Below are 72,089 nucleotides of genomic sequence, written 5' to 3'. Positions count from 1 at the left end.
ACTACTTTAGCTTCGGATCAGGATCCAGCTATGGATGCTCCAGCAACACCAGTTCAGGCACCAGCTATGCCCATCGTGATTCCGGGTCTTCAGGAGGCCTTGGTATAGATCTTATCAGTTTGCACTGGCCTGGCTCAGGCAGTTTCAGCCACTACAACAGTAGCTACTTCATAGGCCGGGGGAGGCAATCAGACCCCCACTACTCGCACACCTGAGCAGGTAGTGCAGGGACTACAGACATCGGGGGCACCTCCAGCTCAGCCGGTTGCACCAGCTCAAGAATTTGTTGTGCCAGTTATGCCGGATGATGAGCAGCGTCGTCTTGAGAGGTTTGGTAGAATCCAGCCTCCGTCATTCAGTGGTACTGAGGGCGAGGAAGCCTAGGGTTTTCTTGATAAGTGTCAGCGGATACTCCGTACAGCAGGGATTCTTGAGACTAGTGGTGCGGCATTTACCACCTTCCAGTTTACTGGGACTGCCTTCACTTGGTGGGAGGCGTATGAGAGGCGTAGGCCAGTTGGTGTAGCGCCCCTTACTTGGCATGAGTTCTCCACTCTCTTCTTGGAGAAGTATGTACCGCAGTCCCATAGAGAGGAGCTGCGTAGACAGTTTGAGTGGTTGCGACAGGGGGATATGACTGTGTCACAGTATGAGTCGAGGTTTTTTGAGTTGGCTCGTCATGCCATTTGGATGGTTCCGACAGATCGTGAGAGGATCAGGAGATTTATTGATGGCCTTAACTATCATCTCTGTATTCTTATGACCCGAGAGATGGTTGGGTTCTACGTTTGAGGAGGTGGCCGATATCGCTCGCAAAATTGAGACGGTTCGCTGTTAGGATTGAGAGGAGAGGGAGACCAAGAGGCCTCGAGGATATGGCAGTTACAGTGGTGCTCCTTCGAGGGGCCAGTTTCAGCATAGTAGAGGCTGTTCTTTTAGGCCTGCTCAGTCAGCTCGCCCAGGTTATCATGGGGCATTTTCGAGTCATGGTTATCACGGTACTCAGCAGGGCCAGTCATCACTTAGTTCCCTTCCACCCCAGAGTTCATCTCGTGCCCCGTCAGCTCAAGGTTCTTCTATGCCGAGTGCATCAGCCGGTCACTCTGGTGCAAGGGGTTCCCTTCAGTCCCCTTCTCCAGCACCTGGGAGTTGTTTTGAGTGTGGAGAGTTTGGACATATGTGGAGGCAGTGTCCTCGTCGTATTGCTAGTTCATCTCAGCAGAGGAGTCAGCCCTCGACTTCTACTTTAGTTACCTCACCACCCACCCAACCAGCTAGGGGTGGAGGTTAGGCAGCCAAGGGTTGCCCCAGAGGAGGAGGTCGATCAGAAGGAGGTCAGGCCCATTTCTATGCACTTCTAGGTATGCCAAATGTTATTGCTTTAGATGTTGTCGTTACAGGTATTGTTTCAGTCTGCCACAGAGATGCCTCTGTATTATTTGATCCTAATTTCACCTTTTCTTATGTGTCATCATACTTTGCTCATTATTTGGGTACGCCCTGTGAGTTTTTTGCTTTACCTATTTAGGTATCTACCCCGGTAGGCGATACTATTGTTGTAGACCGTGTGTACCGGTCATGTGTGGTGACTATTGGGGGTCTGGAGACCTGAGTAGATCTATTTCTATTGAGCATGGTGGATTTTGATGTCATTTTGGGCATGTATTAGCTATCTCCGTATCGTGCTATTCTAGACTGTCATGCTAAGATAGTCACTTTGGCTATGCCGGGTGTACCACAGATCGAGTGGCGTGGTGTGACTGATTATGTTCCTAGTAAAGTGATATCTTTCTTGAAGGCCCAACGTATGGTTGGGAAGGGTTGTCTTTCATATCTAGCATTTGTGAGGGATGTTGGAGCTGAGACTCCTAGTATCGATTTTGTCCCAATTGTGAGGGATTTTCCCAATGTGTTTCCTACAGACCTGCCGGGCATGCCACAGGACAGGATATTGATTTTGGTATTGACCTAATGCCCGGCACTCAGCCCATTTCTATACCGCCATATCGTATGGCACCAGCAAAGTTGAAGGAATTGAAAGAACAGCTTCATGAACTCCTAGATAAGAGGTTCATTCGGCCTAGTGTGTCACCTTGGGGTGCACCAATTTTGTTTGTGAAGAAGAAGGATGTCACGATGAGAATGTGCATTGATTATAGGCAATTGAACAAAGTAACAATTAAGAACAAGTATCCTTTGCCTCACATTGATGATTTATTTGATCAGCTTTAGGGAGCGAGGATGTTCTCCAAGATTGATCTCCGTTCCGGTTATCACCAGTTGAAGATCGGGGATTCAGATATTCTTAAGACTGCCTTTAGGACCATATATGGTGATTATGAGTTCCTTGTGATGTCTTTCGGTCTAACCAATTCCCCAGCAGCGTTCATGCATTTGATGAATAGTGTATTTCGACCTTATCTGGATTCGTTCGTTATTGTATTCATTGACAATATTCTGGTGTACTCGCATAGTCAGGAGGAGCACGCGGAGCATTTGAGAGTTGTTTTGCAGAGATTGAGGGAGGAGAAGCTTAATGCAAAATTCTCCAAGTGTGAGTTTTGGCTTAGTTCAGTGGCTTTCTTAGGGCACGTGGTGTCCAGCGAGGGTATTCAGGTTGATCTGAAGAAGAGAGGCGGTTTAGAGTGGGCCCAGACCATCCTTAGCCATAGAGATTCATAGTTTTCTTGGGTTGGCAGGCTATTATTGCCGGTTTGTTCAGGGATTCTCATCTATCGCATCGCCCTTGACCAAGTTGAGTCAGAAGGGTGTTCCATTTGTATGGTCGGACGAGTATGAGAAGAGCTTTTAGAAACTCAAGACAGCCTTGACCACATCTCCAGTGTTGGTTTTTTCATCAGCTTCAGGTTCATGTACCGTGTATTGTGATGCTTCGAGAGTTGGGATTGGTTGTGTATTGATGTAGGAGGGTAGAGTTATTTCTTATGTTTCTCGTCAGTTGAAGCCCCATGAGAAGAACTACCATGTTCATGATTTGGAGTTGGCTGCCATAGTTCATGCATTGAATATTTGGAGGCATTATTTGTATGGTGTATCTTGTGAGGTATTCACTGATCATCGCAGTCTTCAGCATTTGTTCAAGCAAAAGGATCTTAATTTGAGGCAGTAGAGATGGTTGGAATTGATTAAGGATTATGATATCACTATATTGTACCATCTGGGAAAGGCCAATGTGGTGGCCGATGCGTTGAGCCGAAAGGTAGTGAGCATGGGGAGTTTGGCATATATTCCAGTTGGGGAGAGACCCCTTGCAGTTTATGTTCATGCCTTGGCCAATCAGTTCGTGCGATTGGATATTTCGGAGCCTAGTCGGGTGTTGGCATGTGTGGCTTCTCGGTCTTCCTTATATGATCGCATCAGAGAGCGCCAGTATGACGATCTGCATTTGCTTGTCCTTAAGGACAGAGTTCAGCATGATGATGGCAGAGATGTGACCACCGGTAATGATGGTGTGTTGAGGATGCAGGGCCGGATTTGTGTGCCCAATGTGGATGGGCTTAGAGAGTTGATTCTGGAGGAGACCCACAGCTCGCGGTATTCTATCCATCCGGGTGCCGCGAAGATGCACCAGGATTTGAGGCAACACTATTGGTGGAGAAGAATGAAGAAAGATATTGTGGGATTTGTAGCTCGATTTCTCAACTGCCAGCAGGTAAAATATGAGCATCAAAGACCGGGTGGCTTGCTTCAGCAGATGGTTATTCTCAAGTAGAAGTGGGAGAGGATCACTATGGACTTTGTGGTTGGACTTCCTCGGAATTTGAAGAAGTTTGATGCTATTTGGGTGATTCTGGATCAGTTGACCAAGTCCGCACACTTCATTCCTGTGTGTACTACCTATTCGTTAGAGCAGTTTGCAGGGATTTATATTCGGGAGATTTTTCGGTTGCATGGTGTTCCGGTTTCTATCATCTCAAATAGAGGTACTCAGTTTACTTCCCAGTTTTGGAAATCTATTCAGTGCGAGTTGGGTACTCAGTTGGAGTTGAGTATAGCTTTTCATCCTCAGACGGATGGACAGTCCGTGCGTACGATTCTGATATTGGAGGAAATGTTGTGTGCTTGTGTTATTGACTTTGGAGGTTTATGGGATGAGTTCCTACCACTTGCAGAGTTTACTTACAACAATAGCTACCAGTCGAGTATTTAGATGGCTCCGTATGAGGCTTTGTGCGGGAGGCGATGTAGATCTCCAGCTGGTTGGTTCGAGCCTGGCGAGGCTAGACAATTGGGGACAGATTCCATTCAGGATTCCTTAGAGAAGGTGAAGGTGATTCAGGAGAGGCTTTGTACAGCGCAGTCGCATCAGAAGAGTTATGTGGACTGGAAGGTTCGAGATGTGTCCTACATGGTCGGTGTAAAGGTCTTGCTGAAGGTTTCACCCATGAAGGGTGTTATGAGGTTTGGGAATAAAGGGAAGTTGAGTTCGTGGTTCATTGGGCCTTTTGAGGTGCTTCGGAGGATTGGGGAGGTGGCTTATGAGCTTGCTTTGCCACCCAACCTATCGAGTGTGCATCTGATATTTCATGTTTCTATGCTCCGAAAGTATATTGGGGATCCGTCTTATGTTTTGGACTTTAGCACGGTTCAGTTAGATGATGATTTGACCTATGATATGGAGCCAGTAGCTATTTTGGGTCATCAGGTTCGGAAGTTGAGGTCAAAGAATTTAGCTTCAGTGAAAGTTCAGTGGAGAGGTCAGCCCATGGAGGAGGCTACCTGGGAGGCCGGGCGGGAGATGTGGAGTAGATACCCTCACTCATTTGAGGCTTCAGGTATGTTTCTTGACTCGTTCGAGGACGAACGTTTGTTTAAGTTGGGGAGGATGTGATGACCCGGTCAGTCGTCTCATGAGTTACCGCTCCATTTCCCCCATTTCTGCTTCTTTATGCTTCATTATCCGTGTTTTATGTGGTCGAGTTGATTGGTTTGCGTTTGGTGTGGTTTTGGTAAGAAATGAGACGCTTAGTCTCTTTTAAGAAGGCTAAAGTTGAAAAATTCAACCGGATGTTGACTTATGAGTTAGAGGGCTCAGATGTGAGTTCTTATGGTTCGGTTAGCTTCGGGAGGTGATTTGTGACTTCGGAGCGCGATCGGTATGGGTTTTGGAGTTGTAGAGGAGATTTAGGCTTGAATGGCGAAATTGATATTTTGGCAATTTCGGGTGGATAGGAGAGATTTTGATATAACGGTCGGAATGGAATTCTGAGAGTTGCAGTAGCTTTGTTGTATCATTTGGGATGTGTGTGCAAAATTTCAGGTCATTCGGACGAGATTTGATAGACTTTTTGAGCGAAAGCATAATTTAAGAGTTCTTGGAGTTCTTAGGCTTAAATCCTATGTTAAATTGGTGATTTGATGTTGTTTTAAGCATTCTGAAGTGTTGAACAAATTTGAACGATGTCATGGGATGTGTTGGTACAAATAGTTTGAAGTTTCGGGGGTCCCGGGTAGGTTCCGGGATGTTTTAGGCCGAAAATCATAGTTGTAGCAGGTCCAAGAGGGTTGCAGGCCTCGGAAACCACCCGCGCGGTCCGCACAAAAAGAAGTGCGGCCACGGTATGTGCTATGCGGACCGCACAAAAAGAAGTGTGGCCGCGGTAGGTGTCATGCGGACCGAACAAAATGGTGTGCGGCTGCGGTGGGGAACGATTCGCTGGTCCTATTTCGGAAGCACATATCTTTTTATCTATAAGGCATTTCGAGATGATTCAAAAATAAAAGTTATAGTCCTTCGTGTCTAGTTTCCAGAAAGGTAAGTATATCGCAATTTGAACATTTGTAGAAAACGTTATGGCCAAAATACTAAATTATGTCACTGTAGAGGAAGGCTCATGCGGCCGCGGTTGTTTTTGCGCGGACTGCACTGGCTTGTGCGGACCGCGGTCGATTTGATGCAGCCCGCGGAGGCTAAAATCTGAGGGGTACTCTATAAATACGAGGTTTTGGGTTTTATTTAATATTTTGACCTAGAAAGCTCGGATTTTGGCGATTTTTCAAAGGTTTTTCAAGAAATTCATCGGGGTAAGTGATTTTAACTCATATTTGGCTAGAACACATGAATCTATCATTGAATTCATCATTTAATTCGTGATTTGGGATGGAATTAGGGAAGAAGATTATAAAACCTTTCAAAAATGTAAAATGATGATTTTAAGGACCAAATTGTATCAGAATTGGATAATTTTGGTATGGTTAGACTCGTGAGGGTATGAGGATTCCAAAAATGTAAATTTTACCCGATTTTGAGACATGGGCCCGAGGCTTGGGTTTTGCTAATTTCAGGATTTTTGATATTTTTTGAATTTTTTCACTTGGGCTTTGTTCCCTTAGCATATTGTGACGTGTTCGTTCTGATTTTGGATATATTCGACGTGCGTAGAGGACAATTTGAGGGGCAAAGGCATCGCGAGCTAGAAATTTAGCCGGTTCGAGGTGAATAATGATTGTGAATGATGTCCTGAGGGTTTGAAACCCCAGATTGCACATCGTAGTGCTATATTGAGGCAAGATATGCGCTAGATAATGAGCATAGGGTCTTTTACTACTGGGGATTGTGACTTGGTCCGTCCTGGTTGATTATTTTACCGCTTATTTGACTGAAATTCATTTGTTATTAACATGATTTGGACTAATTGCCTTATTTGGGCTTCGTGCCAACTATTTGAACCCTTCCGGAATTTTTATCACAGTTTCCTCACTGCTTGACTTATTATTTGAACTCAGTCTTGTTGATATCTACTGTTTTACAAACTCAGCCACTTTTACTCAGATTTGAAACTTAAATAATATTTCTACATCATGTTTTGGGCTGAGAACTACTGTTTTACTATTGCCCAAGGGGCTTGTGATGATTTTTGGACTGAGTGAGGCCAAGGGCCATATGTGAGGATATGCTGAGTGATATGAGGCCGAGGGCCTGAGATACTTTATATGCCATGAAGTGGCTTAAGTGATGTGAGGCCGAGTGCCAAGTGATGACTCCACGAGGTGGCTTGATATAGCGCTTGGGTCGTACTGGGCCCCTCTGGAGTCTGCACACCCACAGTGAGCGCGGGAACCCATTATGATCTGAGAGTGAGCCTGAGGGGCTGATACTGTTCTGAGTTATTGATACTGAGCCTGAGGGGCTGATACTATACTGAGAGTGAGCCCGAGGGGCTGATACTATTCTGAGTGATTGATATTGTACCCGAGGGGCGGAGTTCTACTTGTTATTTACCTGTTAAATTACCGGTTTTACATGTTCTAAAAAGGAATATCATTTGATTTCTTCACTGATTTACTGCGTTAAGTGATTTACTGCTTGATATGGAATTGCTTTGTGCCTTTTACGTGTTTTCATACTTTCAGCCATTATTTGTAATTATTACTCACTGAGTCGGAGTACTCACATTACTTCCTGCACCATGTGTGCAGATTCAGGCATCGCAGAGTCCGCTCCTGAGTGTTGATTCCCCCAGTTCAGGCAGTGATTCGGAGACTACGAGGTAGATGTTGGCGTTCGCAGCCCCGTGCCTCCCTTATCTTATCATTTTCATGTTTTTAGAACTATTGTATCGGAATTAGTGTTCAGTAGACTTGTATCCAGATTTCTTAGTTGCTCATGACTTGTGACACCCCAGTTTGGGCTGTGTCAGGATGGTTTCCACTGTTGTTATCATTAAATTTTTGCAATCTATAGATATTATATTATGTTTATTACTGTTTATGATAATTAACTGCTTAAAGAGGTGTTTTGGTTTGGTTTGGCTGGCCTTGTCTTCACGAGAGGTGCCATCATGACCGGGTTCGGGAATTGGGTCGTGACATAAGCATATCATCTCGGCATATTCTGTAAATCATGTTCAAACACTGTAATATTTGTGCATAGAAATCCTACCTAGGATTCTGCATCTCTGTACATTAGATACCATGTCTTTAGGATTTCATTCGTTTAAACACGGTTAGGCTAACTATGAATGCATAAAAGTAATAAAACAATTCTACTCAATTTTTTACAAGCAATTGGCCATAGTTTTGTATACCGAACACCTAGAATAGCATGTTTTAGGTAATATAATAATCTCCAAACTATCTTAGCAATCCTGAATAACTACTGAATACTGCTTACGCCTAGGCAAGCCTTAGGTAATTACCTAAATAAAACTAGAGCTGTTTTTTTATCAACTGCTAAAACCAGCAGGCAGGCCTGATTCGGACTTCTTTTCTAAGTTATATAATGAATTTGGTTCTGACATAAACACCCTACTTTAGGATTTTAAAATTCAGACCTTAACTGTGTATGAGTCGTGCTGTCTATGTGCACTGTTTGCGGAGGTATAATGAGCCTTCTATTTGCTTATATGTTTTCCCTAATTGCAGTTTTATATGTTTTGTATGTTGCCTTAGCATTTTACCTTTAAACCGAAGGTTCAGCCTAGAACCTCTTTCTTATAGGAATAGGAGTCCTAAATTCCTCCGGGACTGATAGGAATGGGACGGGTAACAGCATGCAATAGAGGTCGAGACCAACCCTCGCTTTAATTACCTTAACGGGGCGAGAAAGGGTAGATATGGATATGATGATCGGTGCACTAATAACACGTGTATCCCCTCTTCTGAGGAGTTTCATATTGGGTATTGCATTAATATGATCCATATTATAAACAAACCTAGGACACCCCCTTTATTTTTATAAGTATGCTTAGACTATAACTCTTTTCAAAACCATGCTTTTATTAATCGTTTTTCAAACACTTGTGTATTTAAAATTAAAATCCCCTATTACTTGAGCCTTATTTGTTTACTTGCTAATTGCACAAATTCACAAAAACTATCTGGCCAGGAACCACACTAGGGGATCCTAAGGGGTGCCTAACACCTTCCCCTTAGGATAATTTCAAGCCCTTACCCTATCTCTGGTTATCAAACATAGTTGTAGTTGGACCTTATAGGTGCCCTAACGCACCTTAAAATCGTTAGGTGGCGACTCTTCAAAAACCCAATTCCCAAAAAGAAAATGAGTTATTACACCCCATGAACGTCGAAACCCGGACTCCTCTCCGTGGAGAAAAAAAGGGGGCGCGACAGCATGGTGACTCTGCTGGGAATTTTTAGGCTTTTACCATTTCAGATTGTTCTTGTGAATTTGTACCTCCCTATGTGCAATTATTTGCTTAATTTCTTTAAGCATTTAATTTCTTCTTCAAAAGCGAAACTGACGTATCTTCCTTGTTTCTTTCCTTTATTGTTTCTTTAAATTATAAAACTGTTGTATTTATTGCTTTCTTGACGTGCAAATATGTGCCAACATGTTTTTAATTATTGCATAATGATGCTCAACATCATCTCCACTCATGCCAAATAAATACTATAGCAACGCTTTAATGAGTGGTTGTGCTCTTCCTATATCATTACCCCTAAATTTAGAAAGGCGTATTTGCAGTAAAACTAGTCGATCAGCGGTGCAATCGACAGTTCTGTGCCTTCCACCCTGAGTTGTCCATTCAAGGGTACCCGTATAAAACCCTATAGAAACCTTACTCTATTTAAATTATGCACACATCATGGTCAAACCTAACCGGGTCAGTTATGTTGTCCACATAATGATCCTTTAAGAGAGCCTTGTCCAAAGTCCACTGGGTTTATCTAAACCCAAATGGACATCATCACGTTCTGTGCATTTATTTGGAGAACTAAATGCTTTATGCTAATTATTGGTATTAAATAGTCGAGTCTGGTGGTAGTAAGGGCCTAACCATATTTGTCTTGCAGAAATATGAGGCACGAAGTCCCCAGATTCAGCATGGTCACCAACATCCACCCAAGATTGCTAAGTTAGTGGAGAGATTTACACTCTAGTGACCAAACTCTCGTTCGAAAATATCTGGGAAATCTACCATCCCTCCTAGAGATCCAACCTAACAACATGATCATAGAAGCTCCCACATTGTTTTGGGATTGTTAAAGGGATGTGTTCCGCTTTGGGGACATTGAAATGACACCTTTGCTAGAGGAGATAGGAGGACTGGCCGGTCTAGTGTGGGAAACTCCGGGTTTGCTAATGCTTGAGAACCGCAAAGGCAGGGGTTTCCTCAAGATTATGGGTTTTAAGAAGAATACAGAATTGACATGTTTGAAGGAATCATACATCCTTTTTGACTACCTGTATGAAGGTATGGTCACAGCAAATCCTACCGTAACTACCCTGACAAGTTTGCCATCATGTCCTTGCGACACATCCATTGTAGGGTTTTTGTCTTCATGTTTTGTTTTCTGGGTCTGATCGTGTTTCCAATGAAGAAAGGGAGAATCCATACCAGGTTGGCTATGGTAACTAAGACCCTAATGGAGAGGATTGGTGGGCAGACATTCAGCATTGTGCCCATGATCATTGCGGACATATACGGAGCCTTAGAGAAGTGTCAACGAGGAGCAAAACACTTCAAAGGCTGCAATTTACTACTTCAACTAGCTCATGGAACATCTCCAAAGAGGTGAATACCGACAAGAAATTCAGCTAAGGGACTGGGATGATCACATCGCTTTCCACCATCCAAAGCGAATGAATTATATCCCTGACATGTTCGCTCAGCTTGAGAATGCCAAAGGATGGGTTGAGCTATTCGATAATCTGACGGAAGAATAGGTCCAATGAATGTTCGAATGGTTTCCAATAGAAGAGTTCATCGCCCGATCCAGAGATGCATCTTTCCTAATACTGATTGGTCTAACAGTAACATACTCTTACGTCCCTCTTCAAGTTAAGAGGCAAGCTGGTAGGAAGCAAGTTATACCCTGGGTCAACAAGATGAGCCATTTTCGAGCTGACTTCCAAAATGATGATAGTCCCTACAAATGCCAAGCCCAGCATATGTGGCACTGCAAGAACGTAATGGGGAAAGATACCATCGAGCCAGATAGATATCATGTTAGTTGTGATCCTTTCTACTTATATTGGTTGGAAGACAATCATGATGGTCTAGGTCAGCCGGAGTTTGTTCGGGGTCACAGAATTATAGATGAAAAGGCTGAGGCACAAGTCAAGTACAACCAGCTGCGCAAAAGGAGCCGTGAGTGTGAAAGAGAACACCGCGAGATACAAGAGTACAACCAGAAGCTAGTTAAGGAATGGAAGTACATGGCTCTCAGTGCCAACAAGAGTTTAGGATACATGGAGCAAGGCATAGTAGCATTGGAGAGAAAATTTCTCAAAAGGGTTGAAGATTGTCAAAATACTGAAGGGACCGAAGGCGGACATCTGGACAGAGCATACCTATTGCTCGGACTTCGCGAGCTGGGGAAGCTGGCGGAGTCATGGATGTCAAATCTGGGGAAGGTCCTTCGGGGACCAAGTAGATATGATTTTATCTTTTTCACTTTATAAATATAATAAGGCCAATGACCATTAGTGACTTTTATTTCTTGCTTAGTGTCGATTTAGGATTTGTCTGTTTTTTTATCAATAAAATGAGGCATTTAGAATTCTAAGTTCTCCAAATTAATCTGCCGCTAGGCCTACCTCGGGTACAAAGAGGTTCCCAAATTAGGACACGTTTTACATTCCTGCGCTATGTGTTTAAATATTGCAGTACTTTTCATAATCCTCACTAACTTGATTATCTTTTGTTTTTATTATTCCCCTCCCTAAAGGTTATTTCGTGCATTCTGACATCGTCATCTTATTTCACAAGATCCAGGGGCCCTCCACCCACTCCTCCTCTTAGTCCTATTAAAAGAATGAACAAAGGCAAGATAGAAGATTTGAACAACATCAGGAAGGAGAACACGACTAAATGGGTAGAGGCCACTGACAGCCAGGGTATTCGGGTTCCAAACGAGAATGTGTCACAACTTGAGCAGAAACTGTTGAAATTCCAAGAAGAGCTTGATCAAGTTCGGAATCTAGCAAACCTGTCATTTTCCCTCAACACCCTAGATATCAACTTCCCCAACGCTCAAAACCTTACACATCCTCAACATATCCCAAAACAGCAGAACCATCGCACTCTTCACCATCACGCTGCTCCACCAAAGAACCAATGTAACACCTGCCATACCCCAAACAACACTCCACTACTCATCCCAGATCCTCAGAACTCCACAAATGACCATTTCCACACACCAGAACACTATAACACTTCTATCTACGTGGGATATGAATACACCTAGGAGGAATTCAATAGTTGGTCGCCACCACGACGCGGTCCTTACTATCCACTAGAGCAGCCAATACCGCATCTGGAGTAGACTTTCCAACAAGCCGACATTGTTTGTGGGTCAGATGAAAAAGAAGCACTTGCAGCGGTAAAGAACTTGTTCTTAGAAGACAATGATATAGACTGTTGTGTTGTTCTCGAGAAGGAGGGAGAGGAAGGCCCTTCCATACAGGCTGTGAGCAGAAGGGCATATCTCAAGAAATGGATCATCAGGACAACTAAAGTCTGACGGCCCTCGGGGTAGCAAGGCTAAAACAAGCATTATTCATTGTTTTTACTAAATGATTTTCTTTTCGCATTTTCAATTCCCACAATAAGATCTTCAATGTTCAAAACAGTTATTCAACTTATCAAAAGCATTTTGATTTTTAATATTTATTGTTATCGTTTTCTTTCCTTACTTTACCAATACATCATTACTATTACTTATCTTGGTGAACCAATGACTGTGACATGCGATGAGAAGACGCAACAAACAGACATTGATTCAGAGGAAGATGACATACCTGACGAGATTGTCAAAGAAGTTGAGAACTTTGAGAACAGGCCTAAGTCCAACCTCGACGAGACCGAAATTGTCAATATGGGATATGCAGAAAACGTTAAGGAAACACGAATTAGCGTTCACCTATCGCCATCAGAAAAGAAAGAATACATAGAATTTCTAAAAGAATATGAGGACATATTCGACTGGTTATATGATGACATAACTAGTCTGAGTACATCTATTGTGGCTCACAAACTGCCAACCGATCCAATGTGTCCACCGGTAAAGCAAAAGCTCAGAAATTTCAAGCCTGATATGAGTTTGAAAATCAAGTAAGAAGTCACCAAGCAGGTCAAAGCTAAGGATCTCAAGGTAGTAAAATACCCGACATGGTTAGAAAACATTGTGCCAGTACCAAAGAAGGACGGGAAGGTCAGAGTCTGAGTCGACTACTCGAATCTCAACCGGGCCAGTCCGAGAAGACGACTTCCCTTTTGCCAAATATACACATCTTGATTGACAATTGCGCCAAGCACGAATTACAGTCAGTTGTAGATTGCTTCGCTGGTTATCATCAGATCTGGATGGATGAAGAAGATGCTGAGAAAACGGCCTTCATTACACCATAGGGAATGTACTGCTATAGGATGATGCCATTCGGCCTAAAGAATGTAGGAGCCACCTACATGAGGGCCATGACTACCATTTTCCATGACATGATACATAAGGAGATAGAGGTATATGTGGACGATATTATTATCAAATTCAAGAAGGCCATTGACCACACGAGAGATCTGAGGAAGTTCTTCAACAGATTGTGGAGATACAACCTGAAACTAAACCCCGCAAAGTGCGTATTTGGGGTTCCTGCTGGGAAACTACTTGGGTTTATTATGAGCCGCCGAGGAATAAAATTGGATCCATCAAAAGTCAAAGCTATTCAGGAACTACCACCACTAAAGAACAAGAAGAATGTGATTAGTTTCTTGGGGAGGCTTAACTACATCAGCTGATTCATAGCACAGTCTACAGTTATCTGTGAGCCAATCTTTAAGATGTTGAAGAAGGACGCCGCTACCAAATGGACTGATGACTGCCAAAAGGCATTCGACAAAATCAAGGAGTACCTATCCACACCACCAGTATTAGTCCCACCAGAGCCAGGTAGACCCTTATTACTCTAACTTGTAGTATTATATGGAGCCTTCGGTTGCGTTATGGGGCAGCACGATGAAACAGGGAGGAAAAAGCAAGCAATTTATTATCTCAGTAAGAAGTTCACCCCGTACGAGGCCCAGTATTCTCTATTGGAATGCACCCGTTGTGCCTACACTTTCAGAAGCTGAGACAATACTTTTGTGCCTACACTACATATCTCATATCGAGAATGGATCCTTTAAAATACATCTTTCAGAAACCTATGCCCACCGGCAAGCTAGCCAAGTGGCAAATCCTATTGTGTAAATTTGACATTGTTTACGTAACTCAGAAAGCGGTCAAGGGACATGCACTAGCAGACCACCTTGCTAAAAACCCTGTGGATGGAGGATACGAACCCCTGAAAACGTATTTTCCTGATGAAGAGGTATCATTCATAGGAGAAGACATTGCAGAATCCTATGACGGTTGGAGAATGTATTTCTATGGAGCAGCAAATTTCAAATGAGTTGGCATAGGAGCAGTCCTAATACTAGAAACCCGTCAGCATTACCCGGTGTCTTCCAAACACAGGTTCTCGTGCACCAACAATATGGCCGAGTATGAAGCCTGCATATTAGGGTTCAAAATGGCCATTGACATGAACGCTCAAGAGCTGCCAGTAATTGGAGATTTAGACCTACTTATACATCAGGTACGAGAAGCATGGGCAACCAAAAACTCTAAGAATTGAGAAATAGGTTCACAAAGATAGAGTTCCAGCATGTTCCCAGAGTCCAGAATGAGTTTGCCGATGCATTGGCTACCCTATCATATATGATACAGCATCCAGACAAGAACTTCATTGATCCCAGTCTGGTGAAAATCTACAATCAACCAGCTTACTCTGCCCATGTTGAAGAGGAAGCAGACGGAAAGCCTTGGTTTCATAATATCAAGGAATATTTGGCAAAAGGAGAGCACCTAGAGCCTGCAAATCGTACTCAGAAACGCACACTTCGGAGATTGTCCAACAACTTCTTTCATAGCGGAGGAATCCCGTATATGAGGACTCCTGATTTGGGACTATTAAGATATGTCGACGCAAAGGAAGCATCCAAGCTACTAGAGGAAATTCATGCTGGGACCTGCGAGCCACATATGAATGATTTTGTCTTAGCAAAGAAGATACTCCAGGCTGGTTACTTTTGGATGACTATGGAAACAGATTGCATACAGTATGTCCGGAAATGCCATCGTTGTTAGATACATGCAGACATGATAAAGGTACCTCTAAGCGAGCTTCACACAACAAGCTCACTATGGCCGTTCGTCGCCTGGGGAATGGACGTTATTGGACCAATCGAGCATGCCGCTTCCAACGGACACAGGTTTATCTTAGTAGCCATCGACTATTTCAGCAAATAGATCGGAGCAACATCTTACAAAGCAGTAACCAAGAAAGTCATGGCAGACATTGTCCGCGACCGCATTGTTTGTCGATTCGGAATTCCAAAGTCAATCATTACTGATAATGGATCCAACCTCAACCGTGACTTGATGAAAGCTACGTGTAAAACCTTCAAGATCAGATACAAGAATTCCACAGCCTATAGACCTCAGATGATTGGAGCTGTAGAAGCCACCAACAAAAATATCAAGAAGATATTGAGCAAAATGATAAAGAAACATAAACAGTGGCACGAGAAGTTGTCATTTGCTCTTTTGGGGTATTACACCACAGTCCGCACATCAACCGGGGCAACCCCCCTATATTCTTGTTTATAGCACAGAGGTTGTCATTCCCGTTAGAGTATAAATTCCTTCCCTAAGGATCATACAAAAAGCTGAGCTCGACGACACAGAGTGGGCAAAAAGTCGTTATGAGCAACTAGCCCTTATAGACGGAAAGAGAATGAATGCAGTCTGCCATGGTCAGCTATATCAGAACAGAATGTCCAGAGCCTTCAACAAAAGAGTGAGGCCAAGACAATTCACACCGGGGCAACTGGTGTTAAAGAAAATATTTTCGCATCAAGATAGTACAAGTACTGAAATTGATAATAAATTGTTGTAGTATTTGATAAAAAATGCTTATAAGATTTTTTCCTGTTAAATTGACTTAAATAACCTTAGAACCGCTTAAACTTATAAGGGCGTAATTTTTTTAAAATTTTAGATTCCGATTCAAATACACAATATTCTATTTGTCATTCCATTTTAAATACAACTATGCTTAGATAAGATAATTTTTACGATAAATATAATCTATTTTATGATAAGTATATAATCATAAGTTATAATAAATAATAAATTGACAAAAGTTCCTCAGTAAAAAACAAACTTAAATAGGACAAAATATTTGAGGCATTGAGTATCGATGTAGGAGTTTTGTTCTAAAAAAATGTGTTAAGGATAAAATAGTAAAAATTTTGGTCAAACTTAAAGTGCTTGTAAGCTAAAAATTCATAAGCTGAGGGTGATCAACTTATGGCTTTTGGCTTATTTTTGACTTGTAAGTACTTTTAACTTTACCAAACTCGTAAATAAGCCGAAAAATACTTATAAGTTAGTTTGACCAGCTTATAAGCTTAGCCAAACACCCTCTTAGTTGTTTGTTTAACGAACTTGGTATATCTCTTCTAAGACAAGAGGGGTTGCTCATATGGTAAGCAACCTCCACTTCCAACCAAGAGGTTGTGAGTTCGAGTTTCCCCAAGAGCAAGGTGGGAAGTTCTTGGAGGGAAGGATGTCGGGTTTCTATTTGGAAACAGCCTCTCTATTCCAGGGTAGGGGTAAGGTTTGCGTACACATTACCCTCCCCAGACCCCACTAAGTAGGGGTGGGCGTTCGGTATTTCGGTTCGGTATGTAAGAATTTCGGTTTGGTGTTTCGGTATTCGGTTTATCAATTGTGTATACCAAATACCATAACAAAATATTTCGGTATGGTTCGGTATTTCTTATTTTGATTCGGTACGGTTTTGGTACGGTTTCGGTTTAACAATCAATGAATAATCAATGCTAACATCGCACATGCACAATTGAAATTTTCACTCTAAAAGAATCTGTTTTCCGATATATAACAGTGCACAACTACACAATGTGCACATGGCTGAAACAAGAATAACATATTATATTCTGGCAATTCTGACTGAAACCCCTGTGATAACCAATTCACATGGCTTAAGAATAAGTGAAAAGCAAAAGCTGAACAAGACAACAACTTCTTTACAATCTGGCAATCTGCAGTTGCACGCCAGTTTATTGTATGTCATATTATTATACAATATTACAATCTGCATTCTGCACGCCAGTATTAGTATACAAGTGAAAAGCAAAAGCTGGCCAATTGCACAATGCACATTACACAACTATATTAAACAACTTAAACACAGTTGACATTTCAATACTGCAATTAACTGGCCAACTGCACATTACACAACTTAATACTTAACACAGTACACAATTGAATCTGTACACAACTACACAACACATTACACAACTTAACACTTAAACACAGTGCAATAAAAACATAGTCCAACAAAAACAGTCTTAACACTTAAACACAGTGCAACTGGCCAACTGCAAGTCTACAACAGTCTTAACAGTCTTAACACTTAAACAGTTAAACATAGTGCAACAAAAACAGAGAGGGCATCCCTCAACAAACAGTCTTAATTCTTAAACATGAATTCCAGGAAGACGCGCAAGACAACGCTTAATATGCTTCCTTAAACCAATTGTTTCATTCCTCTTTGGATTAACATTATATACTTGACCATAATATTTGCACTCTACTTTGCTAACTTCTCCGTTATCTTCTTTCACCACAAAGTATTCCCCAATATCGGAGCGTTGAGCAGTAGCACGGGGCATGATTGCACTTGAACCTAAAAAAAATATAAATCATAAGTTAGAATATTATAGTTTGATGATAATAAAACAAAACTACAAAATATTAAGTATATCATTATCACCAAACAAATAGAGTATTAAACTTACCACTCAAGATGCAAGTTGCAACTATACATCAAACAATGCTAGTAGTGCTTCCATTATTTTCCATATCTAAAGATAATACGACCAAATATGTCATACAAATGAAAAAGCATGATATATTATTTTGAATTAAAATACACACAAAATATTAAAGCTTACCAAGCTCGAGTTCCTCAAGATACTTCAAGTCTTCTTCAACACTAATAGGATTCTTCTCTTCTCTAAGCCAATCTTGAACACAAATAAGAGCTTTCGCACATTTAGGAGTCAATGAACTCCTAAATGAATCAAGAATACGGCCACCAGTGCTAAACGCGCATTCTGACGCCACATTAGAAATTGGAATTGCCAACACATCACGAGCCAACTCTGAAAGAATAGGAAATCTAGGAGCATGTGTTTTCCACCAACTCAAGATATCAAATTCTTCACTAAAAGGCTCTTGTTCTTCACTAATGTATTTATCCAACTCCGATTTAGCACCCCCACTTCCATTGTCTTCCTTTTGTTTCTTCAAGCTAAGCTTAGTCCTTATTTTTGATGCACTTATAACACTCCCACTAGGTGTATTAGATGTGTTGTTAGATGAAGTAGAACTAGATGGAGATTGAGGACAAGATTCGGTTGAATACTTTTTTAGATACTCTCCAAACAAAGAATTCATATAAGCATACACCTCAGCATTTATTTTCTTCCCTTTTTTCTCCCCAAAAAGTTCTTCAAGTGCTCCCTCAACATATTCAAATTTGTTACGTGGATCCAAGACGGAAGCAATAAAAATCATTTTATTCATCTTTTCAGGCTCACCCCAATACTTCTTGAACTTTTCTTGCATTTGATGGGCCATTTTTCTCAAATGTTCATCCTTACTAGCTAAACACATTTTCAAAAGACAATAAAGTTCAGATACATCCTCAAAATGAGAATTACAAGTGACATAACGTGAACCTGAAACTTTTTTAGTTAGCTCGTGAAATCTTGCAAGAAACTCTATCACATTCCTCACATTCACCCAATCATCATATTCAAGAGGACCTGCATTACCACCATCTTCACAAAGATGAGAACATTGATAAGCAGAAAATCCATCATCAAAAAGATGCAACTTGTCAAAGGCTTTTTCAAAGTGTTGTGTTGTATCCAACATCAAATAGGTGGAATTCCACCTGGTAGGAACATCCAAACACAACGTTTTGGTACATTCTACCTTTACATGTGCACAACATTGTTTAAACTTTAAGGTCCTTGCAGGCGAAGATCTCACATACCTCACAATATTTCTAACACGTGTCACATAAGCATCAAGTTCTTTCAAACCATCTTGCACAATTAGATTTAGTATATGAGCCATGCATCTCACATGAAGATGTTTACCACTCATCATATTAGTTTTCCACATATCTAACTGTTTAGACAATTCTTTGACAGTGACATCATTTGAAGAAGCATTGTCCACAGTAATAGTGAAAACCTTGTCTAATTTCCATTCAAGCAAACAATCCCTAATAGCTTTAGCCATCTCTTCACCCTTATGACTAGTGATCGGGCAAAAATTAAGTATTCTTTTATGCAACTTCCAATCCCTATCAATGAATTGGGCTGTCAAACACATATAATTTATTCTTTGTAATGAAGTCCAAGTGTCTATTGTTAGGCAAATTTTTGGTTGTACTTCTCTAAAAGAACTTCTTAGATTTTGCCTCAATTCACCGTAAACTTCATAACAATTCCTTGTTATTGTTCTACGAGAAAGAAGACGAAATAGTGGTTGAGTTTTTCTCATAAACTTCATAAAGCCTTCATTTTCTACAAAGCTAAATGGTAGTTCATCAGTAACTATCATCTCAATTAAGGCCCTCCTAACCACTTTTTGATCGAATTTCCAAATTGATCCTTCATCATTTTGGCAAGATTGAAAATTTATCTTTATTTGACTATTATCTTCTGCAATTTTAAGTGGGTATTCTTTGCATCTAAGCAATTGGTTCTTCAATCCTGTTGTTTCATTCTTAGATGAATTAGCAGCATAAGCTTGTTTACAATATCGACACCGTGCTTTCCCAACCCCATTAACCTCAAATTTATCAAAATGGTTCCAAACGTCAGACCTAGGTTGCATTGCTTTCCTTTTCTTGGAATCTTGAGTATCAATGGTGTTGGTGTTACTATCTACCGTAATAGGTAAACTTTCACTAGAACCAACATCACTTACTTTACTTGTATCTTCCATCTATACAAAATTAAACAAATATAAACATAAATTAACAATCAACAAATTAACTACCTTGCTATCAGTAATGCTGAGAGAATGTAAATATGAGAGTGCACTTTTAGATTTTAGTTATTTCAAACTAGCTATAAGTAGCTTAAACTACCATATTTCTGCTATAAAGAATTAACAATATCTTTCCAACCGATGCAGCAGCAGTCTAATGTAACTGCAGCTAAGCAAAAGCTAAAAAAGCTAAAGAAGCCATTAACAATATCCTTTTCTAGCCATCTATAAATAAATAAAAAATCATGGTCATTACTACTCAAGTGACAAGTCCACAATTATTTAAATCTTTCCAAACCAGCAACCATAAGAATGTCACAACAAAGAAGACTAACAGTGAATTCACTCAACTGTCATCATCCTAAAGTATCTATCACAAGAAAAATGCAAGGAAAGTTCTAAAAATTATACCTAAACAAAGTAATCATATGGTAAGCCTAACACATAGTCGTGTACTCACAACTGTTATTATACAAGCAAATGAATTAAACAACATGAACGTGATACAGATGATATTTTCCTACTAAAGGGAAAAGCTCGGAACAGCAGTTCATTCAATCAGCAGTACAACCAAAAGAAAATGAAACATACCTTTGAAATTGAAATTAAATCGAGCTCGGAACACTGGAACAGGACAGCAGCGTCTTCGACACTTCGTTTGCCCGGAATTTGTGAAGAGTGAGGAATCGAATCGAGCTGGAAATCGCCGCCTATAACCCTAAATTAGTTTGATGCAGAAAATCAGAAATTAAAAAATTTATGCGTTTGAACTCTGAACTCAAAAAGTTCAAAACTTAAAAATATAAAAACTCAGAAAAAACCTCAGAGAGTAGTCGAGTACTGGGATGAGAATGAGATGAGATGAGACTTACAAAACTTACAAAAGTAGTGAAGTTAACCGGTGAAGATGAGATGAGACTCGAGCTCGACTGTCGACTGGTCGTAAGTCGTAACTCGTAGACTGATATCCTAAGCAGTCGATTCTCGTCTAGACTCGCAGACTAATATCCTAGACTCGCAGTCGATTCTCGTCTTCTTCTTCTCGATGATATCCTAAGCAGTAAGCCATAATGGCTAATGCCCTACTTTGATGAGAATGCCTAATTTGATTCTCGACTTGGGTCTTGGCCTCTTGGGTATTAGCTGACTTGGGTAATTGGTTGGGATTGGGCTTGGGAGTTGGGGGAGCTGGGCCTGGGTGGAACGCTGGGACGGTATGGGACTATGGGCTATTAAATAGGTAATTGGGCTTAGATATAGTCATATATATTATATAGGTTCACCAAATTTTCGGTATTTCGGTTTACCGAAATTGTAAAATTATAATACCGAAAACCGAACCAAAATACCGAAAATCCAGTACCGAATTAGACCGAAATACCGAAAAAATCGAAATCGAAATACCAAATTAATTTGGTTCGGTTCGGAATTCGGTTTTTCGAATTTTATGCCCACCCCTACCACTAAGTGGGATTACATTGGGTTGTTGTTATTGTTGTGGTATATCTCTTCTAGTTCTATTGTCCTTCGGCGCCGTGTAATATTAATAATCAAAGTTTCAATCTTCACACTGTACCTAAAATATTTTTAGGTAAATTAATTTACTCTACAGTGGGTGGGAGGATTAGGAAGGCATGTAATACATCATAATCAGATCGAATTAAAAGGAATATGAGATTAGTAATCCAATAATAAGATCTCGTGCTAGTAAGGATGGACTCTTAATCTTCGAATTAAAGATATATGGACTTGTAAGATTATTTTGATTATTAATAATTATTGACATTAATTATACATGTTTGTATTGCTACACAGTAACTATAAGTCTATAACATAGATAAATTACATTATATAACTTAGTCATGTAATGGGCAGTTTAATTATTTTCTTATTGAGATATTTATTTGGAAGTTGGAACTAACCTAGTACGTGACTTCAACCTTGTCCAAAATTTTTAGTATATATTAACAGCGTATCTTATTTAATTTGGAGATATCAGATGGTACCTTGCTCTTTAGGTGACCAAACAAATCTTGTTAATTAATATCGCCTAACCAAACCAGTCCATGGATTTTTTTAATTAGTGTACAAATTTTTTTTAAAAGCATAGGTCCAAAACCATTTTAAGGAAAAAGTATTAGAGTTCTAAACAACATTTTTAATTATTAAATCCTCTAATTTCGAAGGAACAATACTGACGAAGCGTAATCAATTGACCATCCGAAATTTGTACACTTGACTCGCTTAATAAAAACTAAGAATAATTTTGTACACCGACGACGTGTGTGAAAGAGAAAGAGGTGCCACACCACTTTTTTCTGAAAAATAATGTACTCCATTAAGTTTGGAATAACAAAAGGGATTAAAATATGTGCCATGATTTGGTAATACATATACTTCTTATTTATTTTAGTGTGGCTAGCTAACATTTATTCTAGATGTTTAGAATTTTCCATCAAAGGCATGCTTTAGTTTTATAAGAAAATAAAATGAACCATTTAATTAAAATGACTCCTATAAGTCTATCAACTTGAAATTTTAGATGAGGAAGTTCATTTATTTAATCCTAAATGAAGCTGTTAGATATCCTTTGGACCTCGAGTGGAATGCGATACCTATCTAATCTAACTTAATTTTTCTACATTTTGGTTAAATCATTTAGAGGGTGTTTGGCTAAGCTTATAAATCATAAGTTGGTCACCCTCAACTTATTGTTTTTAAGCTTATAAGCACCTTCAGTTTGACCAAGGGTTTTACTAGTTTATCCTTAATAGTATTTTTTAATTCACAAAATATTTTTCCCAAAATAAATTTTCTAACTTTTTTTTCATTCAATATTCGTTGTTCGTCATTTTCTTTACAGAGAAACTTTTTAATTTATTATCTTTTCTAAAGCTTTTAAGGATATTTTAGTCATTTTAACAAAAGAACAACTTTTCAGTACTTTTCTACCAAACACATCAACTGCTTATTATCAGTTTCAACACGTCTATCCAAACACGTAAATGCTTATTTAAAAAATCAGTTTCAGTACTTAAAAATATTTTTCAGCACTTTAACCTTATTAGTTATTTACCATCAGTTAATCCAAATAGGCTCTTAATATGAAAAAACATTACCTAAACATTTAACAGAATTTCAAGTGCTTAGGAATCACGAAAACTAACTTAGCTAGTTCCCATTTGCAACCCAATGAACCAAATGTTGTCATTTAATAATGGGACTATTAATGGGAGAACTAAAAATATATCAACCAAATATTGCATTATTGATGTAAGAAATTAATACAAATAGTATTTCAAATAATATTAAGACCACGACTCTTAACGTTATTACTTACTTTTTTGTTAGTTAACGACTTTTGTAAAATATATAGAAAGAGTCACGCAACTAGACTCTAGACCTAACAGCCCAATTAGCCATTTTAATAGCTATGTGACTTTCTTTTTAAACCGTTTAGGTTGTAGAAACTTGATGCCGGTAGTAACTAATAAGTTAAATTAAACTAATCGTCTAAGATCTTTACACTATGAATATGAATAACTTAAACTCATTTTTCTTTTGCATTTTGAACCTCAAATTTGGGTCTCCCCCTGGAGATTTTGGTGTCTTTACCGTGTACGAGATATCAAAGTAACTAATTCAGTTGGTGGACTTTGTTCCCATTGTTAGAGTTAGCAAAACTGAAATTTGTAGCATATAGTTTGTTATAAGTTATAACATTTGCGATAAAAGAACATATATTAGGTAGTTTCAGAACTAAAATTGCATTATACACGTATAATATTATACCAAATACAATTTTATTTTATTTTATTTTCTATAGTGAGTAACTCGAAAGTTGAAGTTTTTTTTTTTTTTTTGAAAAAAAATAATGCCATATGCGCACGTCGTAGAGGCAATACATGTGAGCTTCGTGAAGTGTAAGAGATAATTAACGTTTTCAAACTTTAACCTCATAAAGTTATCAAATATATTGTCACCAAAGCGATAATGATCGTCCTATCAGAATTTGATTGTTAATACTCAATATACCTATATTTGAATTTCATTACACTAAAATATATCATCATGAAATTAGTTACAATCACACATGAAATAATCATCAAATTCCAAGTGTATGCATGTAAATAGGCCAAACCTTTTTGCATGTCAATAATCAATTAATAAAATTCAATCCCAGCCACAACATGTTGAGTAACTCTCAAGAAGTGAAAATCAATAAATAATCATAAAAAGCGCACATGCAAAAAGATAAAGTGAAACGTCGAAAAATAATAATAATAATAAAGGAAAGAAGAATACTAGCATCATGAAAATGTGAAGGAATAAACAATTCAGATTCTGTATATTTAAGGTTTGATAAATAAAGTTATTTGGTACATATACTAGTAATTATATAGTGATAACAAAATTCACTAAACTAATTCACGTGAACCTCATATTCTTTAATTTGCTTAAGAGAAATAGTATAACGCGGGCTCATAAGACAATATTGTCTCGCATTCACATTATTTGTCATTTTGATAAAATTGAATTTGGTGTAAAAAATTTAACAGGCGAAGTGTTGACTACTCAAGAAATTATTCAGCAAAATAAAAGCAGCAAAAGTGAATATGTTGAAATGGATGTGTGGGCACTGAACATACCATGAGAGATAAGATTAAGAATGAAGATATCCGGGACAAGGTGATAGTGGGCAACATAGATGACAAGATGCGAAAAGTGAGGCTAAGATGGTTCGGGTATGTGAAAAGGAGAGACACAGATATTCAATAAGAAGGTATGAGAGATTGACCGTAGTGGGTCCGGTTAGAGGTAGATGTAAGCCAAAGAAGTATTGGGGAGATGTGACTAGGCAGGACATGACGCAACTCCAGCCTACCAAGGACATGACCTAATAAGAGGATATGAATGTCAAAAATTAGGGTAGAAAGATTAGTAGATAGTCACGTGTATTTCTTTTCAAACCAGTAGTATTAGTATTATTCTTGTATTTTCTAATTCTTAATTACTATATGTTGCCTCTTTCGCTCCCGCAATCTTATTATCTCAAATTTTTTGATTCTTATATTTCTATTACTTCATGTTTTTTTTTCTTCGCTTCGGTTATTTGTTGTTATCACTCCTTGTTGTTACTGTTTTTTTTCCTGTCTTCTCTTGAGCCGAAAGTCTGTCAGAAATAACCTCTCTATCTTCTCAAGCTAAGGGTGAAAGTCTTCATATATACTAACCACCCCAAACCCTGCCTATATTATTATACTGATATTTTTGTTATTGTTTGGTGTAGAAATTTAAAGTTTTAAATAAATAAATAAATAAATAATATGTATTACGTAGTACCTATTTTCTAACTCCAATTTGCGTAGTCTTAACTTTTTTGTAAAAAAAATTGAGGGCGCCCTATTTAATCGCAGTGTGCTAATATTTTTCTTTTTTCTGTTACTTCCTTTCTCTTTCACCTTTGCTTCTACCCAACGCTTGCTTTGCCCAATCACTCATTTTCTAATCCAATTAAATAAAATAAATATTCACTTTAGCTTAGTGGGAGTGAAGTGTAATGGCATTCATACCCATAACTTGGGTTTGAGTAGACCCAGTTGTGAATTCTTAGAGAGAGAAAGAAAGTATAGAGTAGTGAAATTCTTACATAGGGAAGGGAGGGAGGGAGAAAAGAGAAAGAGACAGATGCTCTGGACATGGGGAAATTGCAAGGACAGAGACTGCCTTTGCAGCAGAACATCGATGGTTCTAGAACCTTCTTCTGTCGGATGGGTCTTTCTAGAATCTTCAGTTTCAAGTGTATCGTCGTTTTGGTACTGAGTATTGCCCTTTTTCTCTCTGCCTTATTCTGGATCATTCCACATCGTTCTAAGCCATCTGGATTCGACGCCAAAGAGGCAATCAAACTTGCCTGTGAGTTTCCTTGTACTTTTAGGGTTTCATCATAATATTGCAGAATTCTTTTTAGTTTGCTGTGCAATTAGGGTTTATGGATGAATTAGGTTAACGCACTTGGGGTTTTTAGATGAATATTAAGCTGTAGTTGACTGATCGATTGGCTGATTGTAGTATCTCCTTGTACCGTTTGAGTAGCAGGATGTTTTTGGTTTTATTTGGCTTATTTATACATGTATGTAGGCTCTGTTGTTTTTGTTTATCAGGATTGTTGTATTTACGGTTTGCTGCTTCACAGAGTTTTAATTTTGTTAGATATGTACTTGTATGCATTAATCTCTTCGCCTCTTGCTCTTGAGCCGGACAGGCTCAAATGTATAAGTTGTTCACATCTCACCACATTCAGAATACTGTTCGCTTCCTCTCAATATTTGTTCAAAATATTTGAACTGTTCACACTCACCAAAAAATATGAGAAAAGCACATTATTTTGCTTGACGACATTCTTCTGCTAGTAAAAATCTAAGGAAGAACTTTCTCCTTAGCTGCTTAGGATTTTGGTGATGCTTTATGACGGGTTGCCTTCAATGAAAAAGGGTAAAGGAGAGAAAATACTGATCAAGATAGATGGATCCCTATCTTATCTTGCTTTTATAAATGGAAGTCCTAATTTCTTTCTTTTGGCAGCACAGAAGTAAAAGTTAATCTTTCTTTTTTGTTTTCTGGGGGCTACTCGTGATTGTTCTGATAATAGCCGGGGAGTGGTGCTGTAAGGTCTGCTTCACAATTTTATTCCTTTCTGCAAAAGTTTGGACCGCAAACAGTCAATAGACACTGGATTACCTTTGTGCTTCCGTTGGCTGGTGGAATTCTAGTTGAAAGTGGAAATGCTCTTGACCTTGCTGGTATCTGTGTTGATTATAGCCTCAGTATTTTCCTATTAGTTTACCAGATGAATGATAGTGTCCTATTTAAATTTTACGTGTTATGTGACTGATTGATGTGGATAATCTCTAAGAATTGGTGACCTTTCAGATCTTGGTAGCTGCGGAGACTGATTTCCCATTCATTTATTCATCGCCTTTGGTATTTTAACCCATCATCAGTTCTTAGTGTTGCTGTGTTCCTTTGTTTTCAGCCACTACTCAAGCATACTTCAGATTGGAGAAGCCAGTTTCAGATATTGTTCCCCACATTGCAAGACTGGAGTATGATATTTTGGAAGAGATTGCTATCCCTGGCATAAAGGTTTGCAACCTTCCTCAAAATTAAAACCATTGTTTATATATGCTGTCTTGTTTCGGTAGAGTGCAAGCCAGCTTGACAATGGGAATTTTCAGGTTGCAGTCCTATCCGTGCATGGAGCAGGTGTGGCTAACCAGACTGACATAATATTTGGCTTTCTTCCGGATCCAGTTGATTCTTCTATTTCTCCAGTGTCCTTAAGTCTATTGAAGTCTGCTTTATTAGATCTATATCTTCGAGATACCAATTTGACACTAACTTCCTCGATTTTTGGACGGCTGTGTTCATTTGAGGTCTTGAAATGTCCTGGTGGAATCACTATGATGCTCGAACGCTTATCCATTTTGAACCTACCCGATATCCTCTTCAATTTTACTCTCCATAATTCTACCGATGAAATAAGGGAAAATTTTATTGAGCTGAAGGAACAACTGAATTTTTACTTGCGTCTCAGGACGGATGAGGTATATCATAATTTATATGAAATCTCTTTTTCTTTTCGAGTTGATGTTTCTGGATGAGCTGTAAGGGCTTAGATGTTGGAGGCTTCTGAAAGCTAAGACTTGGGCATACTTTAGACAGGACTCTTTTTGGAACTAAGGCAAGAATGCAAAACATTTATGCCGAGCAGTTTGACCATGCTTTGTCTACCTAATACTTCCTCTCTTAGGTCTAGCTTAGTCCTTTTTCATGGCGTAGGAATCACCTTAACACTTGGTCGTTGCATTACTGTTATGTTAACTTGTTAACTCAACAGATTAGTTCTGTGATGCTTTTTTGTCTCATTCTCAAAATGTTCTATGGTTCATTTTTATGGGAAACAAACACATGAAAAGACATATGCAGTGTTATTTCATGATTTTTCATTTGGTCCATGGTGCACATGCTTGCTCTTGATTTTTTTATTTCCTTTCAAGGATTTTCATTTTAATAGTTTTTTCCTTATCTTTTAGAATGAGTTTTCTTTACTTTTTTGCTTACAAACTGTGTATTTTTCTTCTGCTGTGTGTTATCCACAGATGTTTTAATAGTAGAGAAGATATTCTATTTCGACGTATACTCCTTTATTTTGTTTCTTTTTGACGATTCTCCTCTTCACATTATAAATACGCTACACAAGCATAGATGAATCACTACAGAAGAAAGAAGTCATATTCCTTATTTCTTTTTCTTTTAGCTATTCATTGGGTGGTATCTGAATTGCAATTCCTACTTGATGCTAAAAGGAACATAATGATACACAACACGTGTGTCTGAAGCTTCTTTCTTAAATGGTGAATAAAGAGATCAATGTTTGTCAAAAAAATAAAACTATGCTGGATATATGTCAGAGATCTTGGTGTATCCGGTTTTAATAAGATTTCCCTGTCAGAAATTTGTGTCATGTGTACAATAGATCTGTTGTCAGGAGTTTCTAGAAATGTTTTTCCTTTGCTGAGGCTGTCATAAGTTGTTCAATATTACTGAAAATGATATAGAAAAGAGGTAAACGCGATGAAAATATACTTTCTTAATATTTTATAGACATTTGGTCGTAGATAAAACTGCATGAGATGTAGTTATATAATTTCTGCAACATTTGCGCGGATTATTTTGGGAGTCCCCTGATAACATTGAAACAAATTTAGTTAGTCATGCTGGTATCCCAGCCTCGGTCATTCCTTTCCAAATATTTGGAACAAGCTATATCAACTATCTGCCACCCTGTACCCTATGGGCAAGTTGATATGTTTTTGTGCTAGGAACGTCAATTTTGCTGCTTTTCCCCATCCTATTTTTCATTTTTCCTTGTCTCGAAAATATAAAAGTGGGTGCAGATGTTACTTGCTTCTTTTCGTTCATGCTGTTTACCATAGTACATTTCTGAATTTGATTGTCATATCTGACTTGTTTTTCTTTTATTTTCTGTCAGCATGTATTTTTACAGGTAACAAATAAAATTGGCTCCACTAAAGATCCCCCAGTTATTGTCGAAGCTTCACTATATTCAGACTCTGGGAGAATACCGGCTCAGAGGTTACAACAATTGGCTCAAATAATTATGGGATCTGTTCCTGCAACTAATCTTGGCCTTGATCACTCTATTTTTGGTAAAGTGAAGCAAGTACGTTTATCTTCCTTTCTAAACCGTACTGGTGACGCTGCCCCACCAACCCTTCCTCCTGCTCCAACTCCAGCTCCTTCTCCAAATGAACCTTTGTGGCCATCACCTTCCCCATCACCAGCTGTTTCTTCATCTCCAGCTCCCTTGCCCAACTGTCATAGGTTCCTACGATCACATGATAAGCTTCATTGTAGCTCAACTCGTGGAAAAGAGCCTAGCGGTTCTCCATCTCCCATGGCTGATCCACCTTCTCCTGTGACAAATACTAGTCCACGTTCAAGTAGTTCCAGAATTGTAGCAAGCCCATCACCATATGCTCCCAGTTATCCTCCTAAATTAAGTCCCGGGTTGAAGCTGTCTCCTGGTCCTTCTCCTTTATCTGCTGAATCATATGGCTCTGGTAACATGAGGAATGTAAGAGATGACATATCTCGTCCACTAATGTCTTCCTCAATCTCATCTTCATCATCATGTAAGTTTCTCCTCTTTACTTGATCTTTATATTCATGCAATCACAATGATTCATTGTTGTCATTTTGACTTGCTTTTACCTAGCAGTAGCATCTATCATTTGTTTGAATGTCTAAGAACCGTTAGGGAATTGGTGACTTTAAGATGTCTCGAATGAAATCTCTTTAGCTATAGCAGATTCTGCTTTAGAGATAGCAAGAAATAAAGTGAAAAAGGAGGAAGCTCTTTCATGGCAACTATGTTATGACCATGTCCGTGTGGACCTTGTGATATAGTATTGTAGGAATCTGTTGTATATTTGTGCCCCTCATTAGCTGTTTGTTTTGGTTTCAAGTATCCTATTGACGCCTTTTTTCTTGCACAGCTTTTGCACCTGACTTTTCTTATAAGGAGCTTTGCTTATTCTGGTTATTCGGATTAACAGTACTTCATATCCTTAATTGAACATGGTGACAATGTCATGTTCTCTTTCTACAAGAAATTCTCATCTTTAAAGGAAAAGAGAGAAGTATACTTAGCAACAAACAGCTTTATTTGACTAGGATTTTAGCATCTTTTGCCGATTAGTTTGTGGTTACCATGAGAAGCCATGTTATACCCTATATGAACAGAAGAAATCACAGGTCAAAGCCAAAAGGTGGCAGGCCTCTAATTGACACAATTACTTCACATGAAGACATTAAAAGATGTTTCTTCCCGAAGGGAATGACTACTCAGGAAAACAACAGTTTCAGATACATGCTCATCTGCAGGTTTTCAAGGAGAGACCAGTCGTAAGATGTGTTTGGTTCTTCTTGAACAAGCTGCAAAACATGCAACAACACATTATATAACCTCACTATACATGATGTATATTCTTACTTTAAACTGTAATTAGCTGCTTTTGATGTGCTGAACTTCAAATAGCAGCCTTTTGGCTCTCTCTGTCTATTGTTCCAAACTACTGATTGGTATCGTTCTTTTTCTGGGATTACCGATAAATCTACGGTGGCACTCTCTGTTGGCTTTGGCTTAGTTCAGAAACTGACACTCTGAACGTTATATGGTCAATTAAGCATTTAAAATGAGGGCTCCTTCCAAATAATCTAGTTCATAATGTGAACCAAATTTCATGGACTCAATTAAGGCATCCGAACTTGCAAAGTACCTCGGAAGGAAAATGGATCCTCTTCCACACGTTTAACTTACATTTGAAACAACAAGAATTACAAGAAAATACACGTGACTTCACACTATAACAAAAAATGACCCTTGTTTTTAAGTTTTATCCGACCTAGCCCATATTGTACATATTTTGAAGCACTAGTAAATTCAAAATCTGTGTTCTTACAACCATTGCTTCTAAAAGCTATGGAGTTAAATTTGTGTTCTCATAACCATTGCTTTCACTCGCTCTTTTCTCATATCTTCTATATATGTTTCAAGGGACCGCATATTTTTTGCTTCTCCTCTTGTCACCTGGTTGCAATGTAAAAAAAATGAAGAGTAGAAGTATACCATTGAAAACCATTCAAAGCTTTGCTTTCGAAAATAATACTCCCTCTGTTCCAGTTTATGTGAACCTATTTCCTTTTTGGTCCGTTCCAAAAAGAATGAACCATTTCTAAATTTGGTAACAATTTAGCTTAAAGTTACAACTTTACCCTTAATGAGAAGCTTTTATAACCACACAAATTCCAAAAGTCTTCATTTTTTACTTAAACTTCGTGCCTAGTCAAATAGGTTCACATAAATTGGAACGGAGGGAGTAAGATTTTTTAAGTTTGTTAGTTGTTTGGATTGGGTGTTGTTCCAATTGATTGAAAATATCAAAAGGAGTTCAAAATTTGAATTTGAAGTGATTTGGTATAGATTTGAGCAAGATTTGAGTTAAATTTCAGAAAAGACGCAAGGAAGAAGACGAAGTCAGTTTTTTGTATAATTATGTATAATCTTGTATAATAGTGTATATGAGTGTAGAAACACACATTATACACTATTATACACTTTTATACACCTTTATACAAGCGTCTGTAGACGAACTTCTTCCACGATTTTCAATTGCAATTCTTGTTCAAAACCAGTCCAAAACTCCATTAAATGACTTCAAATTTTATATACAACATGCTTGTACTATTTCTAACAAGTCTAAATAACACCAACTCTAAATTTTCACAAAATCAAATTCGGAATTTAAACCCACATATTTAAGCTTGTTAAAAATCTAATTTTCACCACTCAAATGAATTTGGTTTATTGAATTAATATTTGAGTCACATTTACTAATTCGAAAACTAACTTAAAAGTTTGAAGAATCTTTTTTAAAATTAAATAGTAATTTTGAGAACCTATTGGAGTTGGATGTTGAATCTTAGCCTATTATTTTTGGGCTAGTTAGTTGGAATTGAAATATGAGTTATAAAATTGAAAAGTAGGGAGCCCAATTGTTCTAATGTGAAATTTTCCCAATATTGAACATTTAGTAACTGGATTATTTTAGAGAAATTTTCATAAAACACTATCGTTTAGTAGTAATTAGTCATCAATAGATACCTTTTGCTATATTACGCATTATAAATACCTTTTCTGTGGTTATAAGATCTATTTGATGTATTTAAGCTATTGTATTCATAAATACAGTAGCAAAAATAGGCGTGAATCAGGTAAGTCCAGCTAATCAGTTGTTGTATTCGAGTGTATTCGACTGTATTCATGGAGTGAAACATGGGATTACAACTGGACAGATTATTGTATTCGACTGTATTCACGGCGTGAAATAGGGGATTACATTGTTTTTAAAACTGAAAGTGAACCAATTAACATAATAGACTCCTAATATAACTCAACAAACTCAATTATAACACACAAATTTTGTATTTTCAGTTATAAAAAAGATTTTCAACCGAAAAATACCCTCAAAACATAGCAATCTTCAGAGGAATTATATAATACATCTGAATACATAAATTATATTAATTAAAAAAAAATATATGAATACATTTATGGCATATAGCGAGACAGTGAATAAAATGAAATACATAGAATACAACGGGATACATTGAAATATAATGGAAAAAAAACAGTGAATACAATGAAATATATGGAATACAACGAGATACATTGAATTACAATGAAAAAAAAGACAATGAATACAATGAAATACATGAAAAAATAGCGTGATACATTGAAAATACATTGAAATATATTAACAGAAAATCAAGTTGCTCAGCTCCAAACTTCGTTGTCTTTGTTCAAGAACAAACCCTAATTTCTGGCGAATCCGCCGTTGAGCAATAAAATGCAGTTGATCGATAAGCTGGCGAGCAGTAGTGAGCATGCCTCTAACGACGTCGTTTTGGCCCGAACTGGAATGCAGTTGTGACGGTGGAGGTTGCGGTGGCAACGCCGTGGACTACGCCTCCATCATATCAGTGTCCGTATCCATGGCATTTCGGTTGCAATTTGCGATCTGCACTTTTGTCGTTGAAGAATACTTTATTTCTGACTCTTATTGTACTGAAGGGTTGGTGTTTGATTCAAGGTATTAGTAAAAAGAGATGAAGATAAGAGAAATGGCGAAGAGACAGGCCATGTTTCTAGCAATTTCTGGAATATTTGCCCCTTCCCTCGTCTGATTGTTCTCTTATTGAGTAAGGTGTTTTTAGGGAATGGGAGAAGAGAATGGCATGAGAGAGAAAGAAAATAGTGTAACTGAATAGCATATTTAGTAGCTTAGGGGTGGGAGGTAACCAAAATTAGATATTTTGCTATAAACATTAAAAGGTATATATAGAATATAATTTTTTAAAAATAAATAAGGTGTCTTTGCTATAGGAGGTAAAAATTCCATTATTTTACAAATGGATGTTCTTTAAAGTCTCATGACGAAAGTGTACATTAAATAACAGACCAACAGCAATCTAAATTAGGTTACCAAGAACGTCGACATTTGCCTAAAAACCTAAATAATGACCGGTAAAGAGACCAAATTTCATGAACTCGATTAAGACACCTGAACTTGCTAAGTACCTCGGAAGGAAAATGGATTCTCTTCCACACATTTAACTAAGAATAAGATATTGACATTTGAAACAAAAAAAATAACAAAATATTGAACATTTAGTAACTGGATTATCTTACAAATGGATGTACTTTAAAGTCTCATGGTGAAAGTGTACATTAAATAACAGACCAACAGCAATCTAAATTAGATTACCAAGAACCTCGACATTTGCCTAAAACCCTAAATAATGACAGGTAAACAGAGGTGCAATACAGCTTATCAGGCCTCCATCATAGTTAATGAAGCGACTCGAAGTATGACCTCTAATTTGCTCCTTTTTTTTTCTGGTCACATAGTCCCTGTTCAGAGGCAAACTATATACAGCACAGACCTGTGAACTGGATCATAACCACAAGTGTATGAATAAATGGATGCCACTTTTTCGTATGTACTGGAAAATCAGTAAAATTGCACGTAGTCAAGGCTTGAGTCACATTAGCTGGCGCACTAGCAGTTGAATAGTAGGGATTATGACTTGTCCCTTTTAGTTCGAACAATAGAGAAAATTGGTGCCGTGTCAGCAAAAACTCGTCGTCCTTCACTGGAGATGGATTGAATCTTCCACGCTGGGCCAAGAAGCCATGAAGCTGCTGCTCCTCCTATTAAGCCTCCAAGCTGAAATGTTCATGAGAGAACACTTAAGAAAGTCTCACAAACATTAAAACATATTCCAATGGTTTTTTTTGGAGAAGGTAACATACTTGTATATTAATAACAAACTACACAAAGGGTGTGTAGTCCCCCATATCTACAAGAATCAAAACAAACTCCTAGTCCGTAGTCTTCTCATGAGGATTCTAATACATCAAAAATAGATTCAAGTTTTTCTAAGACTTCTTGTTTACACCAAAAATAGAGACATTTCATTTTCAATTTTTGGATGCTACTGACCTTGTCCTCAAAATATTTTTGATTTATTTCTTCCCAAATTGTCCACCATGCTAGCGCCTCAAATATTCTTCTTGGCATGGTCCACCTGATGCCCCTCAAACTAATGAACATCCTCCATAACTGAGTTGTCCATTGACAATGTAAAAAGAGATGATTTATTGTCTCTGCCTCTTGTCCACATAGGCAACACTTGGAACAAAGTTGATAACCTCTCTTGATAAGGTTATCCTGAGTCAACACTGCTTCTTTTGCCAATAACCATGTAAAGCAGGCAACTTTGTATGGAATCTTAACTTTCCATATCATCTTCCATGGCCAGCACCCAATCTGATTTTTTGAAAAATTGAACTCCTTGTAGGCAGATTTAACTGAAAACTTTCCTTGCCTATGCCCTTGCCATATCATGCAGTTTTTTCTAGTTGAAGTCCCTTTAAACTACTCTAGAGTGTTATAGAACTGTGTTACTCTACCAATCTCCCAATTATTCAGAAGTCTTCTGAAGGTTAGGTTCCAACCTTGGTTTGCCCATACCTCTCCAACCGTTGCTGCTTGCTGTTGATTTAGGGAATGAATGTCTTGAAAAAGTTGTTTCAAAGCTCCTTGTCCTAGCCAATTGTCTTCCCAGAAGGATATCTTCATTCCATCCCCAACTCTGACTCTAGACTTGATCATCATTTAGGCCACAAATTTCTAATAGATCTCCAGAGACCGATCTCATATGGACTATTAACTGCTTTGGTTGTCCATTCTCCTTTCATCTCATATTTTTCTTTAATCACAAGTTTCCATAGTGGCTGATCTTCTGCTGCAAATCTCCATAGCCATTTCATCATCAAGCTTTGGTTCTGGACTTTAAAATTCTTAATCCCAATACCCCTTCCTTTTTGCTAGCTAAAAGAGAAACCCATTTAACCAAATAATTTTTTTTATTTTCGCTGTTACCTTACCATAAGAAGTTTCTTCGTAATGCATCTATCCTTTTTCAATACATTTGCTAGAATGGGAAAAAAGAGACATCATATAAGTAGGCATAGCAAGCACATAATTAATTAGAATCAATCTATGCCCCAAGGACACATACTGATTTTTCCAATTTGTCAGCTTCTTCTCACATTTCTCTAACATCCCATTTTATATCCCCTTTGACTTACTCTTGGCCCCTAAAGGCATTCCCAAATAAACCGTTGGCAACTCCCCAATCCTTCCTCCACGAATTCCAGGTAAGCTATGAATTTCTTCCACCTCATTAAAGGGATAAATACTTTTGTTCCAGTTAATGTGCAATCCAGATGTGGCTTCAAAAAGAATGAAGATCACCCTCAGCATCATCAGTTGGTTCTTATCAGCTTCACAAAAGACCAATGTATCATCCACATATTCAAGAAGAGATATCACCAAATTGCTACCAACCCTGGAACTCAATTTGAAACCCCTAATCCAGTTGTTGATTTGAGTTGTCTGTAACATATGATTTAGACCTTCCATGGCAATGATGGGACAAAGGATCCCCTTGTCTCAAACCTCTTTGCGAAGGAAAGAAACCAGCTGGAGAACCATTAACTAGTATTGAGAATCTGACCATGCTGATACAAAATTTGACCCAATTAATCCATCTCTCTCCAAAGCCCTTTTTCACGAGAGTTCCTAGTAGGAAATTCCAATTTAAATGATCATATGCCTTCTCAACATCCAATTTGCATAATATCCCCGGTTCTTTGCTTTTGGTTCTTGTATCTGCACATTCATTTGCTATTAAAATAGCATCCATAATTTGCCTGCCCCTTATGAAGGCCATCTGTTGTGTATCTACTAGCTTATTAACCACTTTCTTAAGTCTCTTTGTCAACAACTTTGAGATGATTTTGTAGACGCTACCAATAAGATTGATAGGCCTGAAATCTCTCAGCTCCTTAGCTTCAACCTTCTTAGGTATCAATTCTACAAAGGTAACATTAAAGCTTTTTTCGAATATTCCTTGAGCATGGAAATTTTGAACAGCAGCTACTAATTCATTGTGAATCACTTCCCAACAATGGCTAAAGAAAGCCATAGAATAACCATCCGGTCCAAGAGCTTTGTCCCCTGCACATGCCTTAACACTTTCCCATATCTCATGTTCAACAAAAGGACTTTGCAGCATTTGATTCTCCTCAGGGGTAATCATATGGCAATCCCTAAGATTATCTTGTGGTCTCCACACTTCTGATTCTGTATATAACTTCTGGTAGAATGTGACTATTTCTCTTTTGATGTCAACAGTGTTCTCCACAGCTACTCCTTCAACTATCAGCTGGTCAAAATTATTATATCTTCTATGAGCATTTGCAGTTATGTGAAAGAATTTTGTGTTCTTGTCACCTTGTTTCAACCAAAGAGCTCTGGATCTTTGTCTCCAAGCCACCTCACCTCCTCTTGTTTAGCAATCTCCTCAAATTACATTGACAAAGCAGTTTTTGTGTAGATTTCTTCTTCATTCAAGTTCCTTTGATCCTGTAACTCTTCCAATTCTGCAAGTTGATTGAGAATATTTTCCTTTTGTAATTCCAGATTTCCTTGAATGGTTTTGCTCCATTCTTTAAGCTTCTCCTTCAAAGCTTTCAATTTAAAAGCTAAAATAAAATCGGGCCTCCCTTCGCAAATAAAAGACTCTTACCATCCTTTAATTCTATCTTTGAAACCATCAGTTTGCAGCCATGATCCACCAATTTTCAAACTTAAAATAAGACCCAACAGGTTCCTAGTTTCCACATTGAAGCATCAGGGGTGTATGATCATATGTGATTCTATAAAGTGTAGTCTGTTTGATGTTTCTGAAAGCTTCATTCCAGTCCACTGAGATCAAAAACCTATCCAATATTGCTGCTATATCATGCCTATCACCTTTCCTCCGTGTGTATGCCCCTCCTGCCAGGTGAAGATCCACCAATTCCATGTCCTCAATGAACTCTGAGAACTCAGTCATAGCCCTATTAATTGTGTAGCAGTTCTTCTCTGATGGGAATTGAATAGTGTTAAAATCCCCACAAACCACCCAAGGCCCAAAAAAAGACCTCTGGCACCAGCCAACTCCCACCAAACTTTCTCTCTTTCTCTTCTATCGTTTGGAGCATATACACTAGATAAATGTCAAGTAAAATCTTGGGTTTACCAGAGAATTTACAAGTAATTGAATAAGAACCTAAACTACTGACCTCCCCTTCCCAAATTCTGCTATCCCAGAGTACTACAATTCCCCCTCTAGTCCCACTAGCTTCCAATTGTGCAAACTTTCCCATCTATTTGCCCAAAGTTCTTTAATAATTTCCCTAATGTCCCCTTCTAGGCTTCTACCTTGGATTCTTGGAAGCAATAAACATCTGCTTTCTAACTGTGAATCAAACTCTTGATCAACAATCTTTTCCTGTAGCGATTTAGCCCCCTCACATTCCATGAGACAATATTCACCTTCATTGATCATGAATAATAATACTTCCCCCTACTTCTGGTACCATTGCTCTTATTTAACTTGGATGTATGTATATACTTATTAAACACTTCTACATGCATTTAAAACAAAGTGGAAGGGCAGAAAAAACACAAGGAAAACAGAACAAGAGAGAGCGGAGGGGGAGGAGGAAGTATGAAGAAGAAGAGAAGGACGTGACCATAAGAGGAATGAAATATCTTCCCATATTACTTCCTCTTCTTTGAATACAGATTTAGTAGCAAGCATGGACCTTGCAGAATGTACTTCAATAAGCGGAAACCGCCTTTTACAAGATGAATTATCCTTTTTCAAATCATAAGAGCCCCAAAGATTTTGCATCCTCGAAATTTAAGCTCTTAAAATATGGCTTGCAGAATGGTTAAAGCGAATAGTTTATGGGCAGAGATCTTGATTTCATGTTGTTCTTTTCTCTTGTCGGGAACTAAAAAGAGCAATAGAATGGAAGAGAAGACAGGTTACTCCTCAAAAAGAAAGGGAAGATGATGTAGGAGATGCTGGAGTGCCACTGATTGTCACTATAAATCAAAAGCAGGCCCATCCAGTAATGTGGTAAAAGCACGAGCTTTGCTAAACAAAGGGCAGCCCGGTACACAAGGCATCCCGCATTCATGCAGGGTTCGGGGAAGGGCCGCACCCTAAGGGGTTATGTAGACAGCCTACCCTAATGCAAGCATTAGTGGCTGCTTCAACGGCTTGAAACCTGTGACCTATAGGTCACAACGAGACAACTTTACCATTGCTCCAAGACTCCTCTTCGTTTTGGTGAACAAAAAACATCAATATTGAGAAAATGATGATGAAGTTAAATATTGCTATACTTACATGTCCCCAGTTGTCGATCCCTTTGTTCAGTAGTCCAATAGCCTGTAAGAGAAATGATTGCCAGCAGTTGATGAACAAGGAAAAGGAAATATTAAGAAAAGAGATCAAACTTGACACTTGTGAATCAGTAAACATGCAAGTATTATGGTACCGAACACAGATATGAGCAGCCCTCATGAATACTCTGATATTACTTTAAAGTTAAAAACCTTAACATCTTCAACCTATGAAAGTTCACAAGAATATACACTTTTGGAGAATATGCTTAATAATAAGATATGCGCTCTATCACCCGCATGGTGAATGCCAACAAATGGGCCTGGAGCTGAATAGATGATATAGTACTTTACCATATTTAATACAATCACATTTGCTATATATCGAAGATCCCCCTCGGTGCCTTTTACCATGCCTCTATGCCTCAAAACAAATACTGCAAAAGATCCAACCTGGTAATGACACAAAAACATGGATATCAGTATTTCATAACCTGATAAATGAAAAAGCAAGAAGTCTAATTATTTAATTTCCTCGACTGCTCTTGTGACAAAGAGATCCTTGTAGCGGCCAGAAACATAACTTCAGTATTCCAAGTACTCTCATGATAACTGAAACGAATGAGGCATTATTTTTCCTAAACTACATACAACTAGAAGGCAAGTTAATTTTCCCGTAAAATGCCAACAGGATTTACACATCAAGTGTACGGAAAACAATTACATACAAATGAGTGCATATAAGCAGATAGATTTAGAGATCGAAGAGTTGGACAATGTAAGTGATAAGAAATCATGAAATAGCATGAAATGGTAACCCCAGCTGCATGCACTGCAATAGCAAGTACACTAAAACTGCAAAAGAAAAGCAGAACTTACTAATCCCGAGATTGCCCCTGAGGCACCAACTGCAGGTGCCTTGCTAAGCCAGTAACTCATTGCTGAACCTAATCTCTTTCAGAAGATGCAATCAGAATCACTGTATAATAGGAATTACTTCTTTGAAATACGAATATATCTTATATGGTGACGTGTTATTACTTGCAATTGCAGATGTCAAATACAATGCAACATATCTTCTAGGGCCACTGATCTTTTCAACACCAGGCCCAACAGAATTCAACGAATAACAATTAACCTGAAAAGAAGCCACATCTGCTTTAAAACCTTAAGCAAAGATGGATTTAGGAATCCAGAAAACGTGAGTCAAGTAAAACCATGAGATGGCCTATATTTGCATGCAAGAATGAAGAAGTAATCAGCCTCCATAGTTGCCCTTTGTTAATAAGACTATTAATCTGCAAAACATATCAATCAACCATGTGAAAGAAAATATTGTTGATATGGAAGAAGCTATGTCAGCAATTTTACACTTTTAATCCAGTCTAACCTTGGCTCCCCAAAATAAAAGCTTTCCATCAGTTGCAACTTGTGCAATATAGACCCTGTAGTGAGATAGAAATTGTTAGTTCTCTGTGTAACAATAAACTCTTTGTTCCTTATACCAATCAAAACCACTCAAAAGGCGCCTTTTTCTGGTTTTACTTTTTCCGGATATTTGCAAGAAGGCACTTCTCTTCATTCTGAGCAGTGAAAGGGAAAAGATCGAATTGACTTATATAAATATTAATCCAAGATAAAAACAATATCATCGTATTTGCTCCATTTTGGTTAAGAATACTAAACTTACAATATGTTAAGAGCAAGGAATATGTTGGTCCATTTTCTTTCACTAGAGAAGAATGATCTAGACGACTTTGAGGATGACTTCTGAAATTGTTTGAATTCCCTTCTACTTTCATCAGCATTGAAGAATAATAAGTTCGTGTGCGTGCCAGATAAGACATCCTGTGACCATTGAAGGATATTGAATCCAGTAACGTCAATGGTCCATTTATGCCATACATCCTTCAATTTAGGCCCATGACCATGACAATAAATATGCTGTATAGCAACCAAAATGGTGGTTAAGAACTTTGCATTTCCAGAATTTCATGAGACTGCTGGGATAAGGAGACATGTATAACATCAAAGCAAATCACACGATGTTTCAACCAAGGTAAGAACTTTTCAAGCAGAGCTAGTTTACAAGAATCCTATCCAAATATATTTTTGTAACAATAGTTTAGAGAAAATTCAGCTATATGCATAATGGAAAATATTTAAAATATATACTTTTATACTGTATTGGCACCCGTTGTCCCAAAGCATTAGTGTGTGCAGCACCAATTAGTTATTAATCCAATATCCCAAGTGATTAACTAATTATATCATGAATTTGAGCAGTATAATCACATTGAACTGAGTTTAATCAAATTAATGGAAACCACAGCTAAAAAAACATTTAACTTTACAAACACTGCAAGGATCAACAAGCCACGGCAAATTCATAAGAAACGAAAAGTTACCTTGATAGAAGTTTGAAGAAGATAAGTGAGGCGGATACGGCGGTGGAGGAAGTCGCCGAGGCGGAGAGCGGCGGCGCTGGTGATGAGGTGGCTGGTTGTGGGACCCCATGTGTGGGTAAACTTTGGATTATTGGATGGTAGAGCTGCCCAACCCGCCATTTCCATTTTGCTCCGTAAAATTCTTAAACCCGAACCACATACCCGCTATTTTAACGAGTGGTATTCGAGTTAATTGCTCTACCGTCCCTCCTACTTTGTGATAATTGCAGATGCCTCCGTGTAGTTCTATTGTATTATTGTAATGTAATATAATTTAAATTTTAGTTCCAGTTTTTTTAATCATTTTGTTTTTCTGTGAAACTAATTATGCACTAATTTAACACAATTGAATACTAAAAATTCCGTCTGGTAATTTAAATTGAATTTGCTTTATGAGGTACTCACAGTGAGAGATCCAAAATTTTAAAATCATGAGTGCTTAATTATTTTTTGGTGTTGCTAATACTCATATAAAGACCCATGCACCCATTGCGTTTCTGAGAATTGGGTGCCGGATAACTCTATGTGCAATATTTTACTATTATTTTTTGGTGTAAATTATGTGTTTGAGTCGACGGGATCGCGGTGCATTTTGATATGAACAAATCTCATACATGTAACATATAAAGAAGAACTCTATATAATAATTCGGTTTTTAGATACATTGTATATTTTTCTTTTTCATAAATCAATCTTAACAAACCTGCTTAATTACGTTATAAAACACGTGACCTATTAGATCACAAGATTTTTAATTTGAAATTGGTTAATCTATTCCTTCATCTGCCACAACACACATGTTACCTAATTATTTGTTTTTTAGTGGTTTATCATCATTCTAAGACGAGCTTTACATCTTGAGATTGAGGTTGTACATGGTCCCTTCATATTTTTCTTCCTCTTCTTCTTGCATCATTCTGGCTGAAAACAAATCCATGACTTTAATTGTCGAACCACAATGTCCTTGAAATTCCTCAGGCCATCGAGTTCTAGAGAAAAATTCCAGCTGAAATTAAATTACTGCAATAATTATAAGTTTCCAAAAATGTTAGTAGATTATTATATAGCTAAAAGTAGTGTCGTTTTCTTTTATGTTTGTGAGCCTTGTGATGCTCTGATCGAATCGAATTTGCATACTTTCAACATTCGTGCTCATTCTTATGATGTAACTTACCTTGACTCGTCAAACAACATGATAATAAGTGTGTGTTTGGTACGAAGGAAAATATTTTCCTAGAAAAAGTTTTTATGGAAAATGAGTGGTTTTATCATTTATTTTTTCTTGTTTGGTTGGTGAGTGAAATTTTTTTTTCTGAAAAATGTTCCTTGCTACTCCCCCCCCCCCCCAAACCTAAATACCTAATATTTTCATGACTCTATTTTCTTCAACAATTTAATCATTCTTCTAAAAATTCACACATACCCAAAGGAATTAATGTGCTGCTTTACTTTTTTACGCAAAATAACGTTGAAATTTATGCTCCATAACTAAAAAGAAAATACTCTTTTTTTGGTTGAAAAAGAAAGCAATCTTTCTACAATATGGAAATAAAGCAACCATTTTATTGAAATAAAAGAAAATACTTTTTCTACATCATGAAAAGAATATACTCATTTTGTAAAAAATATCTTTTCTACATTATGAAAAGAAAATAAAACTTTTTCTATATCATGTAAAGAAAGTACTTTTTTGTTAAATTGAAAAAAAAAATACTTTTTTATATCATGAAAAGAAAATATTCATTTGTTGAAATGAAAAATAAATCTATCTATAACATGACAAGAAAGTACTATTAATAATATTTTTTTTATTAAGGGTGGGGGTGGGGTGGGTGGGGTAGGGGTGTGGGATGGGGAATAAGGTTGGGAAAGGTTGAAAAAGAGTTTTGAAAAATATTTTTCTTCTCTTGATAGGGAAAACATTTTCCTCCAATTGGAGGAAAACGAGTTCATGAGGAATATTTTCTAAAACATTTAACCCCACCAAATATGAGAAAATTAGAAAATATTTTTCGAAAAATATTTTCCTTCATACCAAACATACCCTAAGTATTAACTGATTCGGCTTTTTTAAGTTGACCTATAATAACAGGTAACTCTTCATAGCAGTATGATATAATAACCTAGAAAATAGAATTAAGGCCAGTAAAATTACATTGATAATATAAAGTTCTTTACATTGTCAGCACATATAAATTATAGCCTTTTTTTGTGGGGGGTGGGGTGGGGGGGTATGATAGGCACATACCTTCTGAGTCTCTAATCCTTTAATTTGATTCCATTCTCAGCTACATTTCATCCGCAGATTCATAATGATATAGTTGAGTTGTAAACATACCTGCTAAGTGCCCAATGAAGCAAAGAATGATAAAAACAAACTACTCTGTACATTTTCTAAATGGAACCAATTCAGCCGCAACCAATATCAAGGAAAAATCCGAGGGTTCCACCAAGCTCTCACTGTCCAAAAATCAAATATTTTTCTTAGTGAAAAATTAGACCACTGTAAGTCATATTTTCTGCCTTTCTTGTGAAGGGGTTGCTGGAATTAATCACAAGTAAGTAACTATGAGAGTTTCAGATCTTGAATAAAGAGTTGCGACATAAAAGTTCCTATAAAAAGAGTTACAATGTAAAAAAAATTCTATATATCAAATCACCTAAACGATAAAATATAGTTAATTGTGATTTAGAAAATAAAGTAGGTAACTTGTTAAAATATGTTAAATTACACTAATAATGTAAAAATTTACAGTTTGCTAATATAAAACATTTGTAAAGAAGCAAAAAAAGTAAAGCAAGGAATCAGGATGGAGGAAATATTAGCAATATCTTACCTCTGGGAAAACCAGAAGTTGTAGTCTCAAAAGGGTTAAAATATCTCTGTCTCCAACTTGATAGCAAACTAAAAGGCCAAAGGGAAATAAGCTGAGTCCAACCCCATATTAGAGGATTCCTCATGTTATCCTCTTCTTCTTCATTGAATTCATTTGTGTATCCATGTTGCTCTTCATTGTTTGAGAAACCTTCTAGCTGATATCGACAAACCGGACAAGTATTATGCATTCTAAGCCATGGAACAATACATTCTGAATGATAAAAATGTTTGCAAGGAAGTTCTTTAACTTCTATCCCAACTTCGACCTCATCTTTACAAACAGGACAAACAGAGTCATTTTCCAAATGGTTTGCATTTAGCACAATTCTTGGCAATGCATCAATTGCTGAAGATGGCGCTGGAGGCGGCCCTGGCCTATCGTTCTGAGTCAATTCTTGAATGAATGGCAAAGAAAGCGCGTTTTCATGAGGAGAGACAGGTCTAATAGGTTGATCATCAGGGCCTATAAATTGGAGAATAACACGAGCACGTTGTCTAGTCCGATGATTTTGATCACTATTATTGTTTTGTTGTCTGATTGATGGATCAGTCATGAGTGTCAAGGCATCAAGAAGGCGAGAATTCCAGGATGGTTGTAGTTGTAGCCTTGTGACATCAGAAAGTATTAGCCTAGGCCTTGTAATATCAAGTTCATAGTGAACTTGGCCAAAACAAGTAGGACATAGAATTTCAAATGGATTGGCTGAAGTTGTCCTGATTGATCTTTGGCAATGTCTGCACCAGTAGTAATGGTATGTTCTCATTCTCTGGACTCCATTGACAATAACTCGAGGGCGATTTCGAGGTATCAAGGACATGTTAGCTCTTTTTGGAGGGGAAAGATTAAAGAGGGCTAGAAAATGAGTTACAGAATTGACAAATTAGATGTAACAAAGATACAAATGCAAAGGCTTTTATAAAAGGTTTGAAGAAGAGAAGGGAAGGAAGAAAAAGGATAGCTTTTTGGAAATGCTTTGCATGGAAATATTCTTTCTCCTCTCGAGAGGATATTTCTACAGCTTCGAAAAGTAAAGTATAAGACTAATGTATTGGCAACATGTAATGGTGTTGTCAATTCTAATACACGAAGAAACCCATTTTTAAGATGATTCTTCTTCTTCTTTTATTTAATTTTTTAAGTTATAATATTATATCAAGTAAGTGGTAACTATGAATCTTACAAGGCAAGGGCGGATCTAGTGCCCAAATTATGGTGCCCATCGTCTCTCCACAAAACTAAATATTTTATATACATATTTCCTAGATTAATCTAATAATATTTACTGGTCTCTGTATTCTAAAAAGGAGATCCGTGTCTGCTTGCGAGATGAATCATTAATTGTCATTTTGAAATTGTATACGGTCAAAATCATATGCCTCTGATTTATAGGCTCGGGGTTCCGTCCTAGGCCCGAGTCCGGGCGAGGTCGAGTTCGAAACCGGTAGACCAGACTCGAGCTCGAAGACAGAGTGCAATGCCCGAAATAGAATATCGAGGCCAAGTGTGCTCCGACCCCGAAATAGTACCGTTATGGGTTTGTAACAGAACGAACTAGATTCCTGTCACGTCCCCAAGATCATGGCACGAATCCCAGAATAAGATTGTACGATCCCGTACTAGGCGGTTAGACAGCTGTACCAAGAATATTCCTTACTGTAAATAGAAATATACCTTATTTAGGGATTCCCCTATTATATAAAGGGGACCCCAATCATTTGTAACATCATCTTATCTCTAAGCAAAGAATATACTCTCTACCTTTTTGCCTATTGTTCATCAGTATTGTCCTTTAGCTCTACTGTTCTTACTTTACTTTTATTACTTAATTGCTCTTATTATTCTAAGCCTACCTCGAGGTCACTGAGCTCGAGGTCATTGCTGTTGAGTAACGTTGGTTTGATTCACTTGCCTCTCTCATTTCTACTTCACACTTCTTGATTATTAATTGGTATTGAACTAAATCACATATCTTTAAAACCACAAATCAAATTTAATTGCTACTCGTATTTTCGAGGTAAACAGTTTGGCGACCATTGTGGGGCCAAAGATAATAGTGATTATTACTTTACTGATTCTCGTTACACACGTTGTCTTTTACACTTTTTCTTATCAAGATTTTTTTGATTCTCAGGCTGAAACATGTCTAGCTCACAAAACGCACCCATTCATGACAATGAAGGTCTTGGAGAAAACAGCAACGTCGGGGTCGATGTACCACCAATAAACCCAGGGGAAGCGCCAAATGTGGAACTAGTTAATGTTAGTTCGCACATTGCTTTGAATGCAGATCTAGGCGTGGACCCCGAAGGAAATATATGCAGGGAAGCCAGATCCGGTGACCAAAGAACACAGGGAATGGGTGATGGGGGAGTCAGCCTCCAAGTGATATTCGAGATGCTGCAAACTCAGCAAATCGCCATCGCTCAACTTCAGAGTCAGAATAGAACTCCAAACACAACCAAACTAGTAAACACTCGGCGTACTAAACCAGCGCTAGAAAGGCCCGATGAAAGCGGCTCGGGGACTGACCCCACGATTATGAAGATGCTCGAAGAGCTCACTAAGAGGATCGAGTTCGGAGAAAAGAAAATTGAAGATAACGACAAAAAGGTGGAGACCTATAACTCCCGTGTAGATCAGATACCGGGGGCACCTCCAGTTTTGAAAGGTTTAGACGCCAAAATATTCATACAAAAGCCATTACCTCAGAGCGCAACTCCAATTCCCATTCCTAAGAAATTTCGCATGCCCGATATACCCAAGTATAACAGAACAACCGACCCCAACGAGCATATTAGTTCATACACTTGCGGAATCAAAGGAAATGATTTGAATGACGATGAGATCGAATTAGTCTTGTTGAAAAAGTTTGGAGAAACACTATCAAAGGGAGCCATGATTTGAATTAGTCTTGTTGAAAAAGTTTGGAGAAACACTATCAAAGGGAGCCATGATTTGGTATCACAACTTAGCTCCTAACTTTATTGATTCATTTGCTATGTTGGCAGATGTCTTCGTGAAAGCACACGTCGGGGCCATAAAGGTGGACATGAGAAAATCGGACGTCTTCAAAATTAAGCAAAGGAACGATGAGATGCTAAGGGAATTCGTGTCCCGGTTTCAGATGGAAAGAATGGAATTACCACCAGTCTCCGATGACTGGGTAGTACAGGCCTTTATGCAGGGTTTGAATGAAAGGAGCTCGATCACGTCTCTATAGTTGAAATAGAACTTGATCGAATATCCAGCTGTGACATGGTCAGATGTGCACAATCATTACCAGTCAAAAATTAGGGTCGGGGACGACCAGTTGGGAGCCCCCTCGGGTTCAATTTATCCCAACAGATTCGCAGCCAAGCCCCCGAGGGATACAGACCGGGAATTGAGATTCAACAAAGAACGGCATCATCCATATGTCGATCGAAGGAACAGCGGCCCGAGCCACAACACTCCTCGGAGCGATCGGAGAATCGAGGTCAAGTTCTCGGGGACTCATAAGTAAAAGCGGATTCGATAAGCACACCGACCCCACCGAGGCCCCTCGATTATCAGAGTACAACTTCAACATAGATGCATCAGGGATTGTCTCATCTATTGGGAGAATCAAAGACACCAAGTGGCCCAGGCCAATACAGACCGATCCTTCTCAAAAGAACCCGAACTTGATGTGCAAGTATCATGGCACACATGGTCATAGAACAGAAGATTGCAGGTAGCTAAGGAAAGAAGTAGCTCGGTTGTTCAACAAGGTCACCTTCGAGAATTTCTAAGTGATCGAGCTAAGAATCACTTCAGGGAGAAAGATGCAAGTAAAAATGAACAAGAAGAACCACAACATGTAATCCACATGATCATTGGCGGAGTCGATGTCCCTCAGTGACCTGTATTCAAACGCACCAAGGTGTCAATTACAAGAGAAAAACGGACTCGGAGCTATGTGCCCGAGGACGTCTTATCATTTTGTGATGAGGAAGCAAAAGGCATATCTCAGCTTCACAACGACGCCTTGGTAATCTCTATCCTTTTAAATAAAATTCAAATTAAATGTATTTTAGTGGATCCAGGTAGCTCAGCAAACATAATCAGATCGAGGGTCGTGGAACAACTCGGCCTACAAGATTAGATTGTACCTGCATCCCGGGTCCTGAATGGCTTCAACATGGCAAGCGAAACAATAAAGGGAGAAATCATCTTGCCAGTAAGCATAGCCGGGACCATACAAGATACGAAGTTCCATATCATTGAAGGTGACATGAGGTATAACACGCTCCTCGGGAGACCGTTGATACACAACGTGAGGGCAGTGCCTTCAACTCTTCACCAAATGATGAAGTTCCCAACGGAGGAAGGAGTGAAATAGTTTACGGACAACATGCTGCAAAAGAGATGTTTGCAATCGAAGAAGTGGTGTCGATACCAGGGCCCTTGACCTCGGAGAAATCAAGCACAAAGGTAAGCAGGCGGCTAAATAGCTATCACAGCCCCCGGCCTTGACGGAGTCAGAACAACAAGTAACCAAACTTCTTAAAATAGGATCTATTTTGGAGGTAAAGTACCCCGAGTGGTTAACCAACGTAGTTTTAGTTCCTAAAAAGGAAACAAATTTAGAATATGCATAGATTATAAGGACTTGAGCGAAGCAATTTTCCCTTTGCCAAGCATCGATCGTACGATTGACGCCACGGCTGGCCATGAGAATCCTAACTTTTCTCAATGCCTACTGCGGGTACAATCAGATTCAGATGAACCCAGAGGACCAGGAGACGACTTCATTTATTACTGAGTTTGGAACTTATTGTTACAATGTAATGCCCTTCGGGCTAAAGAATGCAGGAGCTACACACCAACTCCTAGTTAACAAAATGTTCGAAGAACAAATAGGCAAAACAATGGAAGTTTATATTGATGATACGTTGGTTAAGTCCCGGTGCGCAGAGGACCATTTAGTTCATTTGCAGGAAACATTTGCGATCTTGAGGAAATACAACATGAAGCTTAACCCGGAGAAATGTGCCTTCGGAGTTGGCTCGGGTAAGTCTCTCGGCTTCATGGTATCAAATCAGGGTATAGAAATAACCCCCAATAAGATCAAGGCTATCGAGGATATCATGATCATGGGTAGCGTGGAGGCTGTGAAAAAGCTAACGGGGCGAATATCTACCTTGGGTCGATTCATTTCAAGGTCGTCGAATCGAAGTCACCAGTTCTTCTCTTTGCTCAAAAAGAAATAGGATTTCGCGTGGACCCCAGAATGTTAGCAAGCCTTAGAAGAATTAATGTGATATCTGTCGAGCCCGTCTTTGCTTCATACCCCGAAGGTAGATGAAAAATGAGAAGCAACACTTGTTTGAATGGCCACGCAAAAGCAAAGGATCGAAAGATGCTACAATAGAAGGACCAACCTCCTACATTTCGGAGTCAGAAACTAAGAGGTCACCCTCAATACTCGAGACCCGAATGAAGGAAAATCGCGCTCGAACTGGGAAGGATCATATTAGGTCCTCGGAATTGTTAAAGGACCTTACGAACTCAGCACGATGAACAACTTCCAAACAATTAGAACATATCACTACTCAAACGATACTACTGCTAAGGTATGTCTTTATCCTTTTGACTATTTGGGTTTAAAACTAACTCATTACAGATTTCCAATTAAAGGTATCGAAGGCATACGATCTCGAAGGCATCGTTATTCACACGAAGACCTTAGGTTTTAAAGCATGTGTTGCACTATTTTTCCCTTAGTTCGGATTTTGTCCCAAATTGGTTTATTGGCAAGGTTTTTAACGAGGCAACAACTACGTGCTACCTAAGGAGAACTCAACAGTATCCAAGGTTTCTTTTTAATCAACCCCGAATACTGGGGGGCATCACCCTCGGAGGTTATATTTTCAAGGAAAACACTTCACTCCTAAGAGGGCCTCGATAGGAAAACTTTGTAATGGTCCAAACAGTTAGATGAACCGTGTCCATATAGAATAGTCAATCCCCGACAGCAAAACATGCACGCATGTATCAAATTATTTGAAGAAGCATTCTTTTAATATCAAAAACACTTTGTATCTCAACGAAGTTTACTATTATACGAGCGCCACACTTATAATCCTACGGGAAATGGCTGAAGAGCCAAAGCATAAAAGTACCCCCGAATACTCGGGGACTGTTATCGACAATCAATACATCTGAATCATCGAAAACTCGGACTCATAAGACCTCAAAGAGGCACCCCTCGAAAAAAAGGCCAAGGCCAATATACTCGGGGACTAACTTTTCGAACAAGTTCAAAAAGTTATCGAGAAACAAGTTCAAGTGACATACCCGAAGGCTACGGCCATATTAAAGACTACGTTCATATAAAGGTTACGACCAAAATAATGCGGCTCGGAGATGTCCGACTTCCCTTATAAATCAAGGCCTTCAAACACTTTGTAAAAACCGGCTAAATCAGGCTACCCTCGGCAAAAGCAAAATATAATGGGTTTCGATAAATTCATCCCATGAATAATTTAATAGGATTCGATAATTCAGCCCTAGAATAACTTAAAGGCTTCGATAACATCAACTTTCAATAAAACCTCAAGAGGTATTCGATTATCAATACACGAATAAGGTCCTAACACGACGAACCTTCGAAAAACCCAACGAGTACAAAAAAATACATTCTAATGCATAATTAAATTTTCACTAAGTCTTTTAGCCGAAATGAGGGGAAAATTATATAGCCATTCTATAGGCCGAATTGGCCCAATTTAAAGAGCCTAAGGGCCAACTTAAAGAACCCAAAGGCCAATTTAAAGAGCCTAAAGGTCAACTTAAAGAGCCTAGGGGCCGATATATAAGAGCCCAAGGGCCAACTTCGAAAGGCTGAAGGGCCAAAAACTTATAGTTCGAGACTCCGTTCTCACTCGACCTGAACTCAAGAGTCACGTTATCCTGAGCTCATATCAAGTCAATTTAAATTTAGCTCGAGGATTATTATATCTATCGATAAAGATCTAAGGGTCTATTATGTCCCGAGTCCAAACCAATTCTCGGACCAATCATTCAAGTTATACAAACGAAGTATTTCATAAATAAAGACAATATGAAACCCAACAAAAGTCAAAGATGAGATAAAAGGTTCCTCTTGTATTTCCAAAAGATGATTACAGAAGATATTTACATAAGGGATACTTGCACAAAAATAAAATAAGGAAACCTAAAACTACTTCAGGGTCACATCTTCGGCGGTTGCACCTTCAGGAGCCGCATCTTCAAAAGCCTCGCCCTCGAGGACTTCGTCTTCGTCTCATCCACTCTCGGAGCCACTGGTTGAATCATCCTCATCAAAAAGCAGAGCGACAGCTTCTTCTTCCAAAATCTTTGCCCTTTCAATATCGGTTGAGAGATCGAAGCCACGAGCATGCACCTCCTCGAGGGTTACCCTCCGGGATTGTCGCCTAGCATGATCAAGTGCACTTGATAACTTAATTTTTGCCGCAGAAGAGATCTCCTTTTCTCGAGCATTGGCCTCTATGAGCACGTGATTTTTTCCCTATGTGAAATACTCCTACAAATTAAAGAAATAGATTTTTTCCAAATTATTTGCAATTTTATAGAATTTTGTTAATTGTTTGCATTTTTGTGCACGTCTAATTCTGTGAAAATCATGGAAAAAATGTCAAAAATATCATGCATTGCATTTAGATTTTGTGTTTATATTTCAGGATTAATTAGTTAATTAATTGCTTTATTAAAATAAAAATCACAAAAAATATCTTTAGTTTTACATTTTTAGCCTTAAATGCTAATTTAGTCATTTCCTTTTCTTTAATTTAGGATCAAATAATTTTATAAATATTATAATTAGATAATTAGTTTAATTTTGTAAATTAGATTAATTTAGGACTCAATTTAAGTTTTTAATTAATTAAAAAAAGAAGATAAAACAAGAAAGAAAAAGAAAAAAAAGGAAAAGGAATTGGGAAAAAGGGCTTAATTAATTTGAAATTGAGCCAATCTGTACCCAAGTCAGCCCGCCCCAGAACAATCCCTTCTACCCGGTCCAGCCCCAACCCTCACCCAAACGACGTCGTTCCCCTGGGTTTCAATCCCAGCCGTTGATCGTTCCAAATCCAACGGGTGGGAACTGATCGTCACTTAACTATAAGACTATCCTAATCCCCTCCCCACATACCCTAGAGACCCTTTCATTTTCCCCCATCTCTAATCCACAAACTCTAGCCACCCCAAGATGCTCCCAACCTATTAGCTGGCGGCGACCCCATGGAATCTTCCAAAATCTCCCAAGTTCACACCTCATAATCTCTTATCCCTCCTCATCCCGTATTCTGTTTTAGTTCCTCTCAAAACACCTGAAATTCTCTAAGTTTTAGATCTAAAAATGGTTAGAAAATGTCAAGTCTTTTCTTCGATATCTCCGTCGATTTTAGCACGCCTTGAGTGTGAAACTGACATTAGCTAATGGCTTTTGTTAAGAGCCATTGGTTAATGTAAGTTTAAACTCATTTCGGAGTCGCCGGGATCTGGTTGATTTGCCTTTGACTAGACGGAATACATGTGGGTTCGGATTTGTCCCATTTTTAGAGCTGGTATTTTCCCCTTCTCTTCTGGATTTATTAAATGATTTTTTTAAGCTGAATTTTGTTTATTAGATAATTTAAGTTAATTGATGAAAATCTTCTAAGTTCGGATTTGTACCTTATGTTTTTTTTTGTTTTCTGGGTAATTTCTTCTTTTCCATATTTTTTTTCTTTGCTTAGTTTGCATGCCTTAGTTAGGTTAATTTCAGTGTCTGTGTTTAATTAGACGTTTGTTAAGTCCTCATCTCAGTAGTCTGTTAATAGGTTTTAACAATTTTCCTTTGAAACCCGTTTTGGTATTAGGTTTGAATATTATTGTTTTGTTTCTTTTCTGAGTTGGTTCATGATTAGTCTAGAGGTTTAATGGCTTAGTGATTTGTTCCTTTGATCTTTATTTTGTATTGTTTCTTGCCTGGTGTTGTTGATCCTGATTTGGGAATAGACAGGACTTATAGGGGGTTAATTGAATAAATAAAAACTTAAAGGGGTCATGGGAGGGATATGCAAACAGAAGTTTGGGTAGAAGCTTCTAGAATTTGGGGCAGCTGGCCCTATTTGGCAAGGACAAAAATGCTGAAACCAATTAGAGGCTGCCAGCTATCCCATTTATGTTAGAAAAGATACTTTTAGGGGCTGTGTGAGGGAATAATTCCCTAGTTTTCCGTTTTCATCATATGACATTTAGGCCTATAAAGGATACCCTTTCTTCACTCATTTACAGATACGGATATAGATTTGAGAGCAAAAATACACCAAGAAAAAACTCAGTCACTATTCTATTAGGTAGCTGAATCTCTTTAGTTGGCTAGTAAAAAAACACTTAGATTTTATTGAAGCCCTGGGATGAATATGGAGTAAATCTGGTGTAGCTACTATTGTTAACTGTTATTGTCTCATATTTTTTTATTGAAGCCTCTTTTCTGTTTTTCTTTGCTGCTTTCAAGTATGTCTTGAACTTTGAAAGTGCCAAAAATGAAGCTTGTAACCCAGTGTTGTTGAATGGAATTGCTGGTTTCTTCATGTTATTGTTTAGTCATTCACCTTGTAGCATTTCCTTTAAAGTTTTTCTGATTAAGCCTGTTAGGACTATTAGGATAATGTTTATGATTTAGATATTCAACCTCAGCTCAGAGGTGCAATGTTGTGTTAAACATTTTTATTACTTAAACATTATTGGAGATTTTGGATGTATAAAATGGACTGTTAGTAGAGCAAATGTTTAACTAGGCAAGCTGGATTTGTAATTCCAGCCCACAACTTATGTTTAATAGTCATTTGCGGGACTGTTTGTTCCCCATTCATCTAGTTGTTGTAATTTCATATTGATAAATCAAGTTGATGTTGATTCAAATTGAAGTTTAATCTCTGTTAGTAGCATGATTTAAGCATTAGATTTACAATGCTGAATTTGACATTACATGTGATGTAAAGAAGCTAGATTTTATTGTACATGGGCCTAGCAAAGGCCCAGTAGTGACAACCAAGTCGAACTTAGGTTGGGCTGCCTGCTACTTGGGTTTGCTCTTGTCTTTGGGCTCGACTTCAGGCCCAAGCGACCTTGAATTCCTATTCTTATTTTTCTTGCATAATAAAATTGTTCCTTATTTGGGAACTGGGCCTGCAATTAGCCCAATTAAAAGGCCATGCGAATGGCAAACCAACATGTTCCATACCTGGTACTCGGTTTGTGTATTGGGCTCAACTTTGAGCCCAACTGATACTAATTTCCATATGCAGGTCGTTCAATGGGCCACTGTTGGCCCAAATTCTCTTTTAGATAATCAAATGTTCAATAAACTTACCCCAAACATGTATCTGATTATGTAGCATTACAACAAACTTCGGTTTAGTTTTTTTTAACGATTAAACATCTCTAGTTTGCCATGATTAGGAGTAGCTTGTCTTTAAGTAAATTGAGGTGTGCCATCCAATCATATAGTCTATGGCCCTCAACTCAATCTCTTAACTAATGTAGAAAAATGCTTGGAATTTTCGTAGTTTGCTTTAGGCGCGTTAATTAAATAAACTATCATAGCTACGGGTACGGTTCCCGTGACGTAGTTATGATACGTAATTTTCAAATTCGGGGGTACATTTATGTAACCCGGCCATAACAACTAATAATGTTAATAATTTAAACATATTGTAAATCGTGGGTACGATTCCTGTGACACGATTCGCAATGTGTGCTAAACAAACAAGTGTACGATAATCGTAACTTGTTCCAGAATAATTTCATAAATAATTGAAAGCGGTCAAAGATTAAAAATGCACAATAGGTATAAAATATGTAATTAACCAAATAATTAGGTCAATAATAATAGTTGAACGACCGTGCTAAAACCACGGAATCCGGGAATGCCTAACACCTTCTCCCAAGTTAATAGAATTCCTTACCCAGATTTCTGTGTTTCGCGGACTATAAAACAGAGTCAAACTTCCTCGATTCGGGATTTTAAATCGGTGACTTGGGACACCATACATTATCCCAAGTGGCGACTCTGAATTTGAAATAAATAATCTCGTTTCGGTTATTGTCACTTTAATTGGAAAAATTCCCCTATACCGCTTCCGATGGTAGAAAAAAGAGGTGTGACAGCTCTGGCGACTCTACTGGGAAGGGGAACCCAAAACTTCTGGTTCAGGGTTCAGAATTCGAGCTTAGAATAATTGTTATATTTGGCTTTTATTTATTATCTGTTTTTTCATGTTTGGGACTAATGTGCTAAATGTCGCTTTTTACCGCTTTGATATTATTTGAACTGTATATAAACTGCTACGAAACCCTTCTCTTCTAATCTTCTAGGAAGTGCACTCGGGCATGACTTCTTTTCTATTAGTGTCATACCCTAATTTAGAATGAGGTTCGGACAAGTTATAAAGTCAGATGGCCTTTTGGTTCCCGGTACGTAGTTCCCCCCCCCCCCGGCTCGAGTTGTCCGCTCAGGTAAGCCAGGTCTAGAATAATACACCGAGGATTTAAACCTAGAATAACATAGCCTTATATCGGATCCCTAGTAGGAGCACTTGTTTGCATCACGTGCATTTGACTTTGGGGACTCAATACAGGGGTTGGGTCCGTCTAGGATAGATGTACCCAAAAATAAAAGACCATCATGATGCATCTTATGTGCTACATGTTGCAATTTTCAAGAGTAAAAGAGGTCATTTGGCGGACCAATGAGGCTTGAGGATAAATGAGAAAAAAAGAGGGTGAAGTGTAAAAAAATAAATAAAGCAAGTAGGGCCCAGTTATATTTTTCTTTCATATGTTTTTTAAAGAAAAAGAAAAAAAACATGAAAAATCCAAAAATATTTTGCACTTTCCCATCATTTTCCAAAAATAAAAATAAAAAAAGAGGAAAAAGAAAATCCAAAAAGAGTTTACATGTTTCATCATTTTTCAAAACAAAAGACAAAAAATATATTTTCTCTAAATTATTTATTTTTTTAATTCTCGCCCGTATCCAATCTTCCCCAACTACGCATACCTGATTCTCGTCTTTCGGGGCATGATACATAGGCAACCCACATAGGGTCCGATCTTCTTAGTGAGTTTTAGGTTCTTAGCAGGGTCGTAGCCAATTCTTGCATTTCTAGCCACCTTTGGCCATATCGGTCATTTTGCAAAATAGGGCTATTTTCGCAAAGTAGTTTGTTTAATTGTGTCTGGAGAGTCTTCAATCCATAATTATGTATCTCTTTACTTTAAGGTCCGTCCTTGTCAAATTTGCATGTCTAGCCTCTTTTGGCCACATAGGCCATTGTGCAAAATAGGGCTATTTTCGCAAAAGGTTCAATTAACCCATGTCTCAAAGTCTTAAGTCCACAACAAGGTGTCCTTCCTGTTTATGGTCCATTCTATTGAATTTGCAATGCTTAGCCGTTTTCTGGCCACATAGGCCATTTCTACAAAATGGGTCATTTCAGCAAAATAATTTTTTCATGTCTTTGAGGTCACCTTTGTCGAGTTTGCACTAGTAGAAACTTTTGGCCACGTAGGCCATTTTACAAAAATCGCCTCAATCATGTCTTGCATGTGTCCAGTAGGGAGTTTTATTGTCTCACATAGTGTTCTAAATCCTTAACTCTATTTGGTTTTAGTTTTCTTATACAAGTGTGGATCTACTTACCGGAGTTTGAGCATGACAGACACCCCAGGACCATCTGGTCAGGACCGTTGCATCCAGGAGTTGCTTAAGGAGATCTTTTGTCTTTTGAGTCTGTTTCTTTTTATGTTGTCTTGTACTTTATAGTCATGTCCAGTAGTAATGATTCTTTTAGTTGGTGGCGGAGTTTGTCATAGTATAATTGAGTTGAGTCTCTCATTATCATATTTTCTGTTTTGTATTTGAAAATCAAAAAAAAAGTTGTAAATGAATAATCCAAAAAGATTTTTTATTTTCTTAGTTTAATTTATCCATTACTTTTCAAGAACTACGTTTGGTCTGATTCATGAGGGACATGATACGTAGGCAACCTACATTGGGTTCGATCGAATTATTTTTTAAAATTAAAAGAAAAAAGGGAAAAATAGAAGAAGATGAAATTATGGGATATGGAAAATGACAGGAAAGAAAAAGTGATAATTAGAAAGAAAAAAAATGGGAAGCAAAATGAGCAAGCAAGTGCTAGAAAAGAGAAGAGAAGATTGAAATGAACAAAATTGGGATGATGCTAAGTGACCTTTGACCCTCGAAGTCATTCTAGAATCGTTAATTGTTGCTAGGTGCATTGCACGCAATGTGATATTTTTAGTTGTTAAATGCCCTAGTGCTAACAGGATGACCCCATTTTGTTCCTTTTGTTATCTTCATTTGAGCAGAAGGGTGGTTGGTTTGTGGTTCTGAAGTAACTCATCCATACAACACAAGGTCAAAGAGCAAGGTAGCCATGACTAGCAAAGACTTGGACACGGGTGTTATTGATCCGTCTAAGGAGATTATTGAGTCAGAATTTGAGTTGAAAAAAGAGGTCTTAAGGTTGAAAATACAGATGGTCGAAATATACCAAGCCTGGATTAATGGGCGTCCTCCACCATTATTTCCCACTAACTACCCTGAAAGCCTTGTCACCATTCCGCCATTATCACAAATCCAGATTCTCACTGTTGCTGATATCTCCCCACAATCTTTTCACACTCCACCCGCCAAAACCACCTCATATCCCGCTTCTTTGATCATTCATGTTTTTGTAGCCCATCCACCGGCTACCTTTCCTCGATCCTCTAGCGAGACTATGTTCAAAATCCCCGATGCCCAACACTATGCTCCAGAACCAACTTTCAAGGTCTCAGTTCGATACTCCCACACTCCTCATTTTGAGCCTCCTGGTGAAACTGAAAAGCTTGTTAAGACAGTGGAGCAAGATGAGATATCCAGGAAGGTGAAAATCTTAGAGCAGTCTTTAAGAAACATGCAAGGGATAGAGAGCCAGGTGAGAGTGTCTTACAAAGACTTGTGCTTGTTTCCTGACATCCAACTATCTGCTGGGTCTAAGATGCCAAAGTTTGATTTGTACGATGGGCGTGGAGATCCAGTAGCCCATTTGAAGGGTTATTGCAGTGAAATGAGAAGTGTTTGCGAAAAAGATGAATGATCGGTGGCATATTTCAGTGAGAGTTTAAGTGGGGCATCCTTGGAATAGTATACTCATCAAGATGTTAAGAAGTGGCATGCAGGGGATGACATGGCTCAAGATTTTGTTCGACACTTTCAGCACAATAAAGACATTATCCCAGACCGCTCTTCCCTAAAATGGAAAAGAAACCCAAAGAAATTTGTAGGGAGTTTTGGTTCAGATGGAACGAACAAGTTGCTCGGGTCAGTCCTTCGATTGATAGAAAAGATGCTACTGAGCCCTGCCAACGACAGGATCCAATAGGCATTCCTGCTAAATGCTTTTAGCCTCAAACCTACACCCAAACTCCATATAATCCACCCCAACACTACTTCCCACCACTAAACCTTCAGTATTCAGTCAGGCCACCCCAATACCATGTCCATCACGCACAGTCATATGCTCAACCCCCTCCTTACCCGCAATGGCGTGCACCAGCTCCACAACATACTTACCCGCCTCCACAAACATACCGAAACCCTACTGGTCCAAGCTTTTGCCCCAGGATGGAGTATAGGATGGAAATGCAGCAGTAGAAGTGAACTTTCACCCTTCTTGGAGAGTCTTACACCAATCTGTTTCAAAGGTTAAAGTAGTTGGGCGTTCTAAGGTTGATTGAGTCAAAATTACCAAATCTCCCTCCGAAGAACCTGGATTATTCCCTCAGATGTGCATATTGTTCTGACGCTCCGGGGCATGACACAGAAAAGTGTTAGCATTTGAAGAGCACCATCCAAGAGCTTATCGATACAAACAAGTTTGAGGTATAAAGCCCGTAAGCACCAAACCTCAATCAAAATCCATTACCAGCCCATGCCGAAACACATATGATTGAGATAGTGTATAAGGATGGGAAGCCCGAGAAGCCTTCAAAGTCTGTCATTATGATATGTGCCAGTAAAAGTAATTCAGTCAAAACTCCAGTTGTTACAAATGTAACATCTTCGACAGTTGAGAGGTTGACATACAAGCTAAGCAAGCTCGATGCTAAGACGTCCGTGATAGGTGTGAAAGGATCCCCAGATGATGCAGAAGCAAAGCAAGGAAAGCTGAAGGTGGTCGTACCAGGGGTAGCAAGTAAGCCTGTCATAACTGTGGAAGGAGATCGCACGACTCCTATTATTATTAAACTTGTGACCCAGCTGCCAGTATATGACACCAAGGTCGTCCCGTGGAACTACAAGCGAGTAGTAGTAACTTATAAGGGGAAAGAAGTGGAAGAGGAAGTTAATGAAACTCGAGGGTTGACTCGTTAGGGGAGATGCTTTGCCCTAGAGGAATTAGGGAAAGCCAAGCCACTCAGAGATAGTCCAATTCTAGTGAAGAAATCAGTCACTGAAAAGGAGGCAGAAGAATTTTTGAGGAAAATGAAGGTGCAGGATTACTCCATAGCGGAACAATTGAGAAAGACCTCCGCTCAGATTTCTCTTCTATCACTATTGATACATTCAGACGAGCACCGCCGAGCTCTTATGAAGATTCTGAATGAAGCCTATGTCCCTGACAATATCATAGTGAACCATTTGGAGAAGATTGCTAACAAGATATTCGAGGCAAATAGGATTACCTTCTCAGATGATGAGTTGCCTTTGGAGGGTACGAAGCACAATCGTGCTCTTTATCTTACAATGAAATGCGAAGATTCTGTGGTCACAAGGGTACTAGTTGACAATGGTTCCAGTGCAAACATTTGCCCTCTCTCCACTCTGCACATGTTGAAAATTGATGATGAGAGGATCCACAGGAACAATATATGTGTTCGAGGTTTTGACAGAGGGGGAAAGGATTCTGTTGGCGATATCATGCTTGAATTGACAATAGGACCAGTTGAATTAACCATGGAGTTCCAGGTACTAGATATGGTTGTTTCTTACAACTTGCTATTGGGTAGGCCCTAGATACATGTTGCCAAAGCAGTCCCGTCTTCTTTGCACTAGATGGTAAAGTTCGAGTGGGACAGACAAGAGATTGTTGTGCATAGAGATGAGAACTTATGTGCTTACAATGATACATCCATCCCCTTTATCGAGGCCGAAGATGATAAGGGGCCTTGGGTTTACCAGGTTTCTAAGACAGTGTCAATTGAGAAGGTTCCAGAAGGGGAATGTATTTGAGGTCCAAAGCTAGCTTCTGCAACCGTCATGGTAGCAAATGAAATGTTGAATAATGGTTTTGTACTGGGCAAGGGTCTGGGTGAATCTTTGCAAGGTATCGTGCAGCCAATATCTCTACGTGAAAATATGGGTATATTTGGTCTAGGGTTCAAGCCCACAGGGAATGATGTGAAGAAGGCTAAAAAGTTGAGAAAGAAGGTATGGTCGCTCCCTAAGCCTATCCCACGCCTCTCCAGGTCTTTTGTCAAGTCAGGGGTAGTGAAGCGTCCTATGTCAGCAGTTCCAAAGCCTGTGGTTGACTTCGATGAAAAGTTGATTGAAAGGTTTTAGAGGCTATTTGATGAGGTGAACATGGTAGAAATTAGGGAAGGTTCCAGCAAAGCGGACGTATAGTTTATCGGGCCGAAAGTGAAGCTTAACAATTGAATTCTACTCCTCTCCCTACTCGGAAGGAGTCTTGGTAGTTTTCTTTGTTTTCCTTTCTGTTATCTCGATTATTCCAAGGTTGTAATCCAGATTTTTACTTTTCGCTTGTTTCGATGTACAAACCCTCATATTCTTTATTTTCAATGAAATGCAATTTCCCTTTTTCCATTACTCCTGATAGTGTCATTTTTGTCTTTCTTTGTACAATTCTTTTTATGCTGGTTTCAATGACATGACATGCATGAGGAATCTTCGGCCAAGTCTTAAAAGCCAATCTAACTCTGAAATAATAATCCAAGAAATAGAGTGCGACGATTAAATAGAATATGATGAAGAAGCGACATTTGAGGAAATTAGTAAAGAACTAAATCATTTTGAAGAGAAAACCAAGCCTAATTTGAATGAAACTGAAGCAATCAATTTAGGGGATTTAGATAATATCAGGGAAACCAAGATAAGCGTACACTTGGAACCACAAATCAAGGAAGAAATAATCAAAGCACTGTTTGAATATAAAGACATTTTTGCATGGTCATATGACGACATGCCGGATTTAAGTACTGACTTGGTAGTTCACAAATTGCCAAATGACCCAGCATTCCCTCCCGTCAAGCAGAAGTTAAGGAAGTTTAAGACTGACATGAGTGTGAAAATCAAGGAAGAAATCACAAAACAGTTGGATGCAAAGGTCATTCGAGTCACGCGATACCCCACTTGGTTAGCTAATATTGTGCCAGTACCAAAGAAGGATGGTAAAACCAGGGTGTGCATTGATTACCGCGATCTCAACAAAGCAAGTCCAAAGGATAACTTCCCATTGCCAAATATCCACATTTTGATTGATAACTGTGCCAAGCATGAGATCGGATCTTTTGTGGATTGTTATGCGGGATATCACCAGATTTTAATGGATGAGGAAGATGTAGAAAAGACAGCGTTCATCACACTATGGGGAACGCATTGCTACAGGGTAATGCCATTTGGTTTAAAAAATGCTGGGGAAACTTACATGAGGGCAATGGCTACTTTGTTTCATGACATAATACACAAGGAAATTGAGGTCTATGTAGATGATGTGATCATCAAGTCAAGAAAGCAGTCCAACCACATCAGAGACTTGAGAAAGTTTTTCCAGAGGCTCCGCAGGTACAATCTTAAGCTCAACCCTGCAAAGTGTGTATTTGGTGTTCCGTTTGGGAAACTATTGGGGTTCATAGTCAGTCGGCGAGGCATTGAGTTGGATCTGTCAAAGATCAAGGCTATCCAAGAATTGCCACCCCTAAGGAATAAGACTGAGGTGATGAGTTTTCTCGGGCGTTTATGTGAGCACGTGATTTTTTGCCTCACGAAAATTACTCCAAAATAAATCTAAAATAAAATAAATTTCTTTTAGTATGCAATTTTTGAATTTGCGTGGTGTTAAATATTTGTGTTATGTCCGTAAATATTTATGTTGTCATAATAAATGAAAATAAAAATAAAAATATATGTTTCATGCATATCTAGGATTTAATTATGCATTTAATAATTGATTCAAAACAAAATCACAAAAAATATGCATTTTTATTTTTATTTTTCGTCATATTAATTGTGTCATTGTGTGATTAATGTTTTATCTACGTGTTAATGGTTATTAAAAGGTAATTAGTATTATTGTAATGATAATTTTGTTTTTATAATTTTGATTAGGATTTTATTAATTAAGAATAAAATTTAGGAAATGAAAAATAGGTTGAAAACATAAAAAATATCGGACCTGGATTAAAATCCAGGCCCAAACCAAGTTACCCCCCCCCCCCACAGCCCAAACCAAACGACCCCAGGTCCGGTCCGTCTCAAAGATACCCCAAACGACGCCGTTTTGGGAAACTTTGATGAAGGCCGTTGATTTCAAATTGATCAACGGTCCGAAAGCATTACTTTCCACCCGACCCGTTTCCTGTCATAGACCGATCCGGTCTTAAAGGAAATGAAACGATGTCGTTTCATTTCAATAAGCAATCCCAGCCGTAAATTGCATTTGATCTAACGGCCAAGATCCACTGATTACCCTAGTATATAAACTCAAAAAATCCCACCCCACACCCCAGGCAAGACCCCTCCCCCTCTCCTTTCTTCTTCCCCGAGTCTCCAAAGATCGGAACTCAAGCCACCGCCCTCACGGCGGCGAACGGTGACCATACCTCCCCATTTTCACACCCCGAACTCACCTCAACTTCCCGATCCTAGATCCCTGAACCTTATCCTCCAAATATCAGCCAACGTCTTCGAATCTCCGATCGAAGATGCAGTCCAAAACCTAGTTCATCTAATAGCCACCAAACTCACACCTTTCAACCTCCGGACCTCTCTCACCACTAGAGCCTTATGAGTTTCCTTCGAATCAGCCTGGAACCCCTCAAATATCAAATCAAAATCAAGAACCCTAGCGCCGCCATGAAATGCCCTGGTGGCGGCGCCATTCTAATCAGTACCAAACTAACGCCAAATGACCTCTAAGCCTCCCTCACCCTTGAGTCATCCTTAGTTTCCTTCGAATCTACCCAAATTTGGTCGAACCCTAAAATCTAAGAAAAGTGAAACACTGAAATACCAACTCGTGGGATTTTTCCGAGTTAATTGAAGGTTTGAGGTCTAAGAGAATTTAATCGAGGTATTCTCAATTGAGAATACCTCGAATAAAGTCTGTTCAACCTCAAAAAGATCCGAATTCAAAGTTAAGTTTTTGTCCGTATAGATTTGAAGATTCAAAGGTATTCTTCTGATTTCTTTTGTATCCTATGTATAAATTATTGCCTGTTTCAGTAGCTTGTTTAATTTTTCACATCTGTTTAGTTAATTATGTGATTCTGCCTTGTACTCCATTAGTTGATCAAAATTATATCATTGTTTCTGTTGATTATGAGTGTTTATAATATGTGTAATCGACTCGATTAAATTCGTCGATTAGTTGTTTTGTGAATTCTTATTGCCACTAATATTGATTGACACAGCCTGTTCATCTACTTGAAGACTGATTGTTTGTCAATTATGGTAATTAGTCGGTCGATTAATGAGTGGTGTCAATTAATTAGTTTCTGTAAAATCCTTGAGTCTGGCAATAATCCTAAAGTTATTTGATTTGCTTGCTTTCATTATTTGCTGATCAATGTCAACTACAATCATCTGATTAAGTTTCATTGATTAGTCTGTCTGTATAAACTGAATCATTTTCAACATTCTGTCTGGTTTTAATTTTTGATTGTTAATTACCCTATTAAACTCTGTAAAAACAATTCTGACATAGTATCCAATGTTTTTCTTTTATCTGTGTTAATCCTAGGATTGGTTATAGCTGCTTAAACAGATTTTAAAATCTGTATTGTTAGATTCTGAATTTAAGGTAGTAATAACAGTAGAAAACAGTAGGCCAGGGACATTTCTGGGGTAAAACAGTGAAGGTAATCTGATAATAATAGTGAGCTGAAAGTGGAATGTTAGTGGTTATAGTTTAAGATAATAATGGGGAACAAAGGGTAATGGGGCTGCTTAAAATAAGGATAAGATCACTTAAAGTATTAAAAGCAGTTTTTAATGGAACTTTCTGATTTTTTAAAAAGAGAAAAGGGTCCAGGCAACACTTAAAAAAGATGGGGCAGACCTGTATAAAAGAGGGGGATTGGGACTGACTTGGAAAGAGCTTTCAGACAGAAAGAAAGAAAAAAATCTGATCTGGAGGACAGATTTTAAAACTGAAGAAAGAAAAAATCAGAAGAAAAAATAAGGAGAGATTAGGAGAAAGGTCAGATTTTGAATATAGAGATTTTAAGAAAAAATACACCTAGAGTGAGATAAAAAAAAAGAGAGTCAAGCAGAAAATCAGAAATGATTTTCTGAAGAGGAAGAAGAAACATAAAAGAAGCCAAAAGAGAACATTCACACACACACACACACACAATCTGACACAGATACAACAGCAGAAACAGAAAAAAATCAGAAACAGGAATTTGAAACAGAAAAGAAACTGAAATCTGAAATATTGTCCTTTCATTGAATCTGTTCGGATTTATTTGATTCCATAGTTCAGTTAAAATCTGAAGTTTCTTTAAAAATACTATTACTGTGCATCTGGGTTCCTCGGGTCTTATTATTGCTCAAATCTGTGGAAGTACTGATATTCTACCAGTATTTTGTTACTACTGCAACTGCTGAAATTTACTTCTTCTACCTTCATTTCCAGGTACTTATTTCTTAAATTCTATGTTGGAAAGAGATTCAGCATGACAAATCAATGAAGCTTGAATTGCAATTCTATTTTTATTTTGTCTAAGTTCATTATTTTAAAAGTTCAGTCTTGTTTCGTGTTTGGTTAATATAGTAGTATGTTTGACATGATAATTAGTAGTTGATCATTCTCTTTTAAAACTCATATAAGTGCTGTAATAGTATTATCTATACCAGAATTTCTCATTAGTATAGTTATATTTGAGTCGTCAAAACAGGGAGTATGGCATAAAAATGGGCCATTGATTACATCCTGTAATACCTTTAGCTAAATGTAAAGTAGAATGGAAGTATTAAGAAGTTACATTATTAGTATATCTTGTAAAAAATATGATTTTGTTTAGATTGATATAAGTTATTATATGACATGATGATAGGTATATTTATAATTATATGAGTAAGGTAAGTTGGTATAGCTCGTTATGATGTTAAGAATATTATGAATGTTTAGGCGCACAACTATGTTGCATGTAATACAATCTTATTGAATCAATTCGAATAATAACTCCTTTCTCAGCAATTTGATTATTTATCGTTATAAATAAATTAACTAAGCAATTATAATTTTGGATTAAAAACAAGCATGTGATAATGAGATGATATGTATAAGCACAAATTGCAACACTTTATATCAATGGTAAGTAGAAATAAAACTTGCACTAAATAAAAAATAATGAAAATTCGGTAAAAATATTTCTTCCCTTTATAAATCATTTTTAATTTCATATGCAATTCATTCTTTGGTAAATACATATGTTGTATTTGCTAAAAATAGCGTTAATCATATTTTATTCTTTTCTTTGAACTTGAATAGTCTGGATGAATATAATTTATACGCGGAAATTATAATCGACGGTCAACATTTAATAAATTGTGAATTCTTTTAAAAGAATTTAAAGGCATCCCTTAAATGTGAATTTCTCAGGAATTTCATATAAAATGTGTAGATATAATAAACAATTCGTGGAAAACCCATAATACCATTAAGAACATTTGGTGTAATTAGGGATACGTTCGCGTAACCTGATTATATGGATAAAAACAATTCGAATTATGCGTTCGCGCAACTTCGAGTGAACATTTTAATAAAAGGGATTTTTTCGAGGATGTAAAATAATTTCATATAACCCGGGATGCGCAGTTCACTGTTTAAATATAAGGGTGGTGACGTTCTTAATTCTATTTTAAATCATGAACATATGAATTTGTAATAAAGGATATAATATGATCAATTATATTGTGTACACGTACGCGTGACATGATCCCCGTAATTATGAAAGGTATATAATACGAATATACGTACGCGTAATTCGTTTATATAATTGTAAACAATAAGTAAAAGCGATAGTAAAATCATGTAACAAAAACGTATTTAATAAAATCAAGATAATTAAGCCAATAATAAAAACAGTTGAGCGACCGTGCTAGAACCATGGAATTCGGAAATGCCTAACACCTTCTTCCGGATTAACAGAATTCCTTACTCAGGATTTCTGGTTCGCAGAATAATAAACAGAGTCATATTCTCCTCGATTCAGGGATTAAAACCGGTGACTTGGTACGCCTTAAAATTCCCAGGTGGCGACTCTGAAATAATTAAATAAATCCCGTTTTGACTGTCCTTCAATTGGAGAAAACTCCCCACGCGTCCCGCGGGCGCGGTAAAAAGGAGGTGCGACAGCTCTGGCGACTCTGCTCGGGACAATATTGTAACCCAGAACCATTGGTTCAGGGTTTAAAGAATTCAAGCTTAAAATATCTGTGTTAATTGGCTTTATTTACTATATGATTTTCAACAGTTTATATGCTAATATGCTAAATGTTGCTTTTTACCGCTTTAATATTATTTGAATTGTGAATATATACAACTGCTACGAAACCTCCTTCTTTCTGAGTCTTCTAAATTTATAGTGCACACGTGCGCGTGGCCCACCTTTTTGTTAAAGTCATACCAAATAAGACGAAGTTGGGACAAGTAACTAGGCCGGGTAGACTTTCGTGCTCCCGGTACGTTGCCCCCGCTTCGGCTCAAACTGTCCGTTTGGGTAAGCCAGGTTTAGAACAATAAACCTCAGGTTTTTCACTTAGAATAACTCAGCCATGTACCGGATCCCTAGTAGGAACGTATATTTGCATCATGTACATTTGGCCTTGGAGACTCAACACAGGGGTTGGGTCTGTCTAGGACAGGTGAACCCGAAATAAAAAGACCATCTTGATGCATCCTACTTGCTACTTGTGCATTCATTTGCCTCGAACATGCTTGTTGACCAGCTTAAATGAAATCATGGTGAGAAGAGAGGAATAAAATGGGTTGTTTTAAAAATTTAAAAAAAAATAGTTTTAAATCTTGAAATAAAGGTATTTAATAAATAAAAAATTTTTTTTTTGAAAATGATTTTTTTAGTGTATATTTTCATAATGAGTCTTGACTTTATTAAATTAAATTTCAGATACAAAATGAGCACCACGCAAAACCCCCCATTCACGAATACAGAAGAGTTTCTATTTCAGCTTCAAATGTGGTGGTATGATTTAGGCGAAGCTGGTCAAAAATGGGTCGTCAAGCATTTGAAAAATCTCACGGATATTATGAAAGTTAAACCCCGTGATGATCTGATTGCGGCGTTAGTAACTTTTTGGTACCCTGTTCACAATATCTTTCGTTTCTCTGACTTCGAGCTTACTCCTACATTAGAGGAGATAGCTGGATATGCTGGTTTTGACGGAAGCCTAAGAAATCAAAGCCTGATATTCACAAAGGCTCCCTCGGTACATCGATTCTTCGGTCTTCTGAACATCAGCAGCCAAATCAGGAAAAGCAATGTCATCAATGGATGTTGTTCCTTCAACTTTTTGTATTCAAGGTTCGGAAAGTCAGATGGGTTCGAAATTCATGAGAAAGGCCTTACTAACAAGCAAAACAAAGACACTTGGCAGATTCACCGTCGCTTTGCCTTCATGGTGGCTTTTCTAGGAATCATGGTCTTCCCAAACAAAGAGCGAACAATTGATATTCGCACCGCGAAAGTTGTGCAAATCCTCACCACCAAAGAAAATCACACCCTTGTCCCCATCATTCTATCAGACATTTATCGGGCTTTGACTTTATGTAAATCAGGAGCAAAAGTCTTCGAAGGATGCAAAATTTTGTTGCAAATGTGGGTGATTGAACATCTCCAACAACAGCCCAAGATCATACAGTATGGGCCAAACAATGATAATTACATTGAGAGTTATGAGGAAAGAATAAAAAATTATCAGGCTCCAGAAGGGATAGAAACATGGGTATCTCATCTAAGGGTTTTAACGGCAAATCAAATTGAATGGACTTTGGGATGGCTCCCGATGAGGGAAGTGATACACATGTCAACCTCAAATAGTTATCTGATACTATTGGGATTGAGAAGCATCCAGCCGTATGCGCCACTAAGAGTCCTAAGACAACTAGGGAGATATCAAGTAGTTCCTAACGATGAAGATTTGAGTATACAAGTAATCGAATTACACCCTGAAGCCACTATTCCCGAGGCTCTAATTCAGCAGATGTGGAATGGATGTCGATACTTGAAAAGTGATACTCAAGTCCCAGATACTACAAGGGGTGAGATAAATCCCGGATATGCAAGGTGGTTTGAGAAACGGTCTCGTGTAGATGATGTACCAGAACCTGAGCTAAATAGACCAACAAAAATACCCCATGTTCAAAGCTTTAATGATAAAATCCAAGAGCGGTTGATTTGGGGAGAAAAGGAAAAAGGGTACAAAGCAACTATCCATGCTCTAAAAGAAAATCTGAGGAGCCTCAGTCTGGAGAAAGATTTGCAAGCACAAGAGGCCTAGGGCGAGAAGAAGAGTCTAGCTTGTGAGAATGAAAATCTTCATGCTCGATTCCAAAAAATGAAAAGAGTTTCTGAAACACCAAAGAGGAACTGGAAGGATCAAAAACCATTGCCAATCTTTTTGAAAAAATGCAAGATTATGATTCCATTCTTGCGGAAAACGAAAGGGCGTTGAGCAAAGCAAAAGAAAGGATCCAACAATTAAACGAAGAAGCCAGATCTAATAAGGAACGCCAAGATAGACAATCCGAAAAAGACAGGGCACAATTCAAGAAGGAAAAAGACCATTGGATGCGATCAGAAAACCAGCTTCGTGCACAACTAGAAGAGGCAAGAAGATGCAACAGAGAACATCAACAAGCAGACCTCGACAGGGAAAGAGCGCAAGCAAGATTAGAGCAGGCCAGACTCCGAGCTCTATTAGAGTCAGCTCTAGATCGTGAAAACCGTGTCAGAGATATAGCCACCACTCGCCAGCAGCAATTACAGAACCAAGACCAACGTCTCCAAGATTTCAGGGCACAAATTCACGACCTGGCGGTCTACACCTCTCAAAGTTATGTAAACTGCCAAGGAATGGATTATGAAAGGTTTACAGAGCATGCGCCCATTTTTGCCCGTCATCTAGCAATGGAGTTGGAAAGGATGTATCGTACGCTGGGAGGTCATCCAGGTCAAGCCCCACATTGAGCAAATAATATATTAACACAAGTGGAAAGTGGGGCACATTGTGAGATGTTAAGAATTGTATCTTTTATTTTGATTTAAATGTGTGTGTTTCAAGTCATTTTCTTACAAAGTTTTCAAATGAAATGTAATTTCATCTTTGTATAATGAATAAAAGTGTTTGCTTTATGTCCGAACTACGCAAGGTCTGATTCATGCAGGGGCATGATACGTAGGCAATCTCTATAAGATTCGACCACCATAATAAAAGATATATATAATAAATAAAATTAAAAGTGAATAAAGCTGGGACGACACAAGCAGCCGAGCAAATGCATAATAGAAAGGGATTATTTGTCTAGGAGCATTGCATCTCAACGTGTAATTATATATGTGTTACACTCTCAAAACTAAGAAGTTTGTTCATTTCCAGAATTCAAGCAGTTAGTTTCTCTAAAGAGTATACTGGCATATTATCATTATCACACGAGATCAAAAGGACCAATACCCGAAAGTATGTCTATCCCAGATGTTGACACAGGTATTGAGCTAGAGGAGATGGATGTCGGGAAAATGAAAGAAGAGATGTTTAAACTCAAGCAGCAAATGGCTGAGATGTACCAAGCCTGGTCTACAGGACAGTTACCCCCATCTTACCCAACTAACCCTGCTCCATCAATGACCCAAACTCAGGATAATATTACCACTGAATTATCCCCAAATTTCCCTATTTACCAACACTACCGAGGAACCACCTCTCAGACACCGCAGTCTCCACCCCCGAAGCCAGTTTCATACTTTCCTCCACCTATGACTCCTGTTTTCGTAGCACCTCCCCCGGCTACATTCCACAAATCTCCTAGTGAGCCTACATTCCAGGCCCAGGACAACCAATATTACCCCCCAGAGCCCACCCTCAAAGCCTCTGAAATCCATTCAACTACTCCTCGTTTTGACCTCCCAACCGAAATTGACAAGCCAATCAAAAATGCTGAACAAGAAGAGGTGTTCAGGAAGGTCAAAAGTCTAGAATAATCGTTCCGAGACATGCGGGGATTAGGTGGGCAAGTCAGTGTAGCCTACAAGGATTTGTGCTTGTTCCCAAACGTACAATTACCAGTTGGCTTCAAGATGCCTAAATTTGACCTATACAATGGGCACGGCGACCCAGTAGCCCACTTAAGGGGTTTCTGCAGCAAGATGCGAGGAGTTGGGGGAAAGGACGAATTATTGATGGCTTACTTCAGTCAAAGTTTAAGCGGATCGGCTTTGGAGTGGTATACACGCCAGGACCATGGGAGATGGTACACCTGGGATGACCTGGCACAGGCATTCGCATACCATTTCCAATACAATCTGGAAATCATCCCAGATCGACTATCTTTGACAAAATTTGAGAAGAAACACAATGAAAGTTTTAGAGAGTACGGCTTCCGGTGGAGAGAACATGCAGCAAGAGTGGATCCTCCTATGAAGGAGAGTGAAATGGTAGACTACTTCCTCCAAGCCTTGGAACCAACTTACTATGCCCACTTGGTTTCAGCGGTAGGTAAATCATTCAACGAAGTAGTAAAAATGGGAGGTATGGTGGAAGAAGGCCTCAAGACAAATAAAATCATGAGCTATTCAGCAATTAAGGCAACTACTCAAGTTATTCAAGGCGGGGTGGGAGGAATCGGAAGAAAGAAGAGGGAGGAAGCAGCAGTAGTTGATTCAGGAATTTGGTCAGGACCCAGAGGTTCACCGCCTTACTATAATCAACAACGACCTCGCCAATCAATTTACCACCACGTTCATCCCAACACTACTATCACCCTTCCGAGCCTCATTTTTCCATTAACCATGCACAAACATACAATCAGTCACCTGTTCACGCCAATTGGCGTGCTCCTGACATACCAAGTACTTACCCACGAGCCTATCCCGGACCAGGTTTCAGGCCTAGGCCAGCATTCAGGGGAGAAAGGGAATAGAAAAAGAAAACGTACACTCCATTGGGAGAGTCTTACACTAGTCTGTTCCACAGGCTGAGACAGCTGGACATGCTAAGACCAATACAATCCAAGCTACCCAATCCTCCTCCAAAGAATCTGGACTACACCATTAGCTGTGAGTATTGCTCCGGTACCAGGCCATGATACGGAGAAATGTTGGCATTTGAAAAATGCAATACA

General features: G+C 38.4%; 4 protein-coding genes and 1 long non-coding RNA gene across 5 annotated transcripts; 1 reads left to right on the top strand and 4 right to left on the bottom strand.

Moving 5' to 3' along the window:
• Positions 1–17,648: 17,648 nt before the first annotated feature.
• LOC142182565 (uncharacterized) lies at positions 17,649–18,083 on the bottom strand. Its single transcript, XR_012711374.1, has 3 exons — positions 18,006–18,083; positions 17,850–17,915; positions 17,649–17,737 (listed from the first exon to the last, which is right to left on the bottom strand). It is a non-coding gene; the product is annotated as an uncharacterized LOC142182565 (long non-coding RNA).
• Positions 18,084–18,106: 23 nt separating this feature from the next.
• On the bottom strand, positions 18,107–18,630 carry LOC107774263 (zinc finger BED domain-containing protein RICESLEEPER 2-like). Its single transcript, XM_075218554.1, has 2 exons — positions 18,196–18,630; positions 18,107–18,124 (listed from the first exon to the last, which is right to left on the bottom strand). Exons 1-2 carry the CDS (start codon positions 18,628–18,630, stop codon positions 18,107–18,109), a joined length of 453 nt encoding a protein of 150 aa, XP_075074655.1.
• Positions 18,631–25,725: 7,095 nt separating this feature from the next.
• LOC107769933 (uncharacterized) lies at positions 25,726–30,769 on the top strand. The gene is made up of 5 exons (XM_016589193.2): positions 25,726–26,037; positions 27,158–27,267; positions 27,360–27,728; positions 29,177–29,840; positions 30,204–30,769. The coding sequence occupies exons 1-5, from the start codon at positions 25,821–25,823 to the stop codon at positions 30,281–30,283; spliced, it is 1,440 nt and encodes a 479-aa protein (XP_016444679.1). The 5' UTR covers positions 25,726–25,820; the 3' UTR covers positions 30,284–30,769.
• A 3,109-nt stretch (positions 30,770–33,878) lies between these two features.
• LOC107769941 (RHOMBOID-like protein 10, chloroplastic) lies at positions 33,879–41,650 on the bottom strand. The gene is made up of 9 exons (XM_016589204.2): positions 41,486–41,650; positions 40,768–41,021; positions 40,468–40,522; positions 40,295–40,375; positions 40,119–40,215; positions 39,957–40,024; positions 39,432–39,530; positions 39,082–39,123; positions 33,879–34,496 (listed from the first exon to the last, which is right to left on the bottom strand). Exons 1-9 carry the CDS (start codon positions 41,648–41,650, stop codon positions 34,350–34,352), a joined length of 1,008 nt encoding a protein of 335 aa, XP_016444690.1. The 3' UTR covers positions 33,879–34,349.
• A 758-nt stretch (positions 41,651–42,408) lies between these two features.
• On the bottom strand, positions 42,409–45,273 carry LOC107769925 (putative E3 ubiquitin-protein ligase RHC1A). The gene is made up of 3 exons (XM_075217498.1): positions 44,362–45,273; positions 43,773–43,984; positions 42,409–42,544 (listed from the first exon to the last, which is right to left on the bottom strand). Exons 1-2 carry the CDS (start codon positions 45,218–45,220, stop codon positions 43,950–43,952), a joined length of 894 nt encoding a protein of 297 aa, XP_075073599.1. The 5' UTR covers positions 45,221–45,273; the 3' UTR covers positions 42,409–42,544; positions 43,773–43,949.
• Positions 45,274–72,089: the final 26,816 nt, after the last annotated feature.

This window comes from Nicotiana tabacum, chromosome 7 (genome assembly GCF_000715075.1).
Source record: "Nicotiana tabacum cultivar K326 chromosome 7, ASM71507v2, whole genome shotgun sequence".
Taxonomy (NCBI): Eukaryota; Viridiplantae; Streptophyta; class Magnoliopsida; order Solanales; family Solanaceae; genus Nicotiana; species Nicotiana tabacum.
Note: the sequence above shows the minus strand (reverse complement) of the source record. Positions and strands in the feature narration are given on the sequence as shown.

Bases quoted from the DNA above. Each gene is read 5' to 3' on its own strand.
- LOC107774263 (XM_075218554.1), bottom strand. From the start codon at position 18,630: ATGATTTTTATTGCTTCCGTCTTGGATCCACGTAACAAATTTGAATAT.
- LOC107769933 (XM_016589193.2), top strand. From the start codon at position 25,821: ATGGGGAAATTGCAAGGACAGAGACTGCCTTTGCAGCAGAACATCGAT. The intron at 27,729-29,176 runs GTATATCATAAT...ATTTTCTGTCAG, and splicing joins TGCGTCTCAGGACGGATGAG to CATGTATTTTTACAGGTAAC. The intron at 29,841-30,203 runs GTAAGTTTCTCC...TTTCTTGCACAG, and splicing joins AATCTCATCTTCATCATCAT to CTTTTGCACCTGACTTTTCT.
- LOC107769941 (XM_016589204.2), bottom strand. From the start codon at position 41,650: ATGGAAATGGCGGGTTGGGCAGCTCTACCATCCAATAATCCAAAGTTT. The intron at 40,376-40,467 runs GTTAGACTGGAT...TATGTTTTGCAG, and splicing joins TTTTATTTTGGGGAGCCAAG to ATTAATAGTCTTATTAACAA. The intron at 34,497-39,081 runs GTAAGTATAGCA...TGAACATTTCAG, and splicing joins GGATCGACAACTGGGGACAT to CTTGGAGGCTTAATAGGAGG.
- LOC107769925 (XM_075217498.1), bottom strand. From the start codon at position 45,220: ATGTCCTTGATACCTCGAAATCGCCCTCGAGTTATTGTCAATGGAGTC. The intron at 43,985-44,361 runs GTAAGATATTGC...ATTTTTGGACAG, and splicing joins AACTTCTGGTTTTCCCAGAG to TGAGAGCTTGGTGGAACCCT.